Raw genomic sequence first — 71536 nt, 5'->3', positions numbered from 1 at the left:
TCTCTGGCTCAGCGTGTTTTAAACCCAGTCTAGTGCTGGCTGCCTAGAGGGGCCCTCAGTGCTGGGCACAGGCAGGGACTGGTCCCCTGGGAAGGCTGGCCGGGTGCAGGCTGGAGGGCCGGCACGGTGACAGCCGTGAGCTGTGTCTGAGCTGGAGGGCATCGCCCTCTTCTCGGGCTGAGAGGCTGGAGGAGGCCAGGGCCAGACGGCAGCAACGCAGAAGCCCCCGCTTCCCCAGGCTGCATGGAGCGAAAGGAGGCTGGCAGAGGCAAACCAACCAGGGAGAGCTGCCGGCGAGTGACAAAGCCGCAGAATTCTTCAGCAGAAGTTCCCTCCGCTTCTCACCCTGGGTTTCCAGGGAAAGCGCTCAGCTCCCAGGGTCCTGCAGTAGCGGGGACGCCCTGATCCCTTCCCACACACTGCTCTCACCGCCTCATTTACAACGAATCTACCAGTAGGGAGCACAAAGTGCCCTTGTAGCAATGAGAGTCTAAGGCCTGGTGGGGGGAGAACATCCTCTTTTAGAGGCCTGAAGTGTTCAGGAAACTTCTGCATATTTTTCTCCATCAGCAGTACAGGGAGGAGCTGCTGACCAGCCCCCTGCAGCTCATCTCCCCCAACTCAGCACTTTCAAAATGGTCATGACAGTGTCCAGCTGCCGAGATCTAGGTGCTCATCGGAGGAAGCAGGAGAGAAGGAAGCAGAGGGGCCCTTCCCCATTTGGAGAGCACCCCGTTCCCGTTGTGCTCACTCCCCACCTCCCCACAGGTCACCCTGGGAGCCAGCCGGCTGCGAGAGGGGGACACGGAGCTCTGAGCCCGGCTGGGGCTGGGTGGCCAGGCCGGTTTCCTGAGCCCCTCTGTGCCTCGGTTTCCCCAGTCCCACCACAGCCTTGGTGACCGACACATTCAGCCATCCAGGGGGTCCTCACCCCGGGCACAGTCGCCACACCTGGAGTTAGGGGTGCCAGCAGGGAGAGGACGGGGTGTTCCTATCCTACTGCCGAGAAGCCTCCGTGAACCCAGTGCTTAACCAGCACGTGTCTGTTGTCGTGCGGGTCTAGAGTCCCGAGGTCAGGAACGGGTCTTGCTGGGCTGAGGTCGTTGTGTCTGCAGAGCTGTTTCCTTCTGGAAGCTCCAGGGCAGAACCAGTTCCCCGGCCTTTCCCAGATCCCAGGAGCCCCATCGTGCATCTACACCAGCCCCGGAGGGCCATGTCCTCAAGTCGCCTCTCCCAGAGCATGGCTGGAAGGGGCGTTTGATTTTAAGGTCCCTCATGATTAGATTGGGCCCAGCTGGGTAGACTCCCCAGGGCAAGACCTTCCCCCTCATTACACCTACAAGCTCCCCTTTGTCATATAAGGAACATACTGTCACCCATGTGAGATGAGTGGGCACCTTGGGGCTCATTATTCTGCCCGCCGCGTCCTACTAAACGTCCAGCTAAACCTCCCTCAATGCTCGGGGCGGCCCCACCACCAGGGGTTATTTGCACCCAAATGTCAGTAGTGCTGAGATGGAGACGCCCCAACTGATTCCAACAGCCTCTACGTGAACCTGGCTTGGCCGAGGGACGCAGCCTCTTCTCCCGGGTAAGCTGGGCACCAGCTGTGCAGAGCGGGCATGGCAGGTCCATGGCATCAGGGCTCAGGCCCATACATCCGTCTGTCCCTCCTGGGCCATGGCACCTTGTCCCTCCCCTACTCCCCACCTCAGCCCCTCACCCTCCTGCAACTTCAGCTCCCTTGAAGGCTCTTGCCCATCAGCATTGAAGCCCTGCAAGGCTCTTTCCCCCACCACCATCACCCCCCAAGGAAGCCCACCGCAGCCTGTGTTCTCAAACAGCTGTGGCCCCCTTGCTCTCTGCCCTAACTGCTGCCACCCTCTGTGGCCATCCCTCCACAGCTCCTGCCCAGGAGAACAGAATCTTTCTGCAAAGGCCACCCCGAATTTCTCTCTCCTTCCTGCCCAGGAGTTTGGGTGGCAGCCTCACAGTGTTTGCAGGGTGAGCTGGGGTGTGAGCCTGGCCACTCTGAGAGCCATGCCCCCTCGGCCACAGGGGCTGCCCAGGGCTGGGCCCGGGACTCGCACTGGTTTCCCGCAGCTGCCATGAATGGGTGGCTTCAGACAGAAGAGACTGATTGTCCCGCAGCTCCAGAGGCAGGTGTCTAAAATGAGGTCCTGCAGGTGCACCCTCTGAAGGTTCTGGAGGAGAGTCCTTGCCTGCCTCTTCCCCTTGGCGATCCTCAGCTGGCAGCTGCATTCCTCCCATCTCCTCCTCCTTCTTCACACGGTCATCTCCTCTGTGTGTCCATCTGTCCATGTGTCCATCTGTCACCTCATCTTATAAGGGCACAATCCTTGGATCGAGACCTCATCTTAACTAGTTAGGTTTGCAAAGAACCTCACGTTCTGAGGTTCTGGGTGGATGGGCATGTTGGGGGATGTGGTTCACCCCAATACAGGACCGAATCAGCACTTGTGAGCCTCGATGCTGGGACTCCCGCTGGAGCTGCTGGGACTCCCGCTGGAGCTGCTGGAAGACATGGTCTGTTTTTCTGCTGAGGCTGCTGAGGGACCACATGCAATTGGTGGCTGTTGGCAGCCATCTCGTCACCATGAGGAACAAGCTTCCTGGTGCACGGAGCCCACCAAGAGGAAGAGCAAAGCCAGTGGGAGGAGCAGAGACAGACCCTCAAGGGTGCCACCTGGGTCCTGCATTCAGCCACAGCCGGAATTCTACCCCTAAACATCTCAGAGGCATGAATCAATGAATTCCCCTTCCTGTGCCCAAACTAGTTTTAGCTGAGCATTGCGTTCCTCTGCAGGTGAAGGGGTCCTGTCCTGCTCACCTTCTTGTGACCCCTTGATGGTCTCTGCTTACGTCTGGGCTCCCCTGCCCATGGCCCACCCCTCCGACCTCCCCCCCACCCAGCTAATCCCCATTGTCCCTCCTGTCTCCCCGTAGGTGGTCCCCTCAGGAGGCCTCCTGGGCGTGTGTGCCCTTAGCCTCCCCCGTCGGGCAGGAGAACACGTAGGGTTTTACCTGGCAAATCAGCCCCACCTAGAGGTGAGGTCCCCGAGGCCGGAGCCGAGTCTGTTTGCTCCCTGCTGACACCCCAGCCCCAGGCTCGGTGCTTGGGGAGTACCTGCTGGGGGAAGGAATGGATGGGTGAGCCTCTGTGGGCAGGAGCCAGGGGGACCCTGCACAGCAGCTGCTGGTCTCTGGTCAGCCAGCCTGGCCCTTGTTATAGGAAAGAGGGACCCCCGCCTTGGCGCAGGGTCCAGGTAGCGGCTGTGCAGCAGAAGACGTCCGCTTGGACCATCTCACACGGGGCCGCACCTCCCAGATGCTGCAGCTCTGAGCCCGCCGCACGCTGGGCAGCCAGTGCCACACAGTGCGTGGGGGGAGCCAGGCTCAGACACAGCGGAGGCTCAGTGAGTGGCCGCGTGATCATGGACACGGCACGGCATCCAGGAGAGCAGGGACACAGACGCCAGGGCCGCCATCCACTCGGGGCAGGGCCAGCGGCCCCACACACCCCACTTTCATCAGACCAGTCTGTGCTGCCCGAGGGGGTGTTTATACAGCCTGGGTGGGGGCTGCCACTGGGAGCCGACAGCTCCTGTGACCGAGAAGCTAGGATTTAGAGGATGATGGTGATGATGAGTCGTTATGTAGACATTCCCTTTTACCCTCTGGTGTATTAGAGCAGATGGAGGGAAACACCAGAGACCTCTGAACTATAATCCAGCTGCCTTTGTCTCTGATAATGGTAGACCCTTTATCTTGTGCCCTTGTGATTGTAAAACCTTGTGACTGACCCTCACGTGTACCCATTTTATCTGTGTTTTTTTGTTTTTGACTTTAGAGTTTTATGATCACTAAAGACAGCCCCTAATGTTTATTAATGAAGGGCCTTGGGTCAGCCCAGAACTGATGCACCCCAAGTCCAAAGTTATCTGGGTAACTGAAGCTGGATCTAACCTGACACGTGCAGTAGCTTAGACTTTAACCTACAAGTCACATATACTTCATTATAATACTAAAAATCATGCCCTTCATCATATGAAGGCTGCCATTTTCTTACAGATGCTCTGTGACTGAGCATGTAATCAATCTGCACGTGCTCAGTGATTAGATCACCTCCAATTACATCATCTGGGGCCATTGTGCTCATTATCCTAAAACCTGCTATCTTTTAATATTATTAAACTATCAGAGTTACTGCAGTTTGGGAAGTCAGACTTTGGACCGATAGGCTGTCTGATCTCCCGCTTTAAATTTTACCTCTCTTTGAACCCTGGTGTCTCAGGAATTGGTCATTTGAACGCATCGGGCAGAGAACCCCCCGCCTTGGTCCAGCATCACTCATGCCCTGATGAGCTGCTGGGGCTGCCTGTTCTGGTTTCAGGGGCGAGGTTCAGCCCGGCCTTTCCATTAGCCCCAACATGGAGGGGGACAGGTGGAAACACCTGCACATAAATAGAAGAGGAGGCACAGAGGAGAGGCTGGGAGAGGGTCGCTGAGAGTGTCTGTGACTTCCCCAGCACACACACACACGCACACACATGCACGCACACATGCACTCACATGCACACACACATGCACACACAGCATCCATCCCAGGCTGATAGAGCTCCCTGCAGAATCTGCTGAGTCACTCCGTTTATTTCAATCAAAGATCCTAGCATCTTTACAAGGGAACAGGAGACACAGGCAGAGCTCAAACGCTCCCTGGGAAAGGAGTTAACGCTGGGGTCAGGCCTGAGGCACTTACCCCCAAGACCGGAGAATTCAGCCGGCAGAAATGCAAATTGCCAGGCCAAAGTTCTGCAAAAGCAGAGCCTCTCAGCTCCATCCACTGGCCCCCACCCAGAGCGTCCACTCATCGTGCTTTGTTCCCCCCATTTGCCCTCTGCCCCCTCTCCTCCTCTCTCTGACACACATCTGCACACACACACCAGATTATGTAAGGCATAGACATCACTTTGATTTGATTTGTTCAATCAGGTCATCATTTCCTCAAAAAATATAAATAACTGCAAACTGTGAACTGGACTGAGGGCCCAGGTGCCAAGGTGGGGTGCAGAGGTGCATGAGGAGTGGGTGCTGGGGCAGCCCCCCATGGAGGAGCTTTACACCAACAGTGAGGAGCAGAGCTTTCCAGTGGGCTGGCTGAGCCGCCGGGCTGGGATGCTCTGCAGACCCCCACCCCCACTGCCTGGGCCCAGGACGGACCCCCACCCCCCCGCCTGCCCCCAGGGAGGACCCCACGTCTCCCCACCTGCCCTTGGAGTGCCCTGTGCCTGGAGGGCTCCCTATGGTGAGGAATTCTGGCAAAACCATAGAAATCAGCATTGAAGCCATGGCTTGGACCCCAATGTGGAAAGAGATTAGGAGAAAGAACCCGGAAGACGCCTTATTCTGCTTCAAGGTGAGGAGGTCCCATAAACATGCAGCGGGAAACACCCCGGGACACTGACCCCTCAGCTCGCCCCCCACCCCCCAGCCTCCCCCCCAGGCTGGGCCTGGACGTCTGACCAGTCGGGACCTTCCCCGGACCTCGGGGCCTAAACGCTCGGTGCATCTCCTGGAGGCTGGAGGGGAGACGTGGCCGCTCTCGGCTCCCGCTGTTCAGCCACAGGCAGCAGACACGAGGAGGAGGAGGCTCTACCCCGGGGAGGAGTGAGGATTGAGATGGGTAACAGAGGATGGAGCGCCCTGGGAACATTCCAGTCCCAGATTCCAAGGTTCCGAGGTCCCCCCTTTCCTACCCCAAAGGCTGTGTGGGGCGCCCCCGTAACAAAGCATTCTTGTAAGAAATGGCTACTTTTGCTCTACCCAGAGAGTGCTTGGTTTCTATCCCTTTTAACCAAGAGTCCCAAACAACGGGCCTCGTTCCGACCCAGTCCCAGAGCAGCCCACAGCCTCTGCCCATGGGGGTCACGACCCAGAGCAGGGACCAAGAAGGCCCAGCAAGGCCCCCACCCCTGCCCGTGGCTCCACTGCTCTCCTTCCCCCAGATAAACTGTACCGTCCATTGTGGGACACAAAATTTCCAGAATAAGGCATTGGCAGCCTTTTCTCTCCAAACACTCACTCAATAAATTATACGAAGCAGGGAAAACAGCGTCATCAAATATTTAATAGTTTTCTGAAATAATTTTACACTCCTGAGGAAACTCTGGAATTTCTGTCACCCTCATTAACAGCCACCCCAGCCTCCAACCTCCTTCAGCATCCTCCATCCTGACCTCTGACCTCTGACAGCCACCCCCCAGCTTGGCTGACCTCTCAGGGCTTCCAGATGGGCGGGGTGGGCCCTGCTGCCTCGGGTGTCAGCCCTCCCTCCCCCTGCCAGGCCCTTTCCTTGCTGCATTCACTTCCCCTGGGGGCCCTGCAGCAATCAAACACACAGGACAGCAAGCAAAAGGGAAGAAAATCCCCAAGAGCCACTGATTCTGACCTCACAGAAGAAGCCCAGCCTCCAGGACGCTGGGGAAGCGGGTCATGCCCTGCTTCTGGGGGAGGTGAATGGCGGAGGGAACCAGAGAAATGACGTGCTGGAATCATTATGTCCAGGGACAGGGGAGCTCTCCACTCTTGCTACAAAGTAACGAGGAAAACAGGTTGTTCTAATCCAGCTCTCGGAGGGTTTGGGTCAGCGCAGCCCCAAGACCAAAGAACACGCCAGGCTCAGAGTCAGACGTGGGTTTGTTAGGACTTACGGACAGGAGGAGATGCTTCCCAGTGGCGGCTGTTCGGGAAGTCAGCTCTCTGCAAAGGCAGGGGTGCAAGGGGCAGCTTATAAGGGTTTAGCACAAAGCCATTCCACGGGTGTGAGAACAGAGTTTCACAGGGTCTGGAGGTTTGTCATTGTCACTGCCCAAGAGGGTTTTGTAACCAAAGGAATAAAGAAAGCACCAGACACGTTCTGAGACATGAGGCTTTATTATGGGGCTTACCTACAGGGTGGGAAGTTGAGTCACGTTGCCCTGAATTCAGGAGCTTCTTCAAATGGATTCAGGAGCTGCTCGGAATGGCGGCAGGTTCAGAGCTCAACATGGAAATACTCCACACTTTGGGGGGCTGAACAAGCTGGTTATAAGGGCTCGACATTCCAATGGGTATGAGAATGTGAGGCAGGGAGCGGAGGGTCGTGAAATGTGCAAAGATAATCAACAGGGAGGAGGGGAGGATTATAGATTATCTTGTAGATAACAGTATCTCAGGGAGTCTCAGGGAGGAGGTAGTTTCGGGTATAGATTACATTCAGCACCTGATATTACACGGAGAACAGGTCAAACCTTAACAGTCCTAGGTCAAGCAAACTGCTGTGTGCAGTTTTCAAGACCCTCGGGGGCCCGGGGCTCCCACAGCCATCAACAGTGACCAGGGAGGGGAGTGTCGGTGCTCCACAGGATGAGTGGTTTAGAGGCCGTCTGTGCGTTCTCTCCTCCTCAAGGACGTCTGCTGACCTTTACCCCTGTCCCGGTCATGCAGGCAGCAACACTGAAGGGCATCCTGGGCCCTGGGTCCCCACACAGTTCAGAAAACAACCTTTGTGGGGAGGATGGAGTGTGCATCGGGGAGGACGGTGTGTGCCTTGTCGGCCCCAGGGCCAGCCCCACTTCCCTGTGCTCTGCGGCCGAGGCCTGGGTGATACCCGGGAGTGAAGGGCCCGAGCCTGGGACCCCACGCCTTGCTTGCGGTGGGGCTCTCGCTCTCCAGGCCCCCGTAGGTGGACGGGTCACCTTGGAGCAGCCGTCGTGGAAGCTGAGGGGACAGGCAGGCCTCTGGGGAGAGCTGGGGGTGCAGCTGCTCACCTCCGGGGAACCCCAGCGGGACCAGCTGGGCCAATGGACAGGGCTTAAGGGCCTGGGGGAGGGCAAGTCTACCCTGAAGAACCGGGTGGGCAAACCGCAGCCCACCGACCAGAGGCTCGCAAGCTGAGAATGCTTGGAAAAATCAGAAGAGGAATAATAGCTCGTCACACATGAAATTCAAGTTTCAGGTGGTAAGTAGCGTTTTGCTGGAACTCAGGCTGCCGTTTGGCTCTGCACTGGCTGCAGCTGCTCCGTCCAGCACGGCAGAGGCCCAAAGGCCTGCGAGGCGAAGCATGCACTCCCTGGTCCTTTCGAGAAAAAGAAACCCAGGGACTCCTGCCGAAAGTGAGGAGCCCTTAAAGATTTCTCACCTTAGAAGCCAAGAATGAAACAATGGATGAGAAGGAGAATGAAACAATCGGCAGAGAAAGGCACACTGCCTTTTTCCTGGAGGACAGCGGTTAGGAAAAGTATAACATCCCCAAGAGAGCGCCAAAGTTCCCTGCCTTCCCTTCCGCTGTGCCTCTGAAATTTACCTGTCTTCCGCTTTGTTTCTGGCTTTTATGCACAGCCTAGATCCGTGACCCACGCTTTTTTTTTATTTGTAGCCCAAGACAGGAAATTTTTATGTATACTCCAATTCAGGAAAGATTTTGAAATGGGCAAAAAGATGTCTGGGCGTCCTTTCAGTGTAATGCAGGATGTTTTCCATGGACGCTTCAGGGTTATCAGGTTTTATAGGAGTGTGTGTCTTTGTCTTCAGCTGGGCTCCTTTGCAACTCTGTTAAGAAGGATGTTTGCATGTGGAAGGCTGATAGTGATGCAAATAACTGACTTTTGCAAAGAAATGCAAATGAAATTTTCTAGTAGCGATACAGTTGATTTCTGCCCCGTGGAAAAGATGATTCCAAACATTATGCTTTGCTCTTGCTTGTAAGCTGCAATTTTGCAAATTTATTTCAGCATTACTGATTGCCCGGATATGTTAGCTTATTTCCCTCATTAACTAATGAGTTAAATAAAATCTTTGACATGTTTATTTTGTATTTGCATGAGCATCTATGATTTTGCCATTTTAAAAAATTGTCCATGAACACCCATGGCCTGAGATGACAATAAAAGCATTTCGGGCCCGAATGTTTTTGAGCCCCTAGCCCCTCTGCTGCAGACCACACAGGGCGGGACACAGGCACCTGTCAGCTGCTCCAAGGTATGGCCACACCTTGGACACTGAGTTTGGAAACTGCTCTCTTCTCTCTTCGAAGACACAGCTAAGGATGTTTCGGGAACAATACAATTCAGGTGTCATCTCTGTTGTGGTTTTATATGCAAATTTTAAAATTGGGTGCTCTAAATTGAGAGCATAAGTCAAAGAATCTGGGTTCCCATGCCACTGAATATTCTCACATTATGGGATTTTTTTAATTCCTTACCGCAGAATTGTTCTGGAATCAGTGAAAACTTCAGCTACAAGCATGCATGTTAATTTATTTTGCATCAACATTGTGTGAAATGCTTTTTAAATTAGAAAGTGCAATATAAATGCTAGCTATGAATGTATTTTTATGAGCACAGCACCTTTCCATGACCTCCAGAGAACTTTTGACATTTTAAAAACAATTCAGTTATCCATCAACACACCCTGTTTTGTTTGACCTAAAGCAGCTTGGCTGGTTGCATGGTCAGGTTTTTTTTTGGTAACTACCTGAAGACTCGTGGTTAGAGGGGGGCGAGGATTCTGTCCCCCAGGACCTCATTGCCAACTGAAATGGCACAAAGAAACAAGTCTTAGACCAAATATTGCCAAATGTGCAAACTCTTATTTCCACATAGGCACAAATCCCACTCCATGGCCTGTACCCGAGGCTCAGGGACGGCCCTCTGTCTGCCCTCGGTTCTGTCCAGCACCTGGCCTGAGGCTCCAACCGGGAGGTGGGTGCAGCAGCTCCGGGGGCCGCCACACGGGGTCAGGGCAGGGGTGTGTCCTGTGTGGAGGGTGGGTGAGGTGGGCGAGGCCCCATGCCCCCTGGGAGGCTCCTGGTCGCCCCGAACGCAGACCACTTCCCGCGGGTGCAAGGCTGGGACAATCTCTCCAGGCACCCACTCTTCTTGGACACCACTCGGTTCTCCAAGGAAAAGCGACTTCTAACCTCCCCATGGCGATCGGAGCCTCTGGGGTGGATTTTGATAACGATGCGTAAAGTATCCCATAACCACCTGCTGCATTGGTTCCTGAGGGACTAGTCCAAGTGCTGACAGCCCCTGAGGTATAGACTAGTGTTGATTCACACACACCCACATTGTGGTTTTTATGCTTAAGTATCTTTAAAGTAAATTACCTGACAGTCAATAACACTCATTTTCGGGGGGTGCAGAGGAGTTAGTACAACCAGTGCAGAACAGAACCTCATGAATCTCCACCAAGAATCTAGGAGGAAAGTGGTCACCAGTTACTAGGGTGGGCAGTGGCCCAGGGCTTACACTCGGAAGGCCCCATAGGCCGGCTAAGGCTCTGCTGTTACCTTCTCGAAATTCTTAGTAATTTTTGATCAGGGGACCCCACATTTTCTCTTTGCCCTGGGCCTGGTCTTGCTGAATACTGTCCCAGCTCAGTGGCCCTGAGCTCAGTTGCACCTGCAGACCCCTCATCTCCACCTGCCTGGGGGCCTGTGAGCTCCTGGGACTCCAGCTGCCCCTAGGGAGCGGGACCCTTGGGTGCTTATGTGGTATATCCATGGAGCGATAATGAACTGTCTTCCCCAGATGACCTTTATTTGCATTTCCACAGGCAGGAATTGTTGGCATTCCTGAACATTTTCTGCAACTTGGGGAGTTGGTGAACATCCCCCAGACAATGGAAGGCTGAAAGTTGCCGGCCCTCCAGCAGCAGATGGCCCCAAGGGCACCGTGCAGAGGACAGCTGGGCGTCCCCTTCCCGTGACCAAGTCTTCCAGGATTGCTCCCTCCTGACAAGTGCTGACGAGCTGGACGCTCTGACCACCGAGAGCACCGGCTTCTCTGCTCCGCGTCGTTCTTTGGGAAGTGACAGTTGGTTCTGCTCCAAAGCCCTTGGATCTCCGGGTCCCTAATGACAGAGCTCCTCGTGTATTTGCAAGGACTTGGGATGAAAAAGCACAGCAGGACTTCAGCGGGACATCCGTGTGACACTGGGATTTAGTGCGGGGCTGGGCAGGAAGTCAACCCCAAAAGCAATGGGCACAGATGGTCGCCGAAGAGCGTGTCAGGGGCGCGGCTGAGCCAGGGCCCCCCGCACAACCCATCACTCTGAGCAGCCTCTCAGTGCCTGCCTTGCCCAGGCCTGGGCGTGAGTGCATGTGAGCGTGTGACTCTGTGTGTACAAATGTGTGTGAGTGTGACTCTTGGACATGAGTGCGTGTGCATGAGTCCACGTGTGCACGTGTATGTAAGAGCGTGAGTTTTGTGAGTTTGTGTGCCAATGTGCATGTGTGTGTGAGTGTGAATGTGTGTTTGTGTGTGCACATATGAGTGCCCATAGGAGCGTGGGGATGACCATGCCATGGTGGTGTCCAGGAGCAGACCAGCTCCGCCCATGCCCAGGCCGGGTCCCCCACCTGTCGAGGGCTCCACACCAGCGACCCAAGCACAGAGGCCAGTGGCTTCCACTCCACATCCTGTACTGAGCCCCAGCCCTGGTCAGCCCCTCAGCACCCTCACTGGGGCCCGCAGGGGCAGCTGTTCCACCCCGAGGACCTGGGGATGGGCCCTCTGCGCTGAGAGCTCAGCCAGCCCCTCCACGGAGGCCTCCCAAGCAGCCAGCAGACAAGGACACGGTGCCGTCCCTAATGCTCCTGAGGGAACCCCCTCCTCGGAGCGCAAAGGAACAGTTGTCACTGCAACACATGGCCTGGCCGAGCCTGCAGTTTGGGGAGAGGATACTTGGGCCCACCTGCTGCTCCACACAGCTCAGGTGGGAGCAGGAAGGAGAAGAAATAGCAGGAAGAGAAGTGAAAGAAACTGACAAGCTTTCTCTAAACTTCCCAGCATGATGCCGTGGAGGAGGCAGAGGGCTCGGCCAGGACACCTGACTTGTGGGTGGCTTTGGGCACATCCTTCCCTCTAGCTCTCCATGTCCCCAGCTGGACCACGAGCGGGCTGGAGCCCAGGAGCCCAGCAGGACAACTCTCCAGCATCCCCTGGGTTCCCAGCAAGCGTCAACCCTCGGTAACCGCCCACCTGCGCTGCATCAGTGAACATCTTCCAACCAGCGGACTCCACAGAAAGGGAGGAAGGCCTTCTCCCCACAGGTAAGAAGGGAAAACAGGCTGCTACATCAGCCTGTCTAGACCATGTCTACGGCTGACAACAGCGTTATCAAAATTCTTTCAAGGCAAGTGATTCAGATAATTCTCCTTGGAAAGAGCTCAGATGAACCACAGCCAGAAAGCCTCACGGTGCCATCTCGCACAACGAAAAATGCCAAGGACACCTCCTTTCACGTGACCGGATCAGGAGCGCTCTCTGCAGCTGCCGATCAATAAGTTTCTGGAAAACGAGCAGGCACCAGGAAGAGCCGGTGGGCAGAGCGGGGACCGAGGCTGGGAAGGAGGCCCCCGCGTGCCTCGGCCTCAGCAGCGCTGGACAGGGCGTTGCTCGGGGTTCGAGTCAGTCTCCACAGCCTGGGCCCAGCGGCCTTGAGCCTTCAAGTTCTTCAGGGGAAGCATGGACTGCTTCTGCCTTGCAGACAGACCCCTGGAGAAACTGGCTTCCCAGTGGGTGATAGGGACCCACGGGTGCACCTGGAGGCCTGAAAGAACTGCTCCTGCCCCTTCTGCACCCTGATGGCCGTGTGACCTGCTGGGACTGTGTGTGTTTCCTCCGGCTGCTGTGACGTGACCACACACTCAGCGGCTAAAAACACCACTAATCATACCGCTCTGGAGGCCGGAAGTCCGAAAGGGTTCTTGCTGGGATAAAATCAAGGAGCCAGCAGGCCCTAGCAGAGAACCCGTTTCCTGGCCTTTCCCAGCTTCCAGAGGCTGCCACACTCCCCCATCCTCAAAGCCGGCAATGGCCAGAGGAGTCTGTCCCCACATCACCCGACTCGGACCCTCTGCCTCCCTCTTCCACCTTCAGGGACCCTCGTGATCCCACTGGGCCCCCGGAGGAGCTGGGGTAAGCTCCCCCCTCCAGGTCAGCTGATCCCGTCCCCAGCTCTCCCTCGCTGGGCACAGGGTCCGGGAGCAGGGCGTGGGGGGCCTTGGTGGGGAGGGGAGGTGCCCACCCGGCCACAGCGAACCTCCCGCCACGTTACCTTAAGCTCCTGAGGCCGGCTCAGCCCCACAACCCCAGACAGGACCGGCGTAGAGAGGCCGGAGATGTCTGCTGACGGGCGGGGTTTGTGTCGTTTCACAACAAGGAACGCAGGCTCAGGTTCAGTCCTGCTGAGAGAACCAGGACTCGAAATTGCAAAGCCATGTTCTCATCATCATCAGCTATGTAAGGGTCTCCTCAGGGGGTAACAGGCCCTGTGAGCAAAGCACGAAGCTTTCTGCCCCTAAAATAATCGCCACCAAAGCACTGGCTTCAAAGTCACATCTCGAACTTGCAGTCATATGGGACAGTGAACTTTTACTTCCACCGTCTCTGCTCCAAACACACAGCAATTACAGACAAAAACATAAAGGCGCAGTCTGGTTGCCACAGACGAGATGCAGAGGAGGAGAACAGGGCCGAAGCCGCAGGCCTGCCGGACTCCGGATCTGGAAACGGGCAGCAGCGAGCGGAGGTTCAGCCCCTGAACTGTAAGGTGACTGGCATTGCCCCATCCGGGACTGAGAACCCCAGCCAGGGTCCTGGCTCGAAGGGCCCCCGTGCCCACCCGTAAGCGCATCGTCACTCAGCAGCCCACGGCCAGGGAGGCAGCACAGCCCCGAGGAACCACGGGTCAGCAGTGAGCCGACGCACCTCCTCTCCTGTCGGTGAGGTCCCCGTGTCCCGGGGGTCAGACACCAGACCACTGTCCAGCACAGCTCACCCTTAGGCAAACGGGGCCACAAAACTGCTGGAAGGGACAGCCAAGGACAGGGGGACAGGGAGAAAGGGAGACAAATCAGAACCAAGTAGCAAGGGTAGACCACGGGCACCCTCCCACTGCAAAAGGTTCAAGATCAAAAGAAGAAGTCTAACACTAAGAGCACAACGAATGCCCAGGCACCCTCGCACGAAATAAATAAGAGATGGTTAAAGTATTGTTAATTTTTTTTTAAATGCATGGCCGGCACACAGGCAAGTTTCAATAGAGCCTGAAAATGAGGGGAGCGGGGGGCTGGTGGGTGGAAACGCAGCCAAGGATTTCACCCAGAACACGGCACCGACAACCAGCAGAAGAAGTGTGGAAGAGGGGTGTGGGGTGGGCTGAAATGCTCCGACAGTCTTCCAACAGATGTTCCAGAAGGAGAGCGTTAGGAAAAGGCAGCCTTTGAAGATACAAGGGCTGGCATTTTTCAAGAATTGAGGAAATACACATCTAAGTTGAAAGCAGAACAAACGAATTTAAACCTAAATGCAAGTAGTGAAACAGAGAACAACCTGGGCAAAGAGGGTATCTGTAAAAGCTACTGCCTTGGGCTGGGCTCCCCAGCACCAGGCTGGTAGGCGTGAAATGCTGGCAGGGGCTGGGAAGGGGGTACAGGGAGGGAAAAGAGGCTGTGTGAGCGAGCAGTGTCAGGCAAGGGTCCATACGGGGTACTCTCAGCTCAACCCGACAGAACAGCTCTGGAGACGGTGCAGATCCCACCTCGCGGTCGACCTGGTGGGGTGGGGGCTGGAGCTGCCTTCTCATCACCCTGAGATGATGATGAGTTCATTATCACTGGTACATTAGCTGCCAGCCCTCCCCACCCATGCAAATGTGCAAGCAGGCCCAGGGCAGCCCTCCCACAAAGGGGCACAGGAGCAGCCTGTTGGCAGTTAATGGGCACTGGGAGCTGATATGCAAGAAAATGGTAAAGGGATCAAAAGGGGATGGACAGTACACGGCAGCATAAGCAGTGCTACCACAGAGAAAGGACAGACCACCTATAAAGGAACAGTGGACTGGCTGCAGGCCTCTCATCAGCAGCAAGAGCTGCCAGGGGATTTCATTCCCAGTGAACCAGACTGTAGGAAACATAAAGACTAAGAGTTTACCACCCACAGACCTTCACCAAGAGAACTACTAAAGTATAAACGCCAGCAGGAAGAATCGACAACCAAGAGTAGTAACAAAACATTTTTGATTTAAAAATAAAATCAAAGTTCTAAATCAGCAATAATAAAATTGGGGGAGAATCTTGCATGATGGCTAATTTCATGTATCAGCTTGGCCGGGTTATGGTGTCCAGTTGTTTGGTCAAGCAAGCACTGGCCTGATTGTTACTGTGAGGGCACTTCATAGACAGATTTATACCATTAGTCAGTTGATTGCATCTCCGGCTGATTGCATCTACAATCAATAAAGAAGATTGCCCTCAACAATGAGGGGAGTCTCCTTATCCAATCAGTTGAAGGTCCTAAAGTGAAAACTGAGGATTTCAGAAGTCAGAAGAAGAATTTCTATCTCTACTTCAGCCGCAGCTTCTCCTAGGGAATTCAATTTCCTCTTCATCAGAATTTTCAAATTGTGGCTTCTCCTGGGAAATTCAAAGTCACCTTCAAGGGTTCCCAATTTGCAGCCATCCCCACAGTCATGTGAACCAATTCCTATAATAAATCTCTTAAACATGGCTTTATATTATTAATATATAATATATAAATATATGTACATATGTTTATTGTCAGTTCTGTTTCTCCGGAACTCATTTTATGAAGCTAACATCAATCTAATACCAAAACCAGGCAAAGATGCTACAAAAAAGGAAAACTACCGGCCAATCTCCCTAATGAATATAGATGCAAAAATCCTCAACAAAATACTTGCAAATCGAATCCAAAGACACATTAAAAAAATCATACACCATGACCAAGTGGGGTTCATTCCAGGCATGCAAGGATGGTTCAACATAAGAAAATCAATCAATGTATTACAACACATTAAAAATTCAAAAGGGAAAAATCAAATGATCATCTCAATAGATGCTGAAAAAGCATTTGACAAAATCCAACATCCGTTTTTGATAAAAACACTTCAAAAGGTAGGAATTGAAGGAAACTTCCTCATATGATAAAGAGCATATATGAAAAACCCACAGCCAGCATAGTACTCAATGGTGAGAGACTGAAAGCCTTCCCTCTAAGATCAGGAACAAGACAAGGATGCCCGCTGTCACCACTGTTATTCAACATTGTGCTGGAAGTGCTAGCCAGGGCAATCCGGCAAGACAAAGAAATAAAAGGCATCCAAATTGGAAAAGAAGAAGTAAAACTGTCATTGTTTGCAGATGATATGATCTTATATCTGGAAAACCCTGAGAAATCGACGATATAGCTACTAGAGCTAGTAAACAAATTTAGCAAAGTAGTGGGATACAAGATTAATGCACATAAGTCAGTAATGTTTCTATATGCTAGAAATGAACAAACTGAAGAGACACTCAAGAAAAAGATACCATTTTCAATAGCAACTAAAAAAATCAAGTACCTAGGAATAAACTTAACCAAAGATGTAAAAGACCTATACAAAGAAAACTACGTAACTCTACTAAAAGAAATAGAAGTGGACCTTAAAAGATGGAAAAATATTCCATGTTCATGGATAGGAAGGCTAAATGTCATTAAGATGTCAATTCTACCCAAACTCGTCTACAGATTCAATGCAATCCCAATAAAATTTCCAACAACCTACTTTGCAGACTTGGAAAAGCTAGTTATCAAATTTATTTGGAAAGGGAAGATGCCTCGAATTGCTAAAGACACTCTAAAAAGGAAAAACGAAGTGGGAGGACTTACACTCCCTGACTTTGAAGCTTATTATAAAGCCACAGTTGTCAAAACAGCATGGTACTGGCACAAAGATAGACATATAGATCAATGGAATCGAATTGAGAATTCAGAGATAGACCCTCAGATCTATGGCCGACTGATCTTTGATAAGGCCCCCAAAGTCACTGAACTGAGTCATAATGGTCTATTCAACAAATGGGGTTGGGAGAGTTGGATATCCATATCGAAAAGAGTGAAAGAGGACTGCGGTCGCAGTTGACTCGTCTGGGGGAGGGTGGCGGCCGGTTGCTAAATCCTAGGCTCCCAGGATTGCTCCGAGGGTACCGGCGGCGGGGGCTCTTTCCCGGAGGCGAGGGCGAGGCGGGGGACTTGGCCAGGTCCCCGGCGGGAGGCGTGCAAAGTATGGAGGGCGGCGAGGAAGGAACAGGCGGGACACGTTTCTTTTAGGATGAAGAAAACCAAGAGAGTTTATTAGGGGAGAGTACAAGCTTATATCGGGCGGTTTAGAGGGCGGGGTAGCTGTAGAGGTTAAAGGCTTGGATTGGTTTTGAGAGGGCGCGGAGGTTGATTGAAAAGGGGCGAGAGTTGCTCCCGTAACGGTGTCTGGCAACAATGTATGCGCACCGGTGGTGATGGGAGTTGCACTGGCAACGGGGAGTGTCCGGGCAAGATAAGGGGGTGGGGAAAAGGCGGTTCCCTCCGGCAAGCCTCCCCTAACATTGGTATTTTGGGTGAGGAAATGGGGCCTGCCTCCGGCCTCACTTTCCCAGGCCCGGGGGGCTGTGGAGGGCGCTGTCACCCGTACCCACTACCCTCCCCAGGGGTGGATCCGGTCCCCCAGCCCAGGCCCGCCAAGTTGAAGCACGTAATCAGTGTCCCGCAGAGGACCCCTACCTCACACCCTACACAAAAATTAACTCAAAATGGACGAAAGATCTCAATATAAAAGAAAGTACCATAAAACTCCTAGAAGATAATGTAGGAAAACATCTTCAAGACCTTGTATTAGGCGGCCACTTCCTAGACTTTACACCCAAAGCACAAGAAACAAAAGAAAAAATAGATAAATGGGAACTCCTCAAGCTTAGAAGTTTCTGCACCTCAAAGGAATTTCTCAAAAAGATAAAGAGGCAGCCAACTCAATGGGAAAAAATTTTTGGAAACCATGTATCTGACAAAAGACTGATATCTTGCATATATAAAGAAATCCTACAACTCAATGACAATAGTACAGACAGCCCAATTATAAAATCGACAAAAGATATGAAAAGACAGTTCTCTGAAGAGGAAATACAAATGGCCAAGAAACACATGAAAAAATGTTCAGCTTCACTAGCTATTAGAGAGATGCAAATTAAGACCACAATGAGATACCATCTAACACCTATTAGAGTGGCTGCCATTAAACAAACAGGAAACTACAAATGCTGGAGGGGATGTGGAGAAATTGGAACTCTTATTCATTGTTGGTGGGACTGTATAATGGTTCAGCCACTCTGGAAGTCAGTCTGGCAGTTCCTTAGAAAACTAGAAATAAAGTTACCATTCGATCCAGCGATTGCACTTCTCGGTATATACCTGGAAGATCAGAAAGCAGTGACACGAACAGATATCTGCACGCCAATGTTCATAGCAGCATTATTCACAATTGCCAAGAGATGGAAACAACCCAAATGTCCTTCAACAGATGAGTGGATAAATAAAATGTGGTATATACACACGATGGAATACTACACGGCAGTAAGAAGGAACAATCTCGTGAAACATATGACAACATGGATGAACCTTGAAGACATATGCTGAGCGAAATAAGCCAGGCACAAAAAGAGAAATAGTATATGCTACCACTAATGTGAACTTTGAAAAATGTAAAACAAATGGTTTATAATGTAGAATGTAGGGGAACTAGCAACAGAGAGCAATTAAGGAAGGGGGAACAGTAATCCAAGAAGAACAGATAAGCTATTTAACGTTCTGGGGATGCCCAGGAATGACTATGGTCTGTTAATTTCTGATGGATATAGTAGGAGCAAGTTCACAGAAATGCTGCTATATTAGGTAACTTTCTTGGGGTAAAGTAGGAACAGGTTGGAAGTAAAGCAGTTATCTTAGGTTAGTTGTCTTTTTCCTACTCCCTTGTTATGGTCTCTTTGAAATGTTCTTTTATTGTATGTTTTTTTGTTGTTGTTTTCTTTTTTTTTTTTAATTTTTTTTTTCCATACAGTTGATTTAAAAAGGAAAATAGGTTAAAAAAAAAAGAGAAGAAAAAAAGGAAAAAAATATGTAGTGCCCCCTTGAGGAGCCTGTGGAGAATGCAGGGGTATTCGCCTACCCCACCACAATGGTTGCTAACATGCCCACAGACATAGGGAACTGGTGGTTTGATGGGTTGAGCCCTCTACCGTAGGTTTTACCCTTGGGAAGACGGTTGCTGCAAAGGAGAGGCTAGGCCTCCCTATGGTTGTGCCTAAGAGCCTCGTCCCGAATGCCTCTCTGTTGCTCAGATGTGGCCCTCTCTCTCTGGCTAAGCCAACTTGAAAGGTGAAATCACTGCCCTCCCCCCTACGTGGGATCAGACACCCAGGGGAGTGACTCTCCCTGGCAACGTGGAATATGACTCCCGGGGAGGAATGTAGAGCTGGCATCATGGGACGGAGAACATCTTCTTGACCAAAAGGGGGATGTGAAAGGAAATGAAATAAGCTTGAGTGGCAGAGAGATTCCAAAAGGAGCCGAGAGGTCACTCTGGTGGGCACTCTTACGCACACTTTAGACAACCCTTTTTAGGTTCTAAAGAATTGAGGTAGCTGGTGGTGGATACCTGAAACTATCAAACTACAACCCAGAACCCATGAATCTCGAAGACAATTGTATAAAAATGTAGCTTATGAGGGGTGACAATGGGATTGGGAAAGCCATAAGGACCACACTCCACTTTGTCTAGTTTATGGATGGATGAGTAGAAAAATAGGGGAAGGAAACAACAACAAACAGACAAAGGTACCCAGTGTTCTTTTTTACTTCAATTGCTCTTTTTCACTTTAATTATTATTATTATTATTTGTGTGTGTGTGCTAATGAAGGTGTCAGGGATTGATTTAGGTGATGAATGTACAACTACGTAATGGTACTGTGAACAATCGAATGTACGATTTGTTTTGTATGACTGCATGGTATGTGAATATATCTCAATAAAATGAAGATTAAAAAAATAATAATAAATAAAAAAAAAATAAAACCAATGAAGACATCAAAAAAAACAAAAAAAGAAACCTGAGTTAAGGTGCGGGACACTGATTACGTGCTTCGACTTGGCGGGCCTGGGCCAGGGGACCGGATCCGCCCCTGGGGAGGGTGGTGGGCACGGGCGACAGCGCCCTCCACAGCCCCCCGGGCCTGGGAAAGTGAGGCCGGAGGCAGGCCCCATTTCCTCACCCAAAATACCACTGTTGGGAGAGGCTTGCCGGAGGGAACCGCCTTTTCCCCACCCCCTTGTCCTGCTCGGACACTCCTCGTTGCCAGAGCAACTCCCCCACCTCTAGTGAGCATGCTCAGTTACCGGAACAACTCCCGCCCCCTGTCTATCAACCTCTGCACCCTCTCTGAACCAATCCAAGCCTTTGACCTCTACAGCTACCCCGCCCCCTAATCACCCAATATAAGCTGGTGCTCTCCCCTAATAAAGCTCTCTCTCTCGCTCTCTTGGTTTTCCACACCCTCAAAGAACCGTGTCCCGCCTGCTCCTTCTCGCCGCCCTCCTTGCACGCCGCCGCCGGGGACTAGGGCCCAGTCCCCCGCCTCGCCCTCGCCTCCGGGAAAGAGCCCCCGCCGCCGGTACCCTCAGAGCAACGCCTAGAGCCGAGGGTTCAGCAACCGGCTGCCCCCCCGCCCACGAAGCAGCAAACGCGACCGCATTAAGGAGTCTCAACAATGTTCATGATGTTAAAAATCATCCACATGATAGTTTTGCCTTTGTAGGCAGCCCCCGCCCCTTAGCTCTTGTGACCTCCTTGGCTGGGTCTGACCCTCCCTGGGGGCATCAAGAGGCAGGCATGGTCCCCAAGTCACAGGCTGCCCCGTAGCCCACTACGTCACGATGGACAGCTGGTTCCACACCGACTCGGCCTCTTGCCAGCTGTGTGACTGTGAACAAGTTACTTGGCCTCTCTGTGCCTCAGTTCATTATCTATTGAATAAAAGTGGTATCTGCCCTGCCCCTTAGGCTTGAGGGAAGGATTAAAGCAACGAAAATATGCAAAGAGTTAAAAACAGTACCCGTAATAACTCAATTAGCTTTTTTTCATTTTAATCATCATTATTATTTACTGCCATTCCTATTATAATATCAAGACATGAGGAGGTTTTCCCACAACCAGCAGAGCTGGAAATGGAGCTTCTGCCCAGTTTTTGTCCTGCTTTACAGGCTCCAAAGACACTGTCAGCTCAGGACATTCTTGGAATCACAAGCAGATGTTCCTCGGCTGGCTTCCTCTTGATCTTGCTTCTGCTGTCCAACGATGCCAGCCCCTGCCCTTTACCTCGGTGACCGTGGCAGCAGACCAGCCCCTAAGCTATTCCGAAACACACACGCCCACGTGCCTTTCACAACACAGTCATTATTTACACTGGAACTATACATATATTTTGCCATGTACTATTATTGATTTTGTTATAATAAACAAACTCTGTTTTGCTCTATCAGGTCTCACCAGATCTATTCATCAATAATACATTGTCTTTTGAAAAGTTGAGGCCCCAAGATTATGAAGTGGTCATCTAAAAATCAGTCATGTAAAGTCGTCGATTTAATTCTGATTCGCCCCTGGGGCCCCGGGTTGAAGATGCGCCCCCAGCCCTGTACATGGCAGGAACGGGGTCCATGGTCCTCTCTGCACCAACCTTCCTCGGAAATCTTTGGATTGGTGGTAAAAAATATATCTATATAAATGTATTCATCAGCTCTTTTGTATGTCAAGTGTTACATTATTTTTTTAAAGTTGCCATGTAGCTGTTACTAGGGGTGAACCCCCTAGCAAGAAAAGCTTACCTGCTCTGCCAAAATCACAGAGTGCACCCGAAATTTATCTGGACCAAATCCTAACTGTATGTGCTCTTTAACTTGAGGTAAATATGAAAAAAAAACAGTGGGAAAGACAATCAAGGCTGAGGATCACAGAAGGCAATATTGGATATTTGAACCATCCTTTTGTTTAAAAAACAAAGTCTATTTGGCTCTTTTGTAAGCAAAGCATTGCATAAACTTGTGGCCTCTCCCTCCCGTCCCTCACGGCAAGCCCAGCTCGCTGACCACTGTGCGAGCAGCAGGGGGCAGCTGGCCGTGCGGCCACACCTGGGGGTGGTGCCTGGGGGTGACACCTGCTCCTCCACACACAGGCCAGGTGGTGTCGCTGCCCTGGCCGGGCCCCCGCGGAGAAGCAGCTGGAGTGGAGGCTCTCTTCCCTGCCTCCTGCCCACAGCCTCCAATCCCTTGACCGACACAGAAAACTCATGCCAGTCCTGGGGGCACACCGCGCCTGGAAAATAGAGTCAATTGTGTTTTATAAGTCGGTTTAATGTGACATGCGCTTATTGAGTGATTACTGTGCCTGTCACACTCATCACGCTCAGAATTGCACAGTTCAAACCCACGGGCCTCACAGAAGGGGTCTTAGGGCCAAGGATGGCCCCTCACAAGGTGACCTGAAGTGCAGAGGCAGGGGCAGGGGCAGCTCCACACCTGCCAAACCCTTCCTGCTGAATCCTGCTCCGGGCTGGGCTTTGCATATGAGCTGTGCATAGGAAATGAGCTGTGCATAGGTAATGAGCTGTGCATAGGAAATGAGCTGTGCATAGGTAATGAGCTGTGCATAGGAAATGAGCTGTGCATAGGTAATGAGCTGTGCATAGGAAATGAGCTGTGCATAGGAAACGAGCTGGGCATATGTAATGAGCTGGACATACGTAATGAGCTGAGATTACATAATGAGCTGTGCGTATGAAGCGAGCTATGTATACACAGTGAGCTGTGCATAGATAATGAGCTCTGCATAGGTAATGAGCTGTGCAAAGGTAAATGAGCGGTGATACACATGGAAACGAGATGTGGCACGTGTGAAATGAGCTCCATCCTCTCAGTATAAATGGCCCCCAGCCTCTCCACTCTAGAGCCCTGCATCAGTGCATCACTGCTCTCCATTTGTATAAAAATGTATTCTGGTAACATTGGGTTCCACATACAGGCAGCCAATATATTGAACCCTGTTGAACACTGGTTTGTAATGTGTTTCTAGTTGTTTGTGGCCTCCCAATGTGCATTTATCACACACGTTTCATTTCTCGACACTAAATGGATATTGGCAGCTTCGTCTTGCGCCAGTGAAAAATGGAGCGGGAGGCCCGGAGCTGGCGCCTGCCGTGGTTCTGTCCTCGTTCCACGCGAGGACCTGGGAGACACTGCTCCCCGGCAGGCCGGAGGGGCCGAGGAGAACCTGGGGCACGTTCCAGAGCTTCTGTAATTGGTTCACTTTCATGCTCAAAAAAGAGAAAAAACATTGTTTTGTGTTTTTTCTTTAATATTAATGAAAGTGTTGCGGAAAATCTGCAGGGCGCTAGTGTGAGCCTCCTGATTAAAAATTGACTTCAACGTGCAGCAGGCTGGAAGCTTCACTGCGTTTTTATGGGCATGTTGACGAAGGCGCCCCAGGCTAACGATGTCTCTGGCTCCCTCCCCAAAAATTCATGGGAACCAGACAAGCGGGCACTGAGCCGTGCCCTAGACCAGCCGGGATCAGAGCCTGCCAGCCTGGTGGTGGCTCTCCTCCATGCACTCAGCGATTTGCTGAAATGAATGATTGCTGTCTGTAAAACCCAAATTACCATTTCACTCAGTCATATCACTTTCATCTGTCTGAAAATGCCAGCATCATCCAGAACAGCCCTTGGGGACTCTTCCCCCGGCTGCGGAGGGGACAGGCCACGGGAAGCCAACGGCTGCCACCCTCCATCCTGGGAGCCGGGGGCTGGGGGCGCAGAGCTGGCCGAGGACCGGCCGTTCCCAGCGCGGCTGCACAATGTGCCAGGCGCTCACGCCAGAAGGCCCTTGTTTTTATTCTCTCCTTCCTGTTATTGCAGATACAGACCATCTGCCACCCGGACGGATAGGACAAAGTCTCCCTCATAAAACCATGGCTCTGGATCTTGGGGTGGGAAAGCCAGCATTTGGCTCCTGCAAACATGGGTCTCTCTGTCCCCTTTGGGCGTGGAGCTGGTGAAGGCCGGGGGCCAGCCCTCCAGGCACCCGCGGGGGGTCGGGAGACGGTGGAGGAGCCGACACACTCACGAGATGCCCGGGGAGCTGTGGTGCAAGGCTGTGGGCGCGAGAGCCCAGGGAGCAGGCTGGGTGGCTTTCTAGGGGAGAGGGTTCGAGGACAAGGAGTGGGCCAAGGAGGGAGAAGGGCTGCAGTCCCGGAAAGCAGCAAATAACTGCAGGGCACAAGAGTGGGGGTGAAGGAGGGCAGAAGAAAGTGCTGCTGGAAAGACAGAAGGAGCTCAGAGGGCAAAGGGCAAAGGGCCACAGACACCAGGCCAATGGCTTTGGACCCAACCCTTCCAGCCATAGGGGAGGGGTCCCAGCCCAGGGCTTCCGCGGGGGTTGGGGGAGCTCTTGTCACTCGGGGCCTGAACTGCCCAGGAGCTCTTCGCCCTGGAGCCCATGTCTGGGTGGCTAGAGGGGGGCAGGGGCCCCAGCACCACCTCGCCCCGAAGAGCAGGTGTCCCAGGCCGGCTCTGCAGGTTCCCCCAGCTCCCTCTGGTTGTCTGGAGAACCCTGGATTGTTTGACAGCTCAAAAGGCCACAGCCCCTCCTCTGCTCCCCGGAGAGAGGGCAAAGTGTAAGGCGTCGACAGTCCAGTGGTGGCTGGTTTCAAGTTTGGAGAGTTTCCTTTAAACAACATGAGGGAGGGTGACCAACAAGAGTCCTGGCTGCCAGGAGCTGGAGGGCTGCCTGCTCGTTGTCCCCTCCTGGGACCCTCTGGGGCGGGTTAGAAGGCTCGGAGGGAGCCAGGGCAGCAACCGCCAAGAGCCAGGCCTTCCCCCGGAGCTAAACACCATTCTAGGGCCCTGGAGAGCCTGGCTCCAGGAGTGCAGGGAAAGGAACCCTGAGCCCTGGGTCTCCTCCTCCAGCTGGGTTCAAGGCCGAGCCTCGGAAAGGCCCTGTCGGGGCCCTGCTCGTGCCGTTACAGAGGCGCCACCCCAGCACCCCACGGGAGCCCTCCCTCTCCCCAGGCTTGGTCGGCCTCGCAGACAGGATGGACGTGGGACAAACACCGCTGCCGCTATTTGCTGCTCAAGGGCCACAGCCTCTTGGGGCCTTGTGAGACCTAAAACCCCCAGCCTCCCCTGGGTGGGAGCCACGGGCCACATCAAAGAGGAGCCTGTGGTCAAAGTGAGCCCAGAGGGGCAGGCGGGGCAGCCAGCCAGGCCCTGTGTGCCTCTTTGGTGCTCATTGTCTAGCAGAAAGCTGGGGAGCCTGAGGGACACCCAGGGGGCTGAGGGGCACCAGGGCCACTGGTCACAGCCTGGCCAAGGGGCGGTGGGAGCCAGGCAGAGGGGCAGGGGGACAGCAAAGTGCCACCCCACAGAGACATCCTGACCACCTGGTGACCACCCAGGTGAGCCACTGAGGGGTGTGGCCTGCCACCTGCTGGGATGGGGCTGTGATTTCTGATGTCACACATGTGCGTGAGCTCGCCTTGGACGGTGCCCCCCTGGCTCCCTCAAGGTGAAGGACGGCACGTGGCTGGGGAGGGAGAGGGAGAGCCCTCCAGAGCCGCAGCTGGAGGTCAGGGAGACCCAGAGGGGCTGGCCGCCGGCACTAGGGGCACCCCACACATTTGCCTTCCCTGAAGCCAGAACGGCCTTTGAAACCGCAGCTGTCCAACCCTCTTGCTCCGTCAGGAGAATGTTCACTGGCAAATCGCAGACCTGCAAAGCATCAGGAAAGAGGCGAGCACGTGTTATTCTCTATTTGGCAATTTCAGGACATTTATTTTGAACACCTGTCCAGTAGAGGGATCTTTCTATAATTAACGGGGAGCAGAGGGACATTTTTAAAAGTAGATGCTCTTGCCCAGCCAGCTGGGGCAACCCCTGAGGCCACAAGGAGCTAACGAGGGCGGCATCTGGCAGGTTCTGAGTTCTGCAGCAGAGCACGAGCCACCGAAATTCTTTCCTTCCAAAGAGCCCCTCTGCTCTCCACTCCAAGAACTCGGTCTGCAGGCACCACATCGGGGATGAGCGCAGACGCAGCGACACTCCCGGGAAACAGGACCGAAAGCCTAACAGCCTCCCGGATGACAGCTTGGATGTCCAGCGCAGCTGACCTGAACTCCAGGGTGTTGCTGTGGAGTCAGCCTGGCTGCTGCAAAGACCGAGCCTCCCTGTTGAAATCCCCAGCCCGGGCTGCTCACACTGATGAGAAAGAAGGCCTCCAAGCTCTCCCCGCTGGAAGGCTTGTCCAAGCTGCCCTAAATCCACCTCGAGGGAAGTTAAGCGGATGTGCTCTCTCCGTTCTCGGGGTACCCTGAAGCCAGGACTCACCCCTGCTGCGGGACACTGATTACGTGCTTCGACTTGGCGGGCCTGGGCTGGGGAACCTGATCAGCCCCTGGGGAGGGTGGTGGGCACGGGCGACAGCGCCCTCCACAGCCCCCCGGGCCTGGGAAAGTGAGGCCGGAGGCAGGCCCCATTTCCTCACCCAAAATAACACTGTTAGAGGAGGCTTGCCGGAGGGAACCGCCTTTTCCCCACCCCCTTATCTTGCCCGGACACTCCCCGTTGCCAGTGCAACTCCCATCACCACCAGTGCGCATACATTGTTGCCAGACACCGTTACCGGAGCAACTCCCGCACCTTTTCAATCAACCTCCGCGCCCTCTCAGAACCAATCCAAGCCTTTAACCCCTACAGCTATCCCGCCCTCTAAACCGCCGGATATAAGCTTGTACTCTCCCCTAATAAACTCTCTTGGCTTCTTCACCCTAAAAGAACCGTGTCCCGCTTGTTCCTTTCTCACCGCCCTCCATACTTTGCACGCCTACGCCGGGGACCGGGCCCAGTCCCCCGCCTCGCCCTCGCCTCCGGGAAAGAGCCCCCGCCGCCGGTACCCTCCAAGCAATCCTGAGAGCCTAGGATTTAGGTAACCGGCCGCCACCTCCCCCCCCCCCCAGACGAGTTAACTGCGACCGCACCTGCGACTTCCACAGCCGTGGCAGGTGCCCAGGGCCTGCCTGGGAAAAGAGTCCGGGTGGGCACAGCCTCTGGGCTCCTGTCGGGATGTGAGGGTCCCGCAGCTCCCGGGCCACCCCCTCGGCTGCCAGAGCAACCCTGTCCGTGCCTGTGCACTCTTCTCCCTCCATCCCCGCAGCCACCAAAAGTCAGTGAGCGAGCGAAGGGCAGGGAGGGGCTGGAGGCCGCGGACACTCTGTCCCCACATGGTTCCACCCTCTGGAGGTGACCTCCTGGGCTACGTGGAGAGTTTGCATCAAAACCTCCTATGGAGCAATCGTAATTTTCACACTGGCCCCTGAATCAGAGAACCAGGACATCTGTTTGGCCACAGCTTTGCTGAGATGACTGTTAAATAAAAATAAAACATCCCCCTGCTCCGGGAGTTGCCGGGTGCAGCCTCCTTTCTGAGACTGGGTCGAGGCTTTTTTAAAGAAACAAACTGACCAAGGACGGGACTTTCTGGGAGAGCCGAGCAGTCCCAACTAAGCTGCAACTTTTGGAACATTTAGGGACTAGATGGTCTCAGTCCTGGGGGGACGGCTGCTAAAAGTAGCCGAGTGTCTCTGTCTAACTGAGCCACCTCGGCAGGTGAACTCGCTGCCTTCCCCGCTACGTGGGACCCGACTCCCAGGGGTGTAAATCTCCCTGGCAACACAGAATATGACTCCCGGGGATGAATGTGGACCCAGCATCGTGGGACTGAGAATATCTTCTTTACCAAAAAGGGGGATGCAAAATGAGACAAAATAGTTTCAGTGCCTGAGAGATTTCAAATGGAGTCAAGAGGTCACTCTGGTAGACATTCTTATGCACTATGCAGATAACACTTTTTAGGTTTTAATGTATTGGAATAGCTAGAAGTAAATACCTGAAACTACCAAACTCCAACCCAGCAGTCTGGACTCCTGAAGACAATTATATAATAATGTAGATTACAAGGGGTGACAGTGTGATTGTGAAGACCTTGTGGATCACACCCCCTTTATCTAGTGTATGGATGAGTAGAAAAATGGGGATAAAAACTAAATGACAAATAGGGTGGGATGGGGGGATGATTTGGGTGTTCTTTTTTCACTTTTATTTTTTATTCTTGTTCTGATTCTTTCTGATGTAAGGAAAATGTTCAGAAATAGATTGTGGTGGTGAACACATAACTATATGATGGTACTGTGAACAGCTGATTGTACACCATGGATGACTGTACGGTGTGTGAATATATTTCAATAAAGCTGAATTCAAAAAAAAAAAAAAAGTGGCCGAGTGTGCTGCCCCGGCCGGTGACCCTCGGCCCCCGCTGAAAGCCCCGTGGAACCAGGACACATCAGCCGGGCAGGCACCCTCGCCGCCTCCACCCTCACCCTCCCCACCCCCTCGGGGGCTCCCTTCTGCTCTCTGGGTGGGCGCCGCCCCCTCCATGAACCGCCCCATAAAGCTGCAGGAAGGTTTCTCCTGAGCACTACTCTACAAGCAAAAACCAGGGACAGAGAGCGGCCTCACAGGACACGACCGTCCGCTTCAAACTCGCTAAGCCTCTAGCTCAGCGGGTCCCAGCCCGGGGCGAGCCTGCCCCCAGGGGACCCTTGTCATGAGTGGGGGGCCTGCCCCGGCCTCTAGTGGGGGACGCCAGGGGCACTGAGTACCCCACCGTGCCCAGGCAGCCCCAGGGGGAGGAGTTCCCGTGCCCCTCGGCGGGGGGGAGAACAGCTTCCTCCCACGCTGTCGTGGGGCACAGCCCATGGGGTCCCTCCTGAATGTGGAGCTTGGGGTTAACCAGGAAGAACGTGCCGTCTCACACGCACACTTGCACGTGTGTGTGCATGCACGTGAGTACACACTTGCATATATGTGCACACACACACATGCACACATGGGCACGTATTCACACACAAGCACACATGTGCACACATTCGCACATGCATGTACACACATGCACACACACACAGACACTCATCCATCTTGCCTGCAGTCCCCAACCTGGAGCCCCACTCCCCCCCGGCCCCTTCAGTGGACTGGCCACCCCCACCTGGGCAGACCTTTCAGGGGAGAGTCCCGTTTCAGACAAGTCCCTCCCCGGAGGACAAGTGACACCAATTGCTGAATCTAGAGGCATCTTTTGAAAAAGATCAAAGCCCAAAGGGGCACTCAGTGTGGCCTGCGGCCCAAAACCAGGGACACTGCGGCTTTCTAGTCTTCTGGGGTACTCTGGGGGGAGGGGAAAGGAGGAGGGCTCCCCACTGTGGCCCCCGATACCCTAAGCAAAGGGTTCCAGCACACAGGCACTTCACCCCATTGTTTGGGGATTTAAAATTAAAAGGGCTACTTGGGAGTTTGCAATAAGCTGGAGAAAAGCCTCTGAACTAGATGTATCTCTGGTGCCTTCTGGAAGAATCCGAGTGACAGAGAACGCGTGCAGGGTGCAGCCTAATTAAATGAGCCCTGTCTGGGGGCCTGTTCCCAGGACATCTGAGGGGTAAGCCCGTGCAGATGAAATGTCAATATTTTAATAACTTTCCTTGAAAAAGTATTACCACATAATTCTCTTCTGGCGCACTTTCAGCAGCTCATTCCGCACCTCTAGAAGATTAGGCTCCAGGAGTCACAGCCCTAGATATCGATTTCCTCTCCCTTCCCAGCCCCCACCACTCACCCCACCCCTCCTGTGCGGTTCCGATGAGAAATCAAGCCAACGTGGGGTCAAGCACATAAAGGAGCTGCAGAGACCATTTGGAGCGCCGGGTTTTGTCTGTTCATCTGAATGACAAGAAAATTCAAACATTTTTGCCAGCTCAATTTGCTTTAAAATAGCTGTGGCAGCAAAAACACATGTTTTCATCATGCACACAACAGCATGCACCCACACATGTGCACACACACAGATGTGTGCATAACACATAAACAGGCATTAATGAGCACAAACAGGCATTTGTACACACAGAGGTGTGTGTGTCCACACAGAGACATATACACATATGTCTGCACAAGATGCAAACACCAGCCTATGCACACAGAGGTGTCTGTGCACAAATAGGTGTTTGCACATGCAGATGTATGTGTGCACACATAGAGGCACATGCACACACGTGTGCACACACATACGCACAGATGTTTGCACAACACATAAACACAGGCCTATGCACAGAGGCATCTATACACAAACACGGAGGCATTTACACGCATGCACTTGTGTGCACACCTCCCAAGATCCACTGAAATGGGCCAAAGAACCTTTACTACAGAAGGAAACTGCATTGCAGTGAGCCCAGGAGGCGAGCCCACCCTCGTTTGTGCAGCGCCAGACAGCCCACCCAGACCAAGAGACTCCAGAGACGAGGGTCCGTCTGCTCAAGACCCAACTACAAGAGAAAGGCAGGTGGGGGGGTGCACAGGGGGAGGGGTCCTGCAGGAAGGAGGCTGCCAGGAAGACGGAAATCACGCTCGGGCCCTGTGCAGCCACAGGTGGGAGCAGCCAGAAAGACGTGCCGGCCTCCTAGCAGAAGCCTTGGCTGGCCCTGCCGTCCAGGCACACGGAGCCCCATGCTCACCTTCCCATGGACAGCACGGCCCACCCAGGGTTCTCTCCGATGCACACACATTTACACCACATGCACACACAAGTACACATACATGCACACGTGTGCACACATATACCACGCACACACACCACACGAGACACACAGGCAGGGCAGAAGTGCAAGGGGTTGTTAGTGCTCAAGCAGCGGCCTCGGGCCAGCGAGGGAGGGAGAACGGAGGGCGAGCAGGCAGCTCCCCTGCGCAGGGACTTCCTCTGAGGATGCCCCGGGGGCCGATCTCAGGGTCCCGGGGACCCCGCTCAGCTTCCCTCTCCCCACAGCCAGATCCTCCTGAGCTCATCCGGCAAACACAGGTCCTTGTCCCAGGTTCTGCCACCAGGTTAGCAAACACCGGGCCTCATCAGGACGTGACGCCCAGGGCACTCCACAGCAGGTCACACAAGGTCACAGGAAATGTGGGGTCGCCAGGTGGTGCCGTGGGGTCACCAAGGGTGTGACAGCCTCCGGACAGCGGACTCGCTCATTCCCCAGACATGGGGAGCCTCCTACACGTGAGGAAGATGGACCAGGCCTCCAGCCCTTCGTCTCAGATCCCAAAACCCAAACCAACTGGAATGGAGCCGGCTGAAGGGAAGGGGCTTCGTCCCCGGCCCTCGGGAGCTTAAGGTGAGGGAGGACAGACCGGGCGCGGAGGCCACGCTTCTGTGTTTCCAAATGAGGAGAAGACCACGGCCGGCAGAGACCCGGACGGCGAGCCCCGGAGCAGCCTCAGCAGGAGCAGGACGGGCTCGCGGCGAGAGGGACGCCTAGGAGGGCCCAGGTCTGCAGCCGAGAACCCGCTGGGCGTACCTGCCAGGAGGGGGTGCACGCGGCTGGCGGCAGGCGGAGGAGAGGTGGCCCCCACGCGGGGGCGGCTGTCACCCGGGACGGCCCCTCGTTGTCCCAGGAGGGCCCGGGGATCACGGCCTCCCGGGGCTGCCCGCTCAGCCGTCCGCAGCCGCGCGTCCACGTGTGCTTCCGAGGCTGCGGCCGAGGGGCGACCCTCCGAAAGGCTGAGGACATTTCCGCGGAGAGGCTCCATGGAGGTCACGGCCCTCGGGTTTCCTTCAGGACAGGCAGAGTCAGTATTTTAGAATTATCATTTTGGTAGCATCATTCACAGGCATTTGGATCACTCCATAACTATAACGCAAAAAAATAAAAAAATAAAAAATCCACAGCGGGGCTTAGAGAAGACTAAAAATAACCAGGAACACGTCCACCACCCTTTCTGAAGGCGGATGATATTGGCTCCACTGATAATATGTCCCCTACATTTTATTTATTGGTTTATCTCAAAAACAAAGTCATAAACACAGCAAATGACTGGCATTATACCCTTCGAGAGGGAAGGAGGATCACAAGCAAAGCCAGAGATCTAATGAGAGCAGAAGCGCGGGGCCTTTTCCTCCAGCTCCTTAGCGCGTATCTGACCCAGGATCAGCTGCCGGTGCAAAGAGCTTACACGATTGAGTCTTGAGTGGCTCCATTATTGCCTGCACAGCTCATCCAGCAGCCCCTGCCCCCCAAGGCTGATGGGCCCAGAACCTACCAGAACCCAGGGCTCTGAGGACGGGGAGCAGTGGTGACGGCAGGGCTGGAGGGGCTCAGCTGGGAGGTCCATGTGCCTGGGGCTGGGGGGTCAGCAAGTGCCCTGCACCGGGAGCGGAACCTGCAGAGAGGAGCCGCAGCTCAGCCAGGGTAGGGGGAGCAGCAGGTGGGCCAGCATCCGTCCTCCAGGCCCCCAGGGTCTGGAAGACGCAGCAGACCCGGGGCCAGGCCTGGCCTCCAGCCGCAGGAGCGGGCACATCCACCAGGGACCCCCACATGGACCCTCCAGGGGCTTCCGAGGAAGAGAGGGTCTGGCTTGACAGATGAGTGCAAGGAGGTTGGAGCCACCTGAGGGGTCCTGGGGCTCCCAAGGATGGAAGGGCCTAGGAGGCCTGGCAGGGACACCAGTCACTGCCCTGCCCCTCCCGGCCCCACAGGCTGTTGGCTGCTCAGTCTCCCAGCTGGCCGGGCAGGGTCCCCAGACACAGGGACTCGGTGGTCAGTCCTCGCCAAGGGGCCACCAGAGACCTCCTGGGAGGCAACCATCTTTTCTGGGCTCCCACCCCAAGGCCCCAGGGATGCCCAGGTGAAGGGCTGCTCAGACTGGGGCCAGCAGGGTGGGGCAGACCCCCTAAGACCAAGTCCTACCTTCCAGGGCCTCCGAGCGAAGCCAGTCAAGAAACTCACAGAAGCGGGGCTGAAGCTAAGAGTGGGTTTCCACGTTCTCCATGTCTCTAGGAACCTGAGCAGTGTGGGCCCACAGTGAGAACGACGGACTCCACCGCCTCCGAGAGGTGAGGAGGGCAATGTCACCATCATGCTCTCCTTCGTTCCCATCTCCCTCCCAATCATGTTCCACATCACATTTCCCAGCTCCCTCCCCAGCTCCCTCCCCAGCTCCCTCCCCAGCTCCCTCCCCATCTCCCTCCCCATCAAACTCTCCATCTCCCTCCCCATCACCCTCCCCATCTCTCTCCCCATCTCCCTCCCCAGCTCCCTCCCCATCTCTCTCCCCATCTCCCTCCCCATCACCCTCCCCATCAAACTCTCCATCTCCCTCCCCATCACCCTCCCCATCTCTCTCCCAATACCCTTCCTAGTACCCTCCCGATCTCCCTCCCCATCACTGTCCCCATCTCCCTCCCCATCGACCTCTCCATCTCCCTCTCCTTTGCCCATCTCACCATCTCCATTGCCGTCTCCTGCACTCTCTCCATTTTTGTCACCACCACAGAAGGCTGCTTGGTCTCCTTTGACCACCCAAAGACACAGCCTATCCAAAAGTGGTCCTGGCTGCCCGCCTGTGAGTCAGCCCACTGTGTTCCCTGTGGGCTGACATTGCCCCAGAGCTGGTGGTCTGGTGTCTCTTGAGCAGATTCTCCCTTTCTCTGGGTGCAGAGCCCCCTGCACACATTCTCGTGTCCGTGCTATTGCCTCATGGAGCCGCATCCCCCAAATGCTCCTTTTCAAAGGGGCCCTGAGCCTTGCTGTGCAACCCCAGCCTTCTCTCTTACCAAGACCCAGGCTGAGACATCCGCTCGCCACATGCTCGTGGGGGGCTGGGGGCAGAGAGCTGACAGAAGCTCTGAAGCAAAGACATTCAGTTTCTCCTGAGTTCCGAGGGTGTAAACTGGTCAAATCCAACGCAGATTTGCAGGCACTTACTCGGGGCCCACAGGGTCACAGGGGCAAGTTCCTGCGTGACTCCCCTGTGCCAGGCCCAGAGCTTCCCGCTGACGGTGACCGAGATTACCCCACATGGCCCCATGGAGCTTACCAGTGGGCAGGGCGGTCTATCTAAACAAGTGAAGCTCTAAGACCAAATTCCGAGGCAGAGGCCCAGGTAGCACTGAAGGGTTTCAACAGAGCAGACGACACCCAAAGGTGCCTGAATTTCTACCAAAAACCAAGTGACTTCTCTTGGCCTCAGACACACGTGGATTTGGAGTGCAAATGTGTGGCCATGGGTGATAGGGGAAGGGACCACCCTTTTAAAGGGAATCAGACAGACAATTCTCAAAGGACAGCGAGCTGGGCCAGCTCCATCCTGCCCAGGGCCCTCCTGCTGGTGCCAGGCCCTGGCCGGGGGCACGGAGGGTGGGTGGGCTTCCTGAGACATCACGGCAACCTGGCCACAGGTGTGGGAGCTGTGGGCTGGCCGGGGAGGAGCCAGGACGCCATCTCGGGGACATGAGGCCACCGTCTCTCCACAGAGTCCCGCTGCTCCGTGGGAGCTCACTCAGAGCATCTGTCTGAGCCTGACCTTCCTGCTGGTGCCTCTTCCCACACCACGGAGCCCTCTGGAATGGGAGGAGTGGGTGGGCACCCGCCTCTGGAAGTGAGCCTGCATCGTCCAGCTCAAACCCCCAGAGAGGCGAGGGGTGAAGTTCTTCGCTGTGCAGTTTGTGTCTGAAGACTGGGAAGGCTTTGTTTGCGGGGACAAGACAATGTCATTATTTCGTCCTTCTGGTTTGCTTGCCAAGCCAACGCTGTGGGCTCTGCCTTTTCATCCATAATAACAGGGGAAGGGTGCAGCTATTTCTGGAACTGGAAACAACAGCTGTCCCTTCCCAGTGGAGAATCTAGGTTTAATAAAAATGGCCAGGGCATGCATTTATTTTCCCCAGTGTGGAGAAAGTGGGTGTTTCGGTTGCTAAAGCTGCTGGAATGAGATATAACAGAAATGGGGTGGCTTTTACAATGGGGGTTTATTAACTGACAATTTACGGTTCTAAGGCTGTGAAAATGTCCAACTCGGGCATCATGAGGACAATCCCTGGACCCTGGAGACAGGCCACCGGCACCCGGGCGCCTCTGTCACACGGGAAGACACCTGGCACGTCTGCGGGGCCTTCGCTCCCGGGTTCCATTGCTTTCGTGTTCTGGCTTCAGTGGCTCTTTCGGCTTCTTGGGTCGTTGCTTGCTGCTCCCAGGGCTTTTCTCTCAGCTCTCTCTGGGTGTTTCTCTCTGAGCTCTCTCTCAGCTTTTTCTGCCTTTTATCCTCTCATAGTGGACTCCAGTAAAGGACTAAGACCCACCTTGAACTGGATGGGTCACATCTCAATTGAAACAACCTAATCAAAAGGTTCCAGCCACAACATCTCTGCACCCCCAGGAGTGGATTAGACAAACACGGCCTTTCTGGGGTACAGAACAGCACAGTAGGTATTGGTCAAATTCAAATTTTGCAGGATTGTCAGCACCAGGAAGTGCCATGGTCCTTCCTCAGAGCCCCTCATGCTCAGCTTTGCAGGGAATTGGCAGTTGGCACCCCACCTTCTACCTGAAAATGCTCGGCTGTGGAGACTGCTGCCTGGGTCTCCTACGTTCCTACAAAACGCCTCTACCTCTGGCTCCTCACCCCCTCCAGCACCCTAAAGCTGGCCCAGGGCCCTCAGGTAACGACGATCTTCCGGGCAGGGGTGGGGTGGGGAGCAGGGTGGCAGTAGGCATCTCTGGGGTCGCAGGAATTTGAGGACATCGATGCATTGCATCCTCGCTGCCCGTGGTAGACAGAGTCATGAACCCAACGGAAGCGTGATCTACTCTCAGTCTGTGCTCCCGTGGATTCATAAATAGGGGCTTTCCAAGGTGTTATTCTTAGCTAAGGTGAGGCTGGAGCAGGGGGTCTTGACCCGGATGGCTGGGGCGACACAGGAGCCGGCAGCCAGAGGCCAGAGAAGTCCCCTGGGGCAGGGCTGGAGGGGCCGGTGGGAGACAGAGAGGCCCAGGTGGGAGCTGGGATCCAGGATCCAGCCACAAGCCCAGGGCCAGTGGGAAGGGCAGCCGTCAACACCGGGCGACACGGACCTCAGGGGAGACGCTTCCAGCCTCCAAAGGCTCAGCCTGTAAATTCCCGTTGCGGCCGACTGCCGCCGGGTGCTGCCCACAGCAGTGTGGCAAACCTTGGGGTGCCCATGCCAGCCGCCAGGGGTCCCAGGGCCCACTCTCTTGCCACAGACCTCGTCCCAGCTGGGACATGAATGGGAGCTGAAGCTTGGCGTGCTAACCCCCGCGAGCCTGAGGCTGCTTGCTGGGGCCACCTGCAGCCACCCCAGCTGACCCAGCAGGTGGTCTTAGGGTTGGTGCCCCGAAGGTGGGCTGGAGCCTGACCCCCATACCTCCAAATGTGAACTTATTTGGAAATAGGGTCATTGCAGATGGGATTGGGGCTGGTTATACTGAACCGAGGTCACAGTGGATGGGTCGGGCCCCTCATCCGATGTGACCAGTGTCCTTACGAGAAGGGACACTGGGACGCAGGGAGAGCAAACGGCCTCTGCAGACAGGAGGAGAGCCAGCGGGGCCGCCGCACTCCAAGGAGCGCAAGGAGTGTCCACAACACCCGGCAGCTGGAAGAGGCAAGGATCTGGCCCCACAGACGTCAGAGTGCGTGCAGCCCTGCCGACACCTAACTCCAGAACTGTGGGATGGGGCGATGCACCGAAGTCACCTGGCTTTCGGTTCCTGGTTACCACAGCCCCAGGGGACTGACACAGGCAGCCTCGCCTGGAGGACGCCAGCCTGGCCAGCTCAGCCCTGGACCCCCCTGGCCACGGCCAGCTCTCCCCACCCAGCACCGGCTCCTGTTTCCACAAACAACTGCCGTGTTGACCAGTGGACCCCACATCAGCCCCCGCAGGCTCGAGATCACCTCTTCCCCACACCCCGGAAGCCCCTCCTCGTTGACCCTCCAGGTGGGACACTGCACCAGCACCTGTGCTCTCCCCTCACCCAGCATTCAAGGGGCCGGTCCCTTCAACCCACCCCAACACAACAGGACCCCTCAGCAGACCCTGCCAGTGTAAACTGCTTCATTGCCACACCCTAGGAAGTGACTCCCATGACAGCCCGTCCACAGAGGCAGAAACCGAGACCCGGAGAGGTCGAGTGAGTGTCCCAGGGTCACAGCGGGGCCACAGCCTTGGTGCCCTCCGAGCCAGGGTGGGAGCCCCAGGATCCTGGCCCCCGAGCCAAGAGCCCCTTGCTCTCCAGCCACAGCCCTGCCAAGACATCTCCCGACAGCGCTCCTGACTCTCGGTGCCAGAGCAACATCCCCAGAACGTCATCCGATCACCCTTCCCCTGCTTCCTGGGTGAGAACTCACAGCTCACTGAATTCAGCAGACTCCACCGCAAGATCTCTTGGGACATACAGTCCAGTAAGGCAGAACCTGCCTGGTCTGTGCCTGCTACTATTCAAAACAAATGTTGGAATACACAGCTCTAACATTGGCTGAGGCCGGTGGCCGCACACCACGTGCCGGACACTTCTCTAAGCGTCTTGCAGTTGCCTTGACAGGTCACCATAGCAACCCGGGAAGCAGCCCCTGTTACTATCCCCATTACATAAACAGACGAAGATGCACCTCACTTCTAGATAGACCGAAAAGAATGGAAAGCAGGGACTAGAACAGATTTCTGCACACCGATGTTCATAGCAGCAGTATTCACAATCACCAAAGGATGAAGCAACCCAAGTGGCCATCAGAGATGAATGGATAAACAAAATGTGGCCCAGTCACACAACAGAATATTGTTCAGTCGTAAAAAGGAGTGAAGTCCTGAGACACACGACAGCATGAGTGAACCCTGAAGACGTCGCGTTGAGTGAAATAAGCCAGACACAAAAGGACAGATACTGTTTGCACTCACTGACACTAAATAGGCAAACAAATTCATGGAGTCAAAAATTAGAATTCAGGTTACCAGGGCCCGGGGTGGGGTAGGGGATGGGGAGTTAGTGCTTAACTGCTGAAGAATTTCTGTTTGGGGGATGGAAAAGTTTTGGTCACGGATGGTGGTGAGGGTAACGTAACATGTAAATATAATTAACAGCACTGAATTATATATTTGAATGTGGTTAGAAGAGGAAATTTTAGGTTGTATATATGCTACTAGAATAAAAATTACAAAATGAAAACATGGGACCATACAACACAAACAGCTAACACTAATGTAAGTTACGGACCAGAGTTACTAGGATAATTATAATATTCTTTCATTAGTTGTAACAAAGGTAGCACACCAATGCAAATTGCTAATAATAGGGGAACCCAATTACCACCTATGAGATATTCTAGTTTTTTTCCCTAAAACCGAGGTCCTGCTTTATAAATAATTTTTAATTCCTTTTTTCATGTAAATTTGTATCTAGAGTAGTTTCAAAAACTCCTTGAAAATCCCCTGGAAATGATCAAATAAGATGGCCCTGACTGTGGCTTATGTGGGTGCACATTTATCTGACTGGTCTATTATCATAAGTTTCAGGATAGTTCCCTCCTTTTTATTTTAAATTCTGGGATTAATATGATTTTTAAAAACAAATATTCCTCTAATGGTCTTTTTAAGAAAATTTTTCATAAAACGTGAGCATAAGGACACCTTGTAAAGATATTCTTTGTCCTAAGATGATTTTTCCAAGCATAATTGCATCTTTGGGGTCGTGGGGTTGTTTGCTTTTTGGGAGCCCACAGTTTGAGTCCTTCAAAATGAAATGCTGGGAAATTCTGGAAGAGATGAAAGTCCCTGAGACTGGGCTCCAAAGCATTCAGATCAGAATAATTTTCACTGCTAAATAAAACTTAATTCTTGGCTCATGTGGTCAAAAAATTACATCAGATTTCTCATTCCTTAGAAAATTGGGGAGAACTTAATAGCAAATATCATAATTATCTGCAAAAGAAACTGAACAGTGATTAAATTATCAGGAAGCAGTCCCTCCTAAAACTATTCTTTTAATTAGCTAAAGCTGGTGGTGTATATTAATATTTCCAGAGATATTTGCATACATTCACAACAGGCTAACCAGATATTAGCTGAAATTTAATTTTTCCATTATTATGTTAGAAATACTTTTAAGATTAAATTACATTATCATGTTTTTTCTACGATTATTAGAATAGACACCCTTGATTTATTACCATAAATTCTCGAATCTGGGCACTGAAACTGCCTGCTTTCCATGATGAGGTTCTCAATTCCATTTATAAAATAGAGAAAAGGCTCCTGGAGGCCTGATCTGTGGGGTGGACGGCAGGGAAGTCCACCACGACGTCTGACCACAGGTCTCTCTGGCAACTTCGCCCTGACCGCCCACGAGTGTGGGGGTGGGGTCAGGGAGGGGGTCCCAGGTCACCCCGGCATAGGACCAGGAGCAGACGACCGTCCACAGGGGGATCCGAGTGTCTCTACACCAGCATCTGAGGAGCCATGCGAAGCCACCGGCTCAGCCGCTGGGGCAGGAGGGCTCCCGGAGGGGGCGAGGGACTGGGGGATCCCCAGTGTGGGCCCTGCCAGGCTGCAGAAGCGGAGAACGCGGAGCGGAGCCTCACCAGCGGAGGTGACAGCAGGATGAGCCCCCCAACCTTGTCTGCCACCAGGCCACCTGTCCTTCTGTCTCTGTTCCTGAGTCCAAAGTCCCTCCGCTTACGGGGGCTCCAGCCGTGGGGTTCAGGAACTTGGCAGGAGCTGAGTACAGGAGCAGAGTGAGGCCAAGGACCCCGACACAGCCAGGAGACCCCTGCTTTAACCCCCCGTCTGGCTGCCTCGCCTTCTCTGAGGATGGGAGCGGACACAGCTCCTCCTGCCGCAGGGCCAGGAGCGGGGTCTGAAGGGGAGGGGGGAGAGGACGGGGCCCTCTCCAAGGCGACCCCCCAGACGGTGGCCCAAATGCCTGAGGGCAACTGGCTTCCTAGCCCTGCCCGCCAGGCCCCGTCTTCGCTCCTCTGCCTTCCCCAGCCCACCCCAGCCCACTCCCCCCCCGAGAATGCCGTGGCCATGTCCTCTCGTGGCCGGGGATGGAAGCAGCAGTTTCTGGGGTCCGTGCTCACTCCCCCAGGGGGGCCCCAGGCCTGTGCAAGCCTGAAGGCCGTCACCCCCAAATCCTTCCACCGTGGGAGGATGTGGCTGAGTCACAGATGGACAAAACAGATCGGGACACCCTTGGGGTCAGGACTGGTGAGCATGCAGGGGACAGAGATCCAGGCCAACAGGCCCCTCAGGGTCATCTTTCACAGGGGACAAATCCAGGACAGGGAGTCTGTTTGCTAAGACAAATGTGCCTCCCCAAAAGATGCTTGCCCCTCATTTCAGGGACTAAAATGCAGTGAATTCACATTACAGTGCATCCAAATCACAACTCTGAAAAGGAAATAAACAAATTCACCGTGTCATCCAGTTAATTTATACATATGATTTCAGGAGTTCTAAAAAAAGGACAGTCAGCAAGTGAAAATGGGAGTTTAAACAGCGCAGCTCAATTAATTCGCTCTCCTACTAAGTGGGTTTAGGAGAGGAAAACCTTTCCACTAGGAGGAAAAAGTGGGCTTGACAAAACCCCCCTGAGAAAAGAGAGTGGAGAGCAATTGCTTTAAAACGTGTGATGCTGTTTTAAAGGTCTTCTATGCTGTTAGCCAATCTGAATTCAGCCTGCTTCTGAGCAGGAGTTTTCTCTGGTCAGATTCCACTTTCTGATATCAACTTCTCTGCATTCGCTCTTTTGAGCGACGGTGCCATTTCAGAAGCGCCTGTACTGACAACTCACACCGCACGTAAGGAAGAGCCAGGGCAGGGTCCAGCTGTGAGGACATGGGAATATTTTGCATGAAGAATGTGCAACCCGCATGGATCCCATGCCAGGACTTTCAGCAGCCTGGGGTCGGCTTTCCCGTTTTCTCTGGCACCTGCCTTGGAGTCTGAATCCTGTCATCCTGGGCCTGGGCCCCTCCTGCATCCAGGGCCTCTGCCACTCCTGGACCCCAGGGCTGCAGCCAGGCAGAGGGTGGGCTCCCAGGGCCAGTCCTGTCTGCTCCGGGCCCTGGGGCTCGGGCCAGCGGTTAACATGGTGCAGCCACCCGAGGAATACAACACAGCGGTGAAGAGGAACAGCCTCCGGGTACAGCGAGAACAAGAGGCTTGAGTTCAGAAAGCTGCTAAGGGTGTGTGGCCAGGCACAGAAAGCCCCGTCCAGCTTGAGTTCATTGATAAGGGATTCTAGAAAAAGAAAAGTCACAGGGGCAGGAAACACTCAGTGGCTGCCCAGGCCAGCAGGGAGGATGGGGATTGATCACGGAGGGCACAGGGGAGCTTTGGGGGGTACCGCGGTGGCAGCCACCTGGCTGTGGGGGGCGCTGACGCTCACTGAATTGCCACTTTACATTGGGAAGTTTTTTTGATGTAAATTTTTACCTTATTTGAGATGAACTAAAAGTGCTCATCTTGTTGCTCCGGCTAAAACCCAGTTGTGATCCCCCACTGCCCGCCACGTCAAGGCCCCTCTGTGGTCCCTGCTGTGGTCAACTGAGTCGCGTCCCCACAGGGCACATTCAGGCTCCAACTCAGTGCCAGTTGGGTGCTCATCTGTGCAGATGACCCCAAAGCAGCAGCACCAGGAAGCCATGACTCCGGGAGAAGGTGTGGCCGTCGCTGCCTTGCAGCTGGACTTCTGCCCGCCACGCCATGGCCGTGAACCCTGTGACATGAGCTGCCAGCCCGTGGAGCGGGTACAGCAGCCAGGGCAGATCAAGGCGCCCGCTCTCCAGCCTCGTCTCTGGGAACCCCCCTTGTTCCCCCTCCCCACACACTGCCCCCACACCAGCTCCCCCAGCCCTGGGTCTCCTGCTCCCGAGTCCTCCGGTGCCGTCTCCTCCACCTGCAACAGCTTGGACCTATTTCTCCCCCATCTGCTGGGGAAGTCTCTCATTTTTGAAGGCCCAGCCAGAAGTATTTTCAAAAGCCACTAAGCAGGGCTTGTCCCTGGAATGAGACGTGGCACCTGAGAGCTCCCGTTCCACCCAACAGTGCCCTGGATTTCCTACCAAGGCAGCAAGTTAATAAAAAGAAATGAGATGTGCCGATCATAAAGGCTGGCATAATTATTAGCAGAACTTCATAACTGCCTACAAAAAGAGTTGAAAGAAAATCTACAGTTAGAACTAATAAGAGGGTTCAGAAGGCTACTGCTTACAAGTGCAACACACAAAAATTGAAGCATTGTTATGCATCAGCAGTAACTAATTAGAAAGTGTGATTTATAAAAGATCCCTTTTATGATGGCAAAAAAAAAAAGGTAAATTATCTCAGGCTGGATATTTATGGAGAATGTTATAAAACGTTACTGTGGGGCCTGGGAGCGCTAACTAGCCACGAGGTCGTGTTGAGGAAGGGAAGACCCAATCCATAAAGTGTCGATTCTCTCCAAATTAATCTATAAATCCAAAGTAATTCCAGTGAAAATCCATAAGGGATGATTTTGTTGCGGAACTTGTGAAACGTATCCTAAAATTCACATGAAGGTACAAAGGTCCAAGAAGACGCGAGGTGGTTCTGGAAGAGAACACAGGGAGGAGTTCCTGGTCCGGTGACCGAGGCTCACCTGAGGCTGCAGTGACTCGGGGGGGTGGGAATCAGCCCAGGGTCGACCCCCAGGTGGGCGGAGCAGAGGCAGACCCTCGGACGCGAGCATCTGCACACCAGCAGGGCTGGGTGGGAACAGAGGAAGCACTGCACATCGGAGGAAAGAGCGACTACTGGGTATTTGGTAAAGAATCCTGGGGCAGTTGGCTTTCCTATTGGGAAAACTTGTAGAGCCCCACCACCCAAGCCAAATGTCCATAAGAGGGGATATTAGGGAGGGCTATGGGATTCTTGGGGATGGGGGTGGTGTCTGACATTATTACTGTATTTTATTTTATTTCTATTTTTTCTTTTATCTTTTTTATTATTCTTTTTAAAAATTTTTGGGATAATTAATATATTCAAGTGCTGATTATAGTGATGAATGCAGAAAGAACAACAAAAATTAATGGTGAAAAAAATAGGGAAAAAAGGGACAAGGATATCATAATGAACTACAGGATAAGAAAGGGGGAAAACATAAATCGTGAAGGAAAACCACCAGAAATATGATGATATCAACATTTAAATTTTTATATAACTGGAGGCACCATAAAAAGCTAAAAACAAGTAAAGCCGACTTTCAATTTATATAACTAATGAATGATCAGTGTGTGGAAAGCATAATGATTTTCCTACAGATCAATAAAGCAAAAACAACATGCCCAATGCACAGAAGGCACAAAGCCTCTGAGAAGGCAGCCGGATGCCCAACAAAGAAGAGGAGAGAACTAGTCACGGGGAAACCCAAATTACAGCAATGAAATAGCATTTCACACTCACTGGGGGAGAGGGAGGAGGGAGGAGGAGGAGGAGGAAAAGAGGAGGAGGAAAGGAGGAGGAGGAAGAGGAGGAGAGGAGGAGAGGAGGAGGAGGAAGAGGAGAGGAGGAGGAGGAAGAGGAGGAGAGGAGGAGGAGGAGGAGGAAGAGGAGGGGAGGAGGAGGAGGAAGAGGAGGGGAGGAGGAGGAAGAGAGGAGGAGGAGGAAGAGGAGAGGAGGAGGAGGAAGAGGAGGAGAGGAGGAGGAGGAGGAGGAGGAGAGGAGGAGGAGGAGGAAGAGGAAGAGGAAGAGGAGGAGTGGAGGAGGAAGAGGAGGAGGAGGAGGAAGAGGAGGAGGAGGAGAGAGGAGAGGAGGAGGAGGAGGAAGAGGAGGAGAGAGGAGAGGGAGGAGGAGGAAGAGGAGGAGAGGAGGAGGAGGAAGAGGAGGAGGGGAGGAGGAGGATGGGAGGAGGAGGAGAGGAGGAGGGGAGGAAGAGGAGGAGAGGAGGAGGAGGAGGAAGAGGAGGAAGAGGAGGAGGGGAGGAGGAGGAGGAGGAAGAAGAGGGGAGGAGGAGGAGGAGGAGGAGGAGGAGGAGGGAGGAGGAGGAAGAGGAGGGAGAGGAAAAGGAGGAGGAGGAAGAGGAGGAGAGGAGGAGGAGGAGGAAGAGGAGGAGAGGAGGAGGAGGAAGAGGAGGAGGAAGAGGAGGAGCAGAGGAGGAGGGGAGGAGGAGGAGGAGGGGAGGAGGAGGAGAGGAGGAGGGAGGACGAGGAGGAAGAAGAAGGAAGAGGGAAGAAAGGAGGAGGAGGAGGAGGAATCTGAATCTGCCCCTTGGAGCAGCCCCTGGATTCCCAGGTCCTTCACGAAGCTAGAAGGCTGCCTGTGAGCCATTTTCTTCATCCCTGGCTTGTTTTAATCATCTAGTTTGAGATCAAAAAATAATCTTGCAAAATCACTACCCTTGCAAAATGGCAGCAGGAACAAGTTCTACAAAGTTAGACATTAAGTGCCTGTTCAATTCATTAGACACACGTGAAGCCGGTGCTCCTCGATCTTCACTCCGCACTGAGCCTGTAATGAGACGCTCCTGGATGTCCAAGCCATGGAATCATTACTCTTTTAGACTCTCCAGTGGAGGCTCCAAGCCAAGTTCATCTAGAGCATTCCCAAGGTGTGGGTCACTCAAGGTGAAACCTGGTTACCCTTCCAATTGGCAGTTCTCCAGGGGTGTGGGGGGTCTGGGGGGCCTGGGGAGGCAGCCCGGGACGAGAAGGGGTGCTGGGGGGAGCGGAGGGTAGCGCGGGCCAGCCCAGCTCCTCCAGGGCTGAGCAGAAACAGGAAAGTGAGAATCACGCGGGGACACTTCTTTTACATAACATTTATTGCATTTGTTTTGTGGTTACAAAAGGGAGCCACCTTCATTGGAGAAAACCCAAAAGACTCAGAAAAGCCCAAAGAAGAAAGCAAAGACCGTCCCTGGTCAAGCCTTGTGGAGAGAAAGCTGCCTGCTGGCCCAGAGGTTGGCTGACCTTGAACAGAGCCTTTTCATTAACATCCTTACAAACCTTATTTCCCATAATTGCCTCAAGTTCAGTTTCCAGAAGTGAAGCTGCTGGGTTAGAGGGTTTGCACCTTTCTAAAGCTCTGACACTGACCAATGCCCTCCAGAAGCTTCTCTGAATCCACAGGTCCCCGACCTCTCACTAACCCTGGCTTTTATTCTTACCACGGTCACTGTACATGTGGGAAATGGTGTCGTTTTATTTCTGTTCCATCTGCTTGATGGCTTTTGAAGTCAAACACTTTCTCACAAGTATGTGTGTTTGGGCCTTTTTCAATAGCTGGAGGAAGTCAGACCCCACAACCATGGGGCACGGTCCCTGCCCCGTCCCCAGCCATCCGCGTCCTCCCATCATCTCGGACTATCAAGAAACAACCAGCACTGAAGCTCCCGTTTGCAGGGGTCTCCACCAGGGTCCTCGCCAGCCGCCCGAGCCCACAGACGTCCCGGCCGAGGCTGGGAGGACACCAGGGCAGGACCCCAGCCTGCCGCCCAGCCACTGCCCCCCGGGACCCGGGGCCCAGCTCCCCGCTGCCCTGGACATCACTGCTATTAGGACAGGGCAGCTTTCTGGAAAACCGTGCTGTGGAACCCACTCGGCACTCAACGACTCGTGGGCAGCAACTGGGGTCCTCGGGGTTTCCGCCCCCATCTAATGCCAGGAGAGAATCCTCAGGCTCCCACCGGGTCTTTATCTCCAATCGCCTGGAATCTCCAGGACCGGGGGCTGTGATAGAGCCCCAAGCATCAGTACAATTGCTCTGAAATCTTTGTTTTTATTCTAGGAGCCTGCCTCAAATGTAAATGTGGATGATGAACAGCCACTGATTAAATTGTCCCTATGAATATTCATCAAATCACCTGGACTTTCCTGTTGATTTTATTCCCTCTCGCCTGGCTGTGTCGGAATAACAAAGCTTTCCTCCTTCTCGGAGCAGGGGAGGGCAGTGCTGATTAGAAAACAAAGGGGAAAATGGAGTTTGAATTTCTGTTTAAAAAAAAAAGGCTTTAGTAAGCAATGTCATCAGTTTCAGAGCATAATTTGATCTTTTAATTTGAGATAAGGCCCACTTTCAACATGGACCCAAATACAGATTCCTCGTGCAATAGATACGCAGAATAGGAAATTATTTCACATGAGTGGACCTGTATTTAATGAGTGATGTGGGAGTACGATGGGAATATTGCGTTTTAAAGTCCTTTCTTATTCACCTGTAGTGCTGGAGCTGCTTTGGAGAAATGCTAAAGCAACATCCACATCGGAGCAAGCACAAGAGAGAAGAAAATCCTGAACTATCAGAATCGCCATATAAAGCTCCTGGGTATTTCGATGCGTCTGGATTTTCATGCAGTTTCTTTGTCTGGGCAAACATTTGCGTTAGCCCACACTCTGCTTCAGATGCTTCTGAGTCCCTGGGGAGGGAGCGCCCAGGGAGCCCAGGGGTCCTCCGGCTCGCCCAGCCCTTTGGTCCTGCCTGCCCTGGGACGCAGCCCCCCTCTGCTTTGGGGAAAAACCCCACATGGCTTGCCCGGGCCCTCCCTGTCCCCCTCCCCGAGACCCTCTCCTGGTCCACACCCTGCACCTCCTGACCCCCGAGCTCTGGGCACTCTACGAGGCTCCTGGTCTCCCCCAGCAGGGCCTCAAGGCAAGGCTCTGCCTGCTCCGAGTCCCCGTATCCCTGGGGCCTGGCACGCCGGGAGGAGATGCCAGTTCTATCCAATGATGAGTGGACGGACAAACACCCATAGTGTGGAGAAGGCCGAGTCCCTCTCAGCCTTTCCAGGAGGAGAGAGAAGGAGGGCAGGGCTAGGGATGAGGCTGGGGGGTGGGGGGAGGCGGGCTAGGGTCCCCTGGCCACTCTGCCTTGTCTCTGCACCCTGCCCCCAGGGTCCCCAGGCCCCAAGTCTGAGCTGCACCTCTGGGAACCTCAGCAGGATTTTGCATGGTCCCGAGGCCTGCCCCTCCCACAGCCCGGAGCTCCCCTGGGCTCCGGGACCCATTCTCTTCCTGCCTTGCCAGCCCTCTCCAGAAAACACCCAAGTCACACTTGACTCAGTGTATTCGGTTCTCAGCGAGGAAATGACACTGCCCAGGGCGGTACAGACAGGCCCGGATCTGTGACCCCCGAGGAGCCTGAGGAGGAACGGTGCCCAGCAGGGCTCTGCCAGGACCCCTGGAGGACCCCCAGGTGCCCGGGCCTTTCCAGGCAGGCCCCAGCCCAGGGCCAGGGTCGCTCCTGGGCCCGCCGTGCTGAGCAGAGCCCGTCATGCGTGTCCTGAGCTGCTGGGGATGGCAGGGCCGAGACACAGGGGGCTTCCCGAGCGGATGCCAGGGCTGCACCCACAGGAAGGGCCCCGGCCCCCAGGGGGTGCTCAGGAAATGCTAGGGGCCACTGAGTCCTTGCCCCTGACAGTGCACCCTTAGCTTTGGCATTCATTCATTCACTCTTGCATTCATTTGTTCACACGTGCGTTCATTCATCCATGCATTCATTCAACTGCTCCTGCAGTCAGCCATTCACTCTTGCATTCCTTCATCACTCACTCATTCATTCCTTCACCCATGCATTTTTCATTCACTCATGCATTCCTTTATTCAGCCTGATTTGAGTACTCGCCTTGCCCGGCAGCAGAAACATGCGATCCCCACATACCAGTAAATTTCTGAGCATTAAAGTGTCCTGTCCCCCAACTTGTGCAACTGTCACATCTACTCTGCACACAGGGAACCCTGCCCCATTTCACAGATGGCAAACTAGGTGCCTCCAGTTGGTCTCACAGAGGCAGCCCCTCCACCCATGTGAGAATCCTCTAGAAACTCAGAGATGGTGAGGAGACGCGCCTGGGTGCCTGCCTCAGGGAGGCACTTCTGGGAGGGACGGGCGACTCCGTGAAGCCGTGTTTGGTTTTCTGACCTCCCTCCCTCCTGACCCCTCCATTCAGGGTTTGATTCTCTCTCCTGCATCCTCGGCTGCATTTTGGAAGATGACAAGGCATCCTCCAGGTGAGCTTCCGGAAGCATCCTCAGGAACGCAGCAGCACAGTGCCCGTCTGACGTCTGGGGAGCTGCGGGGAGCTGCAGGGAGCTCCTGGGAGCTGTCTAGAGCCAGTGCCTTCAAGGCTTCTCCCGTTCAGGGGCACAGAGAGAGGCAGCTGTCCGTTCTGTCTGAGGCCTGCCTGTTCCACCCTGAATAACAGCTGAGCTCCAAAGCTGGTGCCAGCAGCAAACTGCTTTGTGAAAGCCCACCACGCCGGAGCAGAGGGAAATCCAGGGCTCACCCTCCACCCCCGGCAGCCTGGAGATGCCGAAGTGAAGGCAGATCCATCATTAAGAGGAAACCAAGCTCCTTAGCTTTATTCCTCTGTGCATTGCCCGCAGACCTCAGAAGGTCACTTTTCATGGCTGTATTGTGCAAGGGTGTTAATACGTCAGACATGATGTCAGCACACAGTGTGTGACCTCCCTGCCGGAGTCTGGGCAAGGCCATCCGTGACACGTGGCTGGACCTGTGGAGAGCCGCCAACCCTCCCAGAAACAGCTCAGACAGAAGGGATGAGGCGAGCAGGTGCCTCTGTCCCCTGGTGCCCCATCTGACATTTTCAAAGTGACTCATAGCCCACAGGGTCAGAGGCCAGTTAACGTGAGGGCAAAGGGCAAAGTTCCAGGTTGAACCAGAGATGGAGTGGACATTTCCAGCAGTCTGGGCCAGCGATCCCGGCTCACCCGGGTGTCCACGGCAAAAGAGGACCCTTCAGGCAGAGCTGCTTCTCCAGAACCTTCTCTGGAATCAGGAACAGGGGCTGCCTGCTGCCAAGTAGCTGGGGACATCCAGGGGGCAGAGAGGAGGACGGGACACAGCAGTGGAAGGACAGAGACGAAGTCCAAATCCTGTCCCTGCTGTCCATCACCAAAATGCTCACAGGAGCCCCAGGCGGTGGCTGCGGCAGCCTGTGGGCCCCTGCAGGATGGGGCCGGTGGGTGAAGGCGTCGCACCCACAGCCCAGCGGCTGGGCAGACCATCCCCATGGGAGGACGGGCCAGGGGAGATGGTCCCAGAACCACGGCCAGGGCTGCTGCCCCTTCCAAGCTCTGGAGCCCTGGAGGAGATGGCATTGGGCCCAGGTGGGACACACGTGCACACAAGTGTGGGGCGTCTGCAGCGCAGGTGGAAGGGGAGCTGGGTGAAACGGACAACAGGTCACACACCCACCATCCTCACAGGTGCCCTGCACGGCTCCCCAAGTCCCGAGTTAAGAACACAGTGACCACGAGGGAATCCACGGTCAGATGTTGGCCCTGGCCACCCACATGTCCGCCAGGTGAGGAGCTGTGGATGCCACACTGCTGTGGCCTCGATGCACCTTTGTTGCCCTGACCACCAGACGGAGGGGGCGCAGGGGCTTGGGCACCGGGGGTGGGCTCCGGAGGTGATTGCGGCAAACAGGATTGGAAGCGCGGCCAGCTCACGGGGAGGAAACGGGTCAGGGCGTGGGCAGACAGGCTGCTTCCATGGGGTGGAAACGTACAGGTGCTCCAGGTTTGCCTGGACCATGGTGGCCAGGCACTGAGCTCCAGGATCCGCGGACCAGGCCGTGCTGTGCGCTGGACCAACTGAGACCCGCTGTGCTGACCCGGGGAAGAGCGGGTGGTCCCAGCACGAGCCGCAGTCCAGTAGGCCGCCTCGTCGTAGCATCCCACGAGACAGGCAAACCCTGAAGGGGGACGCTGGCCCAGGAGACACACACAGAGGACCTGTCACCGGCCGCCAGGGCCCGCCCCTCTGCAGCTGGTCATCGCCAAGGGTCCTGGCCTCCGAGAGAGCTCCCCACACCCACGTGGCCAGGTACAAGGACACTGTCCAGTCGGGGTCCCAGGGACAAGGGGCTGGGCCTGCTGGGGGCGGCCGGGCAGGGTGGGCTGTGAGCCAGCAGGGAGAAGGCCACAGGGACGGTCACCCACAGGGCCGGGGCCTCTGACTGTGATGGAAACCACAGTGTCCACATTCCATTTCTGTTTTCTTCTTCCCTCCTGGCTCTGAGGATGTGTGGAACTTGCATTTTCAGCCTCATGCTGTTTCTTCTTTTGTTTGTTTAATAAGGGTGAGTTAGGAGCTTTGAAATGCCAAAGCGGCTTTCATATAACCTATGACTCAGCTAGGTTTTGTTCCTCCGGTTTTGGCAATCTGTCCCTTTATCCTACAGCAGTTTAATTGCAAAACACTTGAAACTGCCCTCAGAATCATGAGCTAGTCGGGATGGCTGTCTGGGAATCTGTTCACATTCCAGAGCATTCCCCGGGGCCGCAGGTGAGTGATCTGGGCTCGTGGGCTGGATGGTGGGGTCTGGGTGGCCTCACGCAGCAGAGGCCCCTTCCCCATTCATCGGGGCCACGCTTGGGGTCCTGCTGGGACGCTGGTGAAAGTTTGTTCCAAATCAAGGCCCAGCATCCACCTTCTAGAGGGTGCAAGTGCAAAGCGAGATGCGTGTCGGCTGGTGACACGTGGCCGCGTTCAGAAGCGCCCTTCAGCCCATTTCCGGGCAGCGTTCCTGGCGCGACTGGAACCTTGCCGTGGGGAGAGGGCGCGGGGGGTTGAGCCCCACCCTGGAGACCTGCTGGGTCAGGCCCTTCATCGACGGCCTCCCTCCCTGCCTCCCGTCCCCGCGTCCCGGCTGCCGGCTCCTGGCACCAGCTCCCACGGGGCGCACGTGCTGCTGTTTGTTTCATCCAAGGCCCACAGTCTCCTGGGCTCGGAGCCTTCCGGGAGGCAGCAGGCTGGGACTTCCAAGTGAAGGTGACCTTGAGGCAGAAAAGGATGACGGAGGCCCCTAACTGCTCTCAGTTAACCCGCGTGTCCGGCTCGGAGGAAACCCACCCACCCCCAGCCGACGAGACGGCCGCGTCAGCGCCTGTGAGAAAGCCGCGGCTCTCCGGGCTCGGGGTTGACCCGAAGGCGAGAACAGATACGCGGGGATGTGGTCCTGGTTTTCTGCCTCTAGGGTCGGTTGAGAGACAGACTTCGCACGTTTTCAGCCTGTAAGAAAAATAAATGGAAAAAGGTTCTTTCTGAGGCTCACAGTTGTATTTACCCGGCTCTCTGCATGCCTGCGATTTGACATTTCTTTCAAAGCTAAATGGCATGAAACAAGCTTCGTTGTTCCCTTAGAGACAAGTTGATCATGTAGTTGATCATGTTGCCCTTTTTATTTGGGACCCCAGGAAGCTCCTTTTCACACACTACAAAGGACCCCCGATTCCTACATATCTATAGTCTTTCTCCCAGATGATAATGCTTTTTTCTGTACCGGTGTTTCCCCAGTCTTTCTGTATTTTTATTTATCATTTGACACCCCATATAGCATACCTACCTGTCTACACACGTGTGCAAACATACAAACACTTAACCACAGACCCACACACATACACACTTACATCTAGACATGAAGTTACAAGGAAATGAACTTCAGAATAGTTACGGAAATGTGAGGAACAGAGTGATGGGACTGACAGATGATTAGTATTGAGAATATATAAAGAACGTAAGAATCAGTTAGACAAAGACAACTCAAGGGGAAAATGTCAAAACACTCCCAGAGGCCTTTTAGCCAGTGGGAAAGGAGGAACCGGTAAACACTGCTCGGCCTCAGAAGCAGCCAGGGAAACGAAAATTGGAAGCACCACCAGATGTCTTTTCACATCATCATGTCTGAAAACTGCAAATGTGGCAGGGGCACGGCGCGACGGGACCCTCCCCCACAGGGGAAACCCCCTGCACCACCTTCTAAAGTTGAATGTGCACCTGTGCTCTGAGCCCACGTCTCCCTCCCACATCAGCGCTGAAACCCCAGCTCTGGGGTCAGCAGACGCTCTGTAAAGGGCCAAGTGGTAGATGTCTCAGGCTTCTCAGGCCGTGGAGACTTTGTAACGACTCAACATTCAGTGTTAAACAATAGGTAAACCGTGTCAATAGGTGTGGCGGTGTCTAATTAAACTTTACTTACAACTTCAGGCTGCAGGCAAGCTGCAGGGGTCCAGCGCCTGATGGAGAAAATCTCGTGCATGTGCACCCCACCCCCCATTGCAGCAAGTACAGCCCCTCCTCAGTGGACCCCCAAACCTAACACCAGCAGATCAAGAAAACTACGTCATGCACGTGGTTTCCTGTAAGGAACAAGACAGAGCTGTTTACTCCTTACGTGTGTGTGTAATGACCCCACAGAAAAGCAGGGAATGCTCATCAGGACATTTAGGGTGGTGGTGAATGGGGGAGGGGGAGCTGCGACTGGGGAGGGGTGCAGGGGCCCTGGGTCCTGGCAGCCTTCTGCTCAAGGGGAGCATTTTATTATTGTTCCTTCCACTGAACGTAGACTTGTACACACTGTGCATGTGCGCCAGGCTGGGAGGATGTCACACTTTTTAGTTTTGGAAGGAATGAGTGTGAAGAAGATCCCCAGGCATCGCCAAGTACACTCCCGCATTCTGGGGCTGGGGCTACACGGAGGGCGTATGAGATGCAGGAAGACTAGGGTGTCCCAAACACACCTCCCAGGGGGTCCGAGGAGGGTCTGGAGGAAATCGGAGGTGGTGGACAGGCGAGTGTGTCCACACAGACGCCCCTGGCATCACAGTGCGGGTGGGTCACGGGGAGAAGGGGTGGGAGTAGGGGGTCCCCGAGGTGCCATCCAGGGTGGGTGGCCACCCGGGGCCAGGCCAGAGCCGCCGAGAGGTGGAAGGAGCCCCAGGAGGGGGTGAGGTGGGACGAGGCCTAAAAGCGGGGTCCTTGCAGCCAGGGAGCTCACCGCCTCAGCTCCCCCATGGCCCAATGTATGGCCAGAGTCACTTACTGAAACTTTCTCGGCTTCCATCCGCTCATCCAAAAGTGGGGCTGGTGATCTGTCCTCGGTGTGCTTCACCAGACAACCTGAAGAAGAGGATGGCCATGCTCGGTCCACGTGCCCAGGGCAGCACCGGGACCCAGCAGTCCGCACAGGCGCCTGCTCCCATCACAGTCCTGCATGAGGGCTGTGGTGCACCGTGGTTTGTGCCCCGGGAGCCAGGTGTTTCCTAGGGAGCACGTGGGGAAGCGAGGGGGTGGGTGGCAGAGGGGAAGTGGGGCTGCCCGTGGCCGCGAGTGAGAACTGCATTCTCCACCCAGGAGGGTGGGGCGCGGGGAGGTGACCACCCACCAGCCAGGCCGTCCCCGTCCCCTTGGCTCCCCCGCAGCAGGCGACAAGTCCTTCCTTGGGGTCCTGGCTGGCGCGTCCCCAGGTCCCATTACCGTCACGCTCTGATTGTCGATGATCGTGACCAGGGTCACCCCCCATGGGGCCAAGGGAGCTCCAAGACGCAGACTGGAAGTAACGCACCAGATGACACTCCCCATCCTTGGCGACTGGAAACGAAGAGGAGGCCCCTCCACGTGCGGGGAGGAGGCCCCTGAGCTGGATAAGTAGAAAACACTCAATATAATCATTTAGCAGGAAATGCTTAGTGTAGTCTTTAGTAGCCAAAAGAAAAAAAAACTGTTTGTTAAGATCACCTCACTCAAGCAGCCTTGAGTTATTCTAAGCATAAAAAGCCCTTGTTAAAATAACTTGCTGTTGCTCTAATCTCAACAACAACAAAAAACTTACTCTCTGTTTCCAGAAGCTTTCCCAGCATTGCCGGCAGGAGGCTGAGGGACACCAGCATGTGGTAAAGCAGCGTCTTCTTCAGAAACAAGCCTGATGAGGGGAGGACTTCAAGATCCAGGAGATGCTGACCAAAAGCTTTCTCTCTTACAATGTTTGCCCTTCTGCTATCTTCTGGATTCTGGCCATTTCTTTGTCTGTTTGGAGTTATGAAAGCCCAAACAACCCTGCTCACTCTGAACTGGGCTTGGGAAGTTTTTTGTTCCCCCCAGTTCCTCACTGACGCAGCATCTTCAATAGACTCACCTTCTCACCAAAGCAAAGAGCTTGTTTCTCTATTTGATGCAGGATCAGGCGGGCCTGGCTATTTAGGACCCTGTTTTCTGATGGTAACACTGGGAGCAAAATAAACCATCAGTGGGGAGAAGCATTCCATCAGCAACAGGCTTCCCTGGACCTCCCTCAGCCTGGCAAAGACGGACGGTGAGGATCAGAGACAAACCCACGGCGTGATCAGAGGTGCCAGCAAGTTTGCAGCGGCTCTAACCATGGCAGGGGGTAGCACATCGCCAGCCTCCCGGGTCCCACGTGCCCACATTTGCCACCCCCCATGCTGGTTCCACAGCAAAGCGATGGCTAGACTGCGGCGGCAGGGCAGTGGGGAGCTCTCCACACCCCCCTCCCATGTGATAATAAAGTCACTTTCACAGAGACAGGTCCCTGCAGGACTTAGCACCGAAAGACTCTCGACCGCTCCCCAGCACGGACCCAGGTGTGAGATGAAGTGGGGAGCCTCCCCCACGAGAGCCGTTCCTGGGTGTACAGAGGGAGCCGTGACCTGGTGTGGTCAGAGGTAAGGGGCTGCAGTGGGACCCCTCAGGGAAAAAGGAGCCCCAAATCCCAGTGGGTTCATCCTTGGGCAAAACTTATAGGATGACTCAGAGACGGCCGTGGCTTAGAGAGGGAGTGTGGGTGTGGAGCACACGTGCGCGTATGAGGGTGTGCAGACACGTGTGTCAGTGAAGGTCGAAGCATGACTGCATTTGTCTGTATGAGTGTGAGTGCATGTGTGAGCATGTTTTCATCTGTATGAGTGTGCTGTGTGTGCATCAGTGTGTGTATGAGTTGTGTTTTCATCTGTTCAGTGTGTTGCGTGTCTGCATGAGTGTTTTCATCTGTTTGAGTGCTTTGTGTGTCTGCATGACTGCTTATGACTGTATGAGTGTATTTTCATCTGCAAGCATTTTGTGAGTCTGCATGAGCGTGTGCATGAGAGTGTATGTGCGTGTGGGTGTACATGTGCCTGCAGAAGCCTGCAGGTGCGAGACCAGAAGCCACCAGGAACCATCAGGGTTAGAAATCTGCTTCTGCTTCCACACGGACGCCCTGCTGATAAAGTTGGAATCTGTCAAATAAAAAGGTGTTTTCTGTTGGGAACAGAGATGCTTGGCCATCCTGTTACTTGCTGAGAAGAGCCCCCGTTCACTTGCAAAGCGACGAGCCTCCGCCGGGGCAGCAGTGCCTCCCAGAGCTGCTGAAGGCACCTCCCAGCCACACCGCGCCCCTCAAATCCCGCTGAGAACCCCCATCGCTGCAGCACTGGGAGCTGGGGGAGATGGGTGGGAAGGAGCAGGACACGGAGGCCCCCAGCTGCACCCTGAGTGCAGGGCAGGCCGAGTGCCATCTCTTTCGGGGTCCCTGCCCCACCCTGCTCCCTCCGATTGTCAGGAGAGGCGCTTTGGGGGTCTCCAGCTGCCGGCCCCCCTGTGTGGACGGGGCGCCCATTCTGTGCTCCTTGAGTCACTTGCTCTCAGGCTGGTGCTGGGCGTGCACCCAGGGACCGGCACAGGCCTCCCTCGAGAGTTTGCAGTCGTTTCCTCGGCTATGCCGGGTCCTGCCACGGGTTGGAAAGGAGCAGCCAAGAGCTGCAGGAGTTGGGGCCACCGGCGACCTCAGGCTGAGCAGCGACCTCTGTCCGTTTGGCCGGGGCCTCTCCGAGAGGAAACATTTGAGCCGAGACTCCACGGGCGCACAGAACAGCCCATAGAGGGGAGAAGCCAGGTGCTCCGGGGGCCAGGAAGGGATGACAACACAGGAGAGGAAGGGCAGGGCTAGGCCCGGCCAGCACAGCGCATCTGAAGCCCACCTGTGTTCAGGTGAGGAGCTGACTCTGCATCCACCAGCCCTGCCTGGCCCACAGCCCTGGGGGCCTCCTGGGGGGGCAGGGTAAAGAAAGCTGAGCTGGGAGCATGCCCTTCCCACTCCCCTCAGGGCAGGGTTGGAGATGGGCTATGGGAGGCGCAGGGGAGCCCCTGAGACTGCCGAGGCTACCATTCAGGGCTCCCTGGGGCCGCGTGACAGAGCACCGCAAACTGGGTGGCTTCAGGCAGCAGAAGCACATCCCCTTATGGCTCTGGAGGCCAGACGTCTGGAACGTGGGTGAGGGCAGCTCCCGCTGCGGCTGTGGGGAGGGTCCTCCCTGCCTCTTCAGCTCCAAGGGGCTGCAGGTGCTCCGGGGCTTACAGCCACGTCCCTCTGCCTCTGTGGTCACTAGGCCACGTCCTCTGGTGAATCCTCTGCTCTGTGTCCCAGGCCCCTCTTCTCCTAAGGACACTATCCTACCTGGTCAAGGCCACCCCCTCCAGTAGGGCCCCCTCTAATCTACTCACGTTTGTCACAGCAGCACAGGAACCCAACACACTGCCCCAGCTCCACCTTTAAGAACAGTTTCCTTTGCCACCTTTGAAGGGGTCCGTGTTAGACACCAGAATGCTGGGAATTATCTGAGGCCATTTGGCTTCTGGTTCACTAGAATTTTTCCCTAGAAATTATGTCACTGTTCAGTCTAAAAGAACATTCCACCATGCTGATCAATATTCTACAGGGGTAAATTAATCTTTGTAAATTTCACCGTGGCAGGCAGGGCTCAGTGATGAAAGTCATTTAAATTAAATTATTTATGCAGATAGATGAAACCAAATGGAACTCCATGAGAGCAATATTAGACGCTAGAGACGCGGACGGCACGAGGGCTCAGGAGCCAGGAAGATGGGGTATTGACTGCTGGGGAGGCAAGTCTGCGCCCTGTTAGCCGGGGACCCCCAGAGTTACCCCAGCCCTCATCACATGCTGCTGTCCCAGCTGGACCCGGGACAGGACTCGGGGACGGACAGACCGTGGCTCTGACCTCGAGGCCTCCCCCCGAGAGGCGCCCAGAGCCCCAGCGGTGCACAGCGGAGGTGACGGAGGACAGCTCAGGGATGGGGGCACACGCAGGGCTGCCTCGACATCCCACCCCACGCGGTCAGCCAGGAAGGAGGGCACTCCCCATGCCCAGGCACAGCTGGTGGGGGAAGGAAGATCCTTCGCATCCAGCCTTCTGGTGTGCGCAGACCCCAGGGACTGGACATGAACAGTCAGCAGCTCCCACCCGCTGCCACATGTCAGGGGAGGAGAGGGAGCCTCATAGCACCCCAGGGTCATTTCCGGAAGAGGGTCCCTGGCAGAAGCGTGGCCCCAGATGACAAGGGTCAGCATGCAGCTGCTGCGGAGCAGAAGGAAAGAACCCCAGCATCACTCCCTCCCTCTGCTTCCTGCTGACCTTGACGGCCCAGGGCAGCTGGACGCAGCTAAACAGATGGGCCTTCCAGGCCTGGAGGGGTGGACTGTGCCTGCCTCGAGGGGCTCACCTGTCAGATGGAAACGCAACCCCTGGTGCCACCTGTAACAGGAGCCCTGCAGCACAGCCAAGGGGCAGGGGCAGGGAGGTGGGCACATGCATCTGCCCAGGACACGGCGGAGCTCAGGGGGCAGCCAGGACACAGCTCTCGCCCACCCCGGGCCAGCTCCAGTGTCAGACCTCACGCAAACGCCTAACCTCAAGCTCTCCATAACTATCGGGCAAACTTATGAGACCCAACTGATTACAGCTGTTTGGAGACCTAAAGGAAACCTAACATACGAGGCTTCCTTCGATGTTACAAAATTTTTTCTGCACAAATTCTGGGGTGAAAAGTAATGCGATAAGTTACTGAGAATCTAAAAACAAAATCAGAGGGTTCTTTTATTACTTTAGCTTTCAGATGTCTATAAGATATTAGAAGGTGGTTATGTTCTCCAGCCCAGGTTCACCAGTTTCGAAGCTCGGCTCATGCCGGGAGCTCACGCTGGGGTGGACGCTCACTTGGGAAGGTCCAGCCCACTCCCTCCCGGGTAGCTGCGAGGTGGCCAGGACGGCCGTGGGGGCCACCTCATGTCCTCCAGTGTCGATCACGGGCAGTGACTCCAGGGAAAGAGTCCCTGGGTCAGAGAGCTGGCAGTGACTCTCAGCTGTTACATTGGTGTATAAATCTCAGGTCTTTAAATCATTTGAAGCCCACATTTTTAGAAATGCCAAAATGTGTTTCCTGAACAAAGAAATTCTGCTCTCCAGATGGTAGAAAATTACCACAAAAATAGTTTCAGGTTAACAGCTAAAGATGCATTCCTCTAATGAAGTCAGTGGCTTTAACGACTGGCCGAGCTCTATAAAAAGTAGTAATAATAAAGGCATTGCCTGAATCCTGCAGCTTTCCGAATCGGCCTCCTCTCAGACACTTCTGCAAGCCCTGTCAGTGCCACATTTTGATCCTCACCCCTAAATACATAAAAAAGGTCTGATCCTGAAGAAAATAGGAAATAGTGTGCTCCTTTGCTCCGGCGATGACATCAGCCCTAAGCTGGGCCGGAAACCACATACGCTTTACCCCGCCCTTCCACAGGGCGGAGCTAGTCCACCATCTTGTGCCTTGGACCCCGCCCTTTCACAGAGCGGGGCTGATCCACCATCTTGTGTCTTAGCCACGCCCACCGCGCCGCCATCTTGCGACGATTGGAGCCTCCCACTCCCGCCTCTCCCTCCGGCGAGCTCCCCCTCGGAGCCGCTACCGGCAGCTGCCGCCGCCCCTCCCACCCTGCCGACTAACAACCCCTGGCTGCCTTCTACACCTCAAGGCAACCCTTGGGGCAACGCTCCCCCTACCCCCACTCCCGCGCCAAGTCCTCTGCAAGCGCGTCCTCCTTTCTCTCGTGCTTTTCACTGCTTTCCTCTTAACCTTGCCCCCACCCCACAGAGGCCGCATGACTGGTATCCCATTGACTTAGATACTATCAAGCAGCTTCGCAGGGCCGTCAAGGAGGACGGGTTAGGTAGCCCATATGCTTCCCAAATACTACAGGATCTCGCCATGAACTATTGCCTCCCCCAAGACTGGGCCTCGCTTGCCCGTTCAATTTTTAACCCCGGTCAGTTTGTTGACTGGCGTGCTCACTTCCAGGCAGAAGCAGCTAAGCAAAGTCAGCAAGATGCAGCCCTTGGAGTCTATCATCCCCCCGAAGCCTATTTGGGCACTGGAGCGTTTCTAAGTGCGTCTGCTTATATTAATGTCCCTGCCACCTTCTGGACTGTCCTCAGAGGCATCGCCTTACGCGCGTTTGCCAACTGCTCTGCCTGTCGGCCTAATAAATTCACCAAGCTCTTCCAGGAGCCGAGTGAGCCTTTCGCCACCTTTGTCTCCAGAGTCGAAGAAACCTGCGCCAGGAAGGTAAGTGATCCCCAGGCCCAATATTACATGTGCCCATCCTCAAATCCTGGAAAATCGTACTGTAATTCCCCCAACGAGTACTACTGTGCATACTGGGGGTGTAAAACACTAACCACTAATTGGAAGCCTCCTGTTCCTAATCATTACCTTACCTTAAAATGGACCCCTACAGGGTGCAAACTCCCTACTGTTAACTGGCTCGGCCAAGAAAGTAAGGGATCCTGCACACATCTTAATCTTACAGTGCAGCTCCCCACTGATCCCTCCTGGTTACTCGGTCAAACTTGGGGCTTCAGAATCTATAAGAAAGGAACCGACCGAGGATCACTTATTCTAATAAAAAAGGAGGCTGTAAGCCAACCATGCCAAAATACTGCTTTAAAAACACCCTCTGGCATAGGTCCCAATAAAGTCATTAACCCCGACCGCACTCCTTGAACTGGTGGAACAGAGTATTTCCTCCGAGACACCTCTCCGTGCGTCCCCTATCGCCCGTCGGTGGCCTGGCAGTGACCTTGGAAAGGCAGCTGGACCGTGGAGTCATTCGTGGCACCCGGCTGTACTGGAGGGCTCCGGATGCTGGCTGCCGTGCCCACCCAGTCCCTCCGGCTTTGCTGGGCTCCCTCCCGTCCACTCTGCACCTCTGACAGGCCCACCCACGATGCCCGGCTCCCCCGCACCCTTTTCTCTTCACCCAAGCAGCTGGGCCTGCTCTGGACGCAGGGTTGGGGGGATACCTCCAGCTCACAGGACGGACGGCTGCAGCAGGAACCAACGGACCCCCACGATGTGGGCTCCCCCCCACACCTCATTCTCCTGCCCTCCACAGTGCGCTGTTCCTCCAACACCAACTTGCCATCAGCCTCGTGTCTCCACGGCGTTCAAAGCCAGACCACACTCAAATTCAGCTGCAGCCGGGTTCTGCTGACGCAGGAGCACCTGCTTGCATTCGAGCCGTCAGCGAGGGCTGCTCGGCAGCGGCAAGGAGCCAGCCGTCCACACCCGCCACGGGGATGAGGCTCAGAGACAGGAGCGCCAATCCCAGAGGCCCCCGGGACGTGGGGTCCCATCTGCACGACATTTGGGAAAAGGCAGAGCGACCCTGCTGGAAAGCTGCTCGCTGGTTGCGGGGTCAGGGCTGGGAGGGTGTGATCGTGAAGGGACGGGATGAGGGGGCTTTGGGATGATGGGGTGTTCTTGTCCTAAATCTACACACATCAAAATTAATTTCACTGTATGTTAATTTTAAGTATAAAATTTTGAAAGAGCCATTCAAGGCCTAACTTTCACATTTTGCCAACAAGAGAGTATTTTTTTCAGAAAGAGCAGCTCAATGTAAGTGGTCAGTGGAATGTCTGACAAGCCCGAAGGAGCGAACGCCCACCAGGCCACCCTCTGTCACTGGGACTCCCACAGCCCAGCCTACAGCTCCTCTGCCTGACATCATCTCCAAAGTCACCCCCTCCCCAGGGGTCCCTAGGTCCGGAGGCCACTGAGGCCCTCGGTTCCCACCTCTGGTCTAATGCGCGGTGCCTCTGGGGACCGTGATTCTGTCCCGGCCCCTCCTGGCTGTGCTCCTGCCGGACACGCTGCTCACCCTGCTGGCCAAGACACCCACATAGACTCCCTCCCAGGCCAGCTCGTGGGCCTACCCCACGGGTCCCACCACCCCCAGCCACCGCAGGGGAAGGAGCGCGGGCAGGGCCAGGTCTGCAGCTGCTGCAAACAGGATAACGGAGAGCACATCTGTGCATCAACGGGAATATTTCTGCAGAAGAGTTTCCTGTAAGAGAAATCGGAGGCCTGGACAGTAACTGAGAATAACAGAAGACCCTCCAATACCCCAACAGTGCAATTCAGCAGACCCTGTGCAGCATGGACGATACCCGTGGGGGCCCAGCAGTGACCAGGCAGCCACATACACAGGTCACCCGAGGAGAGGTGGGGAGTGTTGGGGGTGGGCACCAGCACCCAAAGAGGGCAGCTGGAGCTGCAGGACGGGCCCCTGGCAGGAGCAAGGCATTCAGCAGAGGCTTACAGCCAAACGCGGATACCCAGGAAGGATGGGGGAGACAGTCCCCAGCCCACTGTCCCGCCTGCCAATCTGCTGTGCCTTTCACTGGCCAAACCAACAGGAAGCCAGAGGTGAGGGAGCCCCGAGTTCAGCCTCCTGGGGTCACGAGCAGGGCAGAGAAGGGTGGAGAGTGACTCTGGAGGCAGATGGAGGTTCCAGAGCCTGCCCAGCTCACCTCTGCACACCAGAAAGTCTTTCTAGCTCTACTCCCTGGTGCCGTGAGGAGACGCAGGGAACCCCTGGACACAGGCAGCCTCCCGGAGCTCCTGACGCTGTGGCCAGGCCAGTCTCTGCGCTGCCGTCCCCAGGCCCACCCAGGGCCCTCTACCTGCTGCTGCTTCCCAGTGCTCAGAGTACGAAATGGGACACAACACCCCCCTTTGCTCCTCTAAGATTCTCCAGAACTCACCCCGAGGGGGCTCTGGCCTCCCCCTGCCCGGGGACAGGCCCTGCTCTCCCCTCTCCCCGTTCTGCAGCTTTCCTTCTTAGGCACCTTCAGCAGCTCATCCTGATCTTTATGTTCTTTGCTACCCGTAGTGTCTGTGCACACTTTAGACTCAAAATCCTCCTGGGCTTAGCCTTTTGAGCTTCAAATTACCCAGGGCTTCTACATCAAAAGCCTTGGTGTACAAAGACTTCTCTCTGCTATGGATTTCAGAATTGCATTTGTTCTCAAAGTCGAGAATTTCATTCTTTGTACTCTGGGGTCAGTGGAATGTCCCAATCCTAGAGGGGAGGCCATAGTGAAATGGGGAATATCTCAAAATTACGTCCATCACATTCCCTGTGCCTGCTCTGTCTCCACCTCGGAACTATTCGCGCCACTGGAGAAGGTGTTGGCATCACATTCATAGATGAATCTCAGGCTTGACACACAAAGACAGTAAAAAGTTGCTGAATAAATGGATGACAAGGACTTCTAAGACTGAGTCATTTTTTAAATCCTGAAGCAAGCTAATCCTAGCTTGGCTCATGGGAGAGAGACAACATCAAGAGTTTAACACGGGCTCAGAATAAGAATTCAATGCTTGCAGGCTGGTTTTAGCAATTATTATTCTTTCAGCCCTTCATAACCAACTGTTCAGGTTTGCTAGAACTGCCATTATGTAAAATACCAGAAATGGATTGGCTTTTATAAAGGGGATTTATTAGGTTACAAGTTACAGCTCTAAGGCCATAAAAGTGTCCAAACTATGGCATCAACAAGAGGACACCTTCACTGAGGAAAGGCCGATGGCATCCGGAACACCCCTGTCAGCTGGGAAGGCACGGGGCTGGCATCTGCTGGTCCTTTGCTCCTGGGTTCCAGTTTCAAAATGGCTTTCTCCAAAATGTCTCTGGACGTCTGTCTCTCTTAGCATCTCTCTCTCAGCTTCTGTGTGTCTTTGCTTGTTCTCCCAGGGCATTTCTCTCTAAGCATCTGTGTGTCCTCTCTTAGCTTCTCCAGGGCAAACTCTAAGCTTCATCTCTTAGCTTAGCATCTCCAGACGTCCTTCTGTCCGCATCTCCCAGCATCTGAGTCTCCTAAGGACTCCAGCAAACCAATCAAGACCTGCCCACACCTTCACGGAAATGATCTAATCAGAAGTTCTCACCCACAGTTGGGTGAGTCACATCTCCATGGAGACAACCTAATCAAAAGTTCCCACCCACAATAGGTCTGTCCACACAAGACTGCATTAAAGAACATGGTTTCTGTGGGGACATAATACATTGAAACCAGCACAACGGACAAAATTCAAGTGTCACTGATTACCCATTTTTTCCACCCTGTCCCCCTCAGGCTTCCACTTTCCCGACCCAACTCCTGCTCCCAAAGTTCCTGCAGCCATCAGATGGAGGGGACAGAGAGGCCACGGCACTGTGTGGCTCCACGGAAGCCCAGGCTGGACAAGGACTCCCTCCATTACCGCTATTATTTAACGTTGCGGAAGCCGTCACCAACACTCGCCAAATGTAGGAAAGAAGCGGAGGAAGTAAAGTGATCCACGCCTAAATATTATAATATTGTAAATCTTGAAAACCAAGAAAGTAAAACAATAAAATAACTCAGAAAAGAGATGGTTTACAAAGTCAGGATAAAAATTCAATAGATTTTCTAATATACAACAATACACTAGAACATTTAATTTAAGAGTCAAGGTGTGGGATCTCCGTGAAGGACTCAGACTCTCCTGGGAGGACTGAACATGCAGCAGGCCCTGGTGGCTCCTGACTGGGGAGGCTCAACACAGTGAGATGTCCATCCTCTAAGCTGCTCACTCAGGCCCCTCTCAGTAAGGACGTCAAGAGCGGGCGTCAGCGGGATGCTGCAGACATCGATGGCATTCCACCCCAGTCCGGTGAGGAGCACTGGGACGCCATCTCACTCCAGTCCTGACGGCAGAAAGCAAGCCGTTGGCCCCAAACAAGAGAGCTGGGAGCCAGACGAACTCACACTGCCAAGCCCTCCCTCACCTGGAAGCAATTTGACAATATTCAGCAGTGTTGAGGAGGCACGTGTTTTATGATCACTGCCCCCAAGTTATGCTTTTGCATTTGTGTACAAGAAGACCTGTAAAGCCTGCTCTGCAGCTGTGAGAAAGCAGAATCAACCCCCGTGTACAACCACAGGGGATGTGAGAAATAAGCAACGGCTCTTCATTCCCTGGGATCCTGGATAGCACTGAAAATAAACTGGAGCTACAAATAGCATGCACAGATCTCAGAGATGTGATGTGTGTTGAGCAAAATAAGCAAATGGTAGAATGATACATACACCATGCTATCATTTGTGTACAAACCTCAGAAAAATGCAAAAGAAATCTACATTCTCTTTATGGATAATACATACTATTAAAATATAAAACCATGCGCAGGAATTATAAACACAATATTCAGAAGAGGGGGTGCCTCTGTGGGGAGGCGAGGATGATGTGGGGAGTTTGTGGGGGCCTCAAGGAGACTTCAAGTCCCCCAGCTCTGCCTCTGTTCCAGGCTCCCTGCCTGGTCCATGGCCCCCGGCCTGGGCTAGGCCGACTCCTCCACACCCGCAGCGAGAGGCCGCTGCTCCGCCCACTTGTCTCCCGTCAGCCCTTATCCCACTGCAGCAGAATGAGCCTTCGACCCACCCGCTGTCCCTGCAGGGTGTGCCCCTAAATCTCCATGCACGGGTCAGGGGTCGGTGGAAATCAAAATAGCAGGCTCCCGGGCCCCGGAGGAGGAGAGGAGAGTAACTGCAGGAAGCCGCCTCCATCCCAGCGACAGGGGGTCGGACACAAGTCGACCCCCAACAGGAGGAGCAGGTGCGTGGTGGTTCCTGCCCCTCCTGGCGGCGCCCGGACCCCCATCCCACCCCACATACTTCATCCACTGACAGCCGAGCGGCTCTGCCCCAGGAGCTCACTTTGGAAAAGCGTGAATTATGTATGATTTGAGAAAGACCATCTTTCATGCAGAAAATATTGATGTGGTTCTTTTAAAACAAATGCAATGCAGGGTTGGGGAGACGTGGTGAGTCGGCCGTGGTGCTAACAAAAGCCCCGGGGACGTTCACAAAAGCCATCGCTCTCCTACTCAGCTCGGTGCCCTCGATGGCGGCAAACGCTGTCACCTTCCTCCCTTCTGAGATGTCCCTAGAGAGGGAGAGACAGCCACCAAGAGCCGCAGTCAGAGAAGGAAGCAAGGAGGGGCGTGAGCATCGTCCGGACCCCTCCGCTGGGCCCGGGCCACCTGCCGCCTTGGGCTCAGGGTCCACACCTGCGGAGGCCTCGCGCCCTTCCTGAAGAGAGTGGATGGAAAAGGCTTCGTCATTTTACAGGGTCTTGGAAATGTGGAAAAGGCAAAAGGAAAGGAAATGGTTCCTAGGGGGGAAAGTAAGACAGATTCGTTCATTTATTCCGCTTTCAGCTGTGACCCGGGGGAGTCACATGGGGGGACCATGTGGGCCGAGGAGCCCCCTGGGGGACCAGTGCTGGCACCCCTGGGGAGGCTGCAAGTGCACACGCACCAGCACCCCAGCCTGCAGTAAGGAACGGGGCCTGGGCCGGGGCCAGAGGAGGACAGCGGGGAGGGGAGGCACGGGACCCCCAGGGTGCCTCCAACCAGGGGAAGGAGCTGCCAAGTGTATACGCGGAGCCCTTGAGGGCAGGGCCCCCTTCCTGCCCTCTGCACCCCAGGCCTCCTTACTGTCCCTCTGTCGTGCCAGACGCACCCTATCCTCGAGGGCTGAGCACTTGCTGTCCCCTCTGTTTGAACGCCCCTCCCCTCACTGCAGCGCCCTCCCCTCTCGCTCCTGCCCCTCACTTTGCGCTCAGGAGGGTCCTCACCTCACCCCTGACACTGTAGAGTCGTGGTGAACGCCCATGTCCCCCTGTGCTAGTCAGCGCCCCAGAGAAGGCGGGGACGAGAGCTGAGTGGCCTGAGGACGTGCCCGTGCAGACGTGGACATGGCTCCAGACCCCCGGGTAACAGGGGGAGTGAGGGAAGGAAGGGCACGTGCCAACTCAGCGATGGGCACAGGGACACTGGCGCCTTCCCTCCCTGCAGCCAGGGCTCGGAAGGGTGCGTCTCTTGGCCTCCACACCCCATGGGCACACAGCACCTGGGGCAGGACAGCCACCTCTTGGTTTCCTGGCTGCCCCTCCAGAACCCAAAACAGTGCCTGGAACCTGGTAATGAGCGAGAGAAAGCTGCAGCTTGGTGCTTCCACTTGGCACTTGGCGCTGGGTCAGCGAGCAGCCGATTCTCCCCGGAGTCCCCGGGGTCCAACTGAGGCAGCCATTCACCTGCGGCAGCTGGTCACCTGCACCTGGCTCAGGTCAGTACCCGGGAGGATGGGAGGATGGTCCAGCTGGCCTCTAAAGGCAGCCGGACTCAGAGGCCATGGCATCTGGGGTGCCAGAGCTGGCTACGTTTCTGTGGCTCATTTTTCGATGCCCCAGAGTAGCCTAAGGAGCCACCGCCTGAAGGAGCAGCTTGTCTTCCCTCAGTTATAAAAAGCCCAGGTCTCCAGCCCAGGTGCCGACAGAGAGGGTACCCCGACGCTCCTCTCCGGGCCTTCAGGGGGCCGGGGGCTCACCACCCAGCCCAGGGCGGGCCCCTGACACGGGCACGGAGGGAAGCCGGGCAGCCTGCGGCTGAGGCGCTGCGCTCCACCTTCTCCCGGGCAGGGCTTTACACGCTTAGAGCAGACATCCCGCATCCAGTAATCCAGTGGAAACAGAAATTGAGATCTGGAGCCTCTCGTCTAAGGAAGGGACTCTGCGGGGCCTCGGTTCCTCTGTGCCCTCCCTTCCCCACATGGAGTCAGGAAAGAATAAATGCATTCAGGAGGTGCTTCCAAGGCCCCTCCTGGAGAAAGACAGCACAGGCCGCCCGTCCAGGGAGGCTTTCATTCCCCAAATCCCAGAGAGAGCAAAGCCCCCGCCCCACCCCGGAGGCCCCCCCAGGAGCAGCCCTCTCACTGCCAGGGCTGTGTCTCCTGGCTCAGGGGAAGAAATCACGTCAAAACAGAAAAGGTTCCTAAATGAATTCAGCCACACCCAATCCAGAGGCAGCTCGAGGAAAACGGGGGTGGGGGGCACCCCCTGAAACCCGCGGGCCCCGATTCCAAAGGGGAAGGTGCTGACCTCATCCTTGTCGACTTCTCAGGCCCCTTGGATCTGACCCCAAGCCCTGCGTCCCTGCCCTCCTGGCCATCTGTGCAGCTGTCCCTGGAACCTTCCGAGGTGATGTGACAAACTCCCCGTGCCCGGCCAGGTCAGCGGAGAAAGGGGCGCCCACTGGCATGCGGACCTGCCCACAAGGACGCATGTCTCATCTAGAAGAGCGGACACCACCGCCTCGGTCTCAAGTCTTGGTCCAGAGACTGAGCGGCAGGTGCAGCTCGTGACCTTGCGTGAGCTTGTGACCCTGCAGCACGGCAGGGGAAGGGTAAAGGGTCCCCAAAAGCCCCCTGCAGACAGGCCGCCCTTCCCGGAGCCAGCCTCGCCTTTGCACCAGGCCACGGCTGCTCCTCGTGCACCGTGCTCGCCCCACACACCATGCTCACCCCGCACACCGTGCTCATCCTGCCCTTAGAGGGACTATAAACACCTGCATGTTGCTGGGGCGAGCACTGGGGCTCCGGACGGGCTCCGCTGTCCACCCACAGCCAGAGTCCGCCAAGGAGCCCGGCACGTCAGGGCTAACACAGCACTGGAGTGTCTCAGCTCCCACGAGAGTGAGACCATGTGTCCCCCTTCATTGGGGTCCTAGGCTGGCCCCAAGGACATCTCCACCACCCCCAGGAGCTCACAGTCTAGGGGAAGAGAGGCCAATGCAGGGCCAGTGACACAGGCTTGACTTTGGGAATCTAGAACCTTCCATGGGGCCCTGAGATTGGATCTGCTTTCCTTCTGGCCCCTCTCTGCTTCCCCTCAGATCAGAAGGAAGACCCCAAATCTCAATGGGCAGATCAGGGCCTGGGCCGGCCATGGAGTCTACAATGAACTGAACAAAATCCCTCGTGGTGTTCTTGGTTATGTGGAGCCGCCAGAGACTTCGTGGTTTTACTTAAACATAGAACACTCTCTTTGGTTTACAGTCCAGTAAGTTTTGACAAATGCATGAAATTGTGCAACCAACAACACAATCAGCAACACAATCAAGAACATCCCATCTCCCCAAAATCCCCCTGTGGCCGCTCCCCCTTTCCAGCCCCTATCAACCACTGCCCTGTTCTCCAGCCCTGTAGTTTTGCCTTTTCTAGAAAATGCTGTAAATGAATCACACATTATGAAGCCTTTTGGGTCTGGCTTCTTTTACTTCAGAGTGATTCAGGCTGCCGTGTGTTTCAGGAGTCCACTCCTGTTCATTGCCGAGTAATATTCCATCGTACCGATGTACCACTGTTTGTTTATCCACTCACCTGTTGATGGGCATTTGGGTTGTTCCCATTTGGGGGATATTGTGAATAAAGTTGCTGAAATCATTCACATACAGGTATTTGTGTTAATTTAAGTTTTCAATTCCCTTGAATAAATAAATTCCTGACCGTGGGATTGCTGGCAAGTGTATGTTTAACTTTATAAGAAACTGCCAAACTGTTTTCCAATGATGCTCTGTGGTGATTTGGAGCTGTGTGCACCCCAGAAAAACATGTTCTTAATCCATTCCTGGGGATGTGACCCCACTGTAAGGAGGACGTTTTGATGAGGGGACTTCAGTTAAGGTGTGGCCCAGTGAATCAGGATTCGTCTTAATCCTATTACTGGAGCCCTTCATAACAGAAGGAAACCCAGACAGACAGATGAAAGGGAGAGAGAGAGAGAGAGAGAGCCACCGAGGGAGCAGCCAGAAGCTGAAATCAGTGGAACCCGGGAGAGAAGGGGCAGCCAGGAGAGGCGGCCGTGTGACAGAGGAGCCCAGGACCCAGGATCGCCGCAGCCAGCCCAGAGCACCACAGTCTTCAGGGAGAAAGCATCACCTTGATGACACCTTGATTTGGACTTTCTTTTATTCTCCAAACCCTAAGCAAATAAATCCCCATTGTTGGCCGACCCGTTGCACGGTGGTTGCTTGCACAGCCCAGGAAATGAGAACAGGCTTCTGTTCCATCTGCAATCCCACAGCACTGGGTGAGTCCAGCTCCACGACCTCTCAGCGCTTGGTGTTGTCAGTTTGCTGCTGTTTTATTTTGTTTGCTTGTTTTTGTTTTTCAGCCATTCCAATAGGGGTGAAGTGTTGCTTCATTGTGGCTTTAATTTGCATTTCCCTAATGACAACAGTGAGCATTTTTTCACGAGCTTATTTGCCATTTGTATGTCCATTTGGTGAAGTGTCTGTTCAGATCTATTGCCAGTTCATTTAAGTGGGTTGTTTGCTTTCTTACTACTAGTTTAGTGTTCTTTATATATTCTACACACAGGTCCTTTGACAGATAATGTGGTTTTCATTTGTCTTTTCATTCTCTTAACAATGCTGTTTGAAGAGTAATAGTTTTTAATTTTGATGAAATACAATCAATCATCTTTTTAAATGGATCATGTTTTTGTGACATATCTAGGAACTTTTGCCTGACCCAAGGACACAAAAAGGTCTAGAAGAGTTTTAAAGCTCTCTAGGTTTCGCATTTAGATCCATGATCAATCTCAAGTTAATTTTTGTGTGAGCTGTAAGAATTGGGAGAGGTGATTTTTTGGTGTTCTGTTGTTTTTGCTTATGGATACCCGGCAGTTCAGCACCTCTTATAGAGAAGTCTCTCCTCTCCCTATGGAACAGCCTCTGTGCAGATAGGGGCTGAGGACAAAATGGCACATTGAACGTGACTGTTTCGTACAGGGGAGCACTCAGGGGAGTGCTGAGTCAAAGGCGCTTTACACCCCCACCCGCCAGCTCCAGAGGTGTGCACGGCAGGCGGGGGGCGTCGTCCCAGGAAAGTGGGAGCGTCGCGGTGTGCAGGAAGAACTTTCTCCTCTGGACTCGACAGCTGCCCAGGAGGAGCCACACGCACACACACACACGCACACAGACACACACGCACACACACAGGCACACACACACAGACACACACATGCGCAAGCACACACAGACGCACACACGCACACACAGATGCACACACGCACACATGCATGCACAGACACACAGACACACACATGTGCGCATGCACAGACACACACGCACACACGCACACACAGACACACACGCACACATGCACGTACACACACGCACGCATACACACATGCACACGAATGCGTGCACACATGCACACACAGACACGCACACGCGTGCGCGCACACGCATACACAGGCACACATGCGCACGTGTTTGCACACACATGCACACAGAGACACACAGAGACACACACACACACACATGCACACACACACAGATGGGTGTGGCCGGGGGCTGTGCTGTCCCGTATATAAGGCCTTGTCATCACCCAGGTAGCCATATTTGGAGATTCTTTACTTAGGGTTTTTACTAATAATTGATTGTGTGGTGACTTTTAGCTTTGCCCGCTCAGAACATCATTTGCTTTGTGTACAGCACAATTGGTTTTGTAAACAGAGTACATTTAAACCTGACAACAGTGACGGTTTGTTTGGTGCTATCCTTTTAAATTATGTTTATCAGGCCTTATGCCTTTGGCACCTGTAATAGCTAAAGCCAGACAAGGCCGTGGCGGGTCAGGACCAACCTGCCAGCAAGCCCAGAATCGTGCTTCCCTTCAAATGGTTCTGTCTGAAGGTAAAGCCCCCCCCCCCCCACTAGGCCACACAAAGGCCCCACCGGGGCTGCACAGCACCCAGGCCTGGGCTGCTCATGGGTGGGGTTAAGGGTGCACCTGCCGCCAGCTGCACCATGGCCCCCACGTCGTCCTCCCACATCGCCAAGGGGCAGGAGGCAAGATCTCTAATCCAGGCTATCATTCAGTGATAAAAAGAAATGGGCTATTGAGCCACAAAGAGATATGGAGAAACCTTAAATGCAGATTTCTCTGTGAATGTAGACAGTCCAAAAGGGGCAACACTGTATGCTTCCAATTATACGACAGTTCGGAAAAGGAAAAAGTATAGTGGTGGTGAAGAGCTTGGGGGTCACCAGGGGTCAGGGAGGGAGAGGATGTGCTAGTGGAGCACAAGGCACTTTTAGGGGAGCAAAAAGGTTCTGTCTGATACGGGAATGGTGGGATCATGTCACTGTGCATTTGTCAAAACCCATAGAACCAAAAGACCCTACAGTGAGCTATGGACTCCAGTCACTGATAACATATCAATATGGGTTCAGCCATTGCAAAACATACCTCTGACAAAGGACTTCTATCATGAATACATACAGAATTCTTACTACTCAATAATAAGACCTATCAATTTTTAAAATGGGCAAATAGTTGAACAGATGTCACAAAAAGATACGCAGGTGGCAAATAAGCACATGAAAAGATGCTCAACCTAATTGTCGTTAGGGAAATGCAAATCAAAACCACAACAAACCACAACACTCAAACCCTAGAATGACTGAAATCAAAAAGACTGGCAATTCCAAGTGCTGGTGAGAATGTAAAGCAACTAGAACGCTCGTAATTGCTGGTGGGAATTACAATGGGACAGCCACTTTGGAAAAGAATCAGTTAATTTCTTATAAAGTTAAACATACAGATTCGGGTGGCAAACCAGATCATGTCCCTGTCTTGGCGCTTCCAACAAGCAAGGGGTTCTAAAGAAAAAAGAAGAGGATTACACAAGCTGTCTGTGGTTGGCAGCTATTTGAGGTGATCCAAATGTGCTTCAGGTTAGATAGCTCACTGAGTCCTTCACCTTCTGGTTGGTTTATGGGGTTTTGAGGGACATGCCGCTTGAGTCACCTCCAGAATGACCTGCCAACTCTGTTTTAAATCTCTAGCCATAGAAGCTCTATTTTGTTTTATTTCTTTTTTCACAC

This window comes from Choloepus didactylus, chromosome 15 (genome assembly GCF_015220235.1).
Source record: "Choloepus didactylus isolate mChoDid1 chromosome 15, mChoDid1.pri, whole genome shotgun sequence".
NCBI lineage: Eukaryota > Metazoa > Chordata > Mammalia > Pilosa > Megalonychidae > Choloepus > Choloepus didactylus.
This window is presented reverse-complemented; position numbering follows the sequence as displayed.